Below are 72,089 nucleotides of genomic sequence, written 5' to 3'. Positions count from 1 at the left end.
CCTCCTTCACAATATCCCACAATTTCTGATAGAAAAGCGCAGTCATCCCATCTGGTCCTGGGGCCTTCTCTGGATGCATGGCAAAAAGCGCTAATTTAATCTCCCATTCAGAGACCGGAGCTGTAAGGTCATCATTCATAGCCCCAGTGATCGTCGTTAGAACATGAGCTAATGCCTCCTCAATTTCCTCCGGATCAGATGATTCAAAAATCTGCCTAAAATAGCTAGTAGCAATGGCTACTAGACCCTCATTATCCTCAACAATATTTCCATCCTCATCTACAAGCTGCGTGATCTTATTCCTTGCTCTTCGTTGCTTTGTCAAGCATGAAAGAATTTTGTATTCCTGTCTCCTTCTCTCAGCCAAAACACCCGACTCTTCTGTTTCCAGAACATTTCTTCTGATCTAAGGGCCTCCGAGAGTTCCTTCAGGGCTGCTGCAATCTCACCAGTCGTGGCACTGTCATCGGCATACAAACCTTCCACTTTCTCTTTAAGGTCCTCTACTAGTTTTGCCGAATTGACATTATTTTGCCTCCTCCATTCACTCAAAGCTTTCCTGCAAATTGAAATATGTTCCATGATAGTCGCATTGGGAGGAAGATCAGGAGACTTCCAGCCCTCAAGGATAACTTGCCGCAGCTCTTCATTATCCAGCCATCTCTTATCAAACTTAAACTTCTTGGACCTTCTCGTTGGCTTTGTGAGTATATCTGCAAGAATCGGACGATGGTCCGATCCCCATAACCTCATATACTTAACAGAAGAGTGGGGAAACCTCTCATGCCAGTCCGCATTTCCAACTGCTCTGTCTAAACGACATCGAACTGTTGATCCTCCTGCTCTCTTCCCCACCCAAGAAAGCATGTCCTCTGTGAAAGGAAACTCTAGCATTCCACAATCATTAAGCATCTGCTTAAAAGGAAGGAAGGAACTATCAGCGCGTTGTCTTCCTCCCGTTTTCTCTTCGTGGCATGTTATTTCATTAAAATCACCTATCATGAACCAAGGTCCATTTCTTGTTGTTGAGAAACGCGTAAGACGTTCCCAAACCTGATCTCGTCTTTCTAATACAGGGTCTCCATTAACAAACGTCATATAGACTTTTATTCCATTAATGACTGCCTCAATGTCAATCATACGATTATTAGAAAATAAAACATTAACTTGAAAATCATCCATAAAAAATAAGGCTAAACCACCGCTGAGTCCAAGTGGCTCAACAGTAAACAAATGATCAAATCCTAGGTCAGCCTGAATGTTTTGCAACAGCGGCCTCTTATTCTTCGTCTCAGAAAGAAACACAAGTCCTGGGCGATGCTTCTGACACATCTCCGTTAGGCGTCGAACTGTGAGGTCGTTTCCAATCCCTCGACAGTTCCAACTGAGCGTCCTCATTGATCCAAGTGGGATGGGTTTTTGGATCCCATCGAACCAACACTCTTTGATGAGCCAGGTTTATGTTTCTTCGAACTATGGTGATGACGTCGCGAGCCTCCAGTTCCACTAGGCACCCGAACTGAAAGAGACGAAGATGATCTCTTCTGTGAGATGATCTCTTCTGTGGAGATCCTCGAAGAAGAATCTCAAATTTCTTTGCCTGCCCACCCAAGGAAGCACTGGACCTGTAACCATGTTTGATATGTTTCGACGATCTACCAGTCGGCTTCTGTGAAATCTGCTCAGTACCGTGGTCAGCCCTTTCATGACCACTCTTCTCTTCCATTTCCGCTAACTCCAACCCCATCAAGTCATCATTCTGCATCTCACAATCCATCATCCCACCATCTAGCTGCACCGTTATATCCATGTCATTAAGAGCTTCGATCACCTGCTCATCCTCTGTAGCTGGCTTTGGGTCCTGCTGTGTCAAGGTTTCAAATGCTAAGGACCGAGGAGTCCCTTTAAAACGTTTAGTCACATTCCCATCAGAGCTATCACCCCGGGAGGGAGTAACAATAGCACTAGCTATTCTCTTCGGAACACCCACACTCCTCTGCTCAGCAAGCATAGACGCCTGAGGCTGCAGTGCAGAAGCTTCACGATCCGCCTGCATAGACTTAGCACTTTCCCTCGGAAATGGGGAGGCAACCCTCATCTGATGGCCATACGAACCATCAGGACGGTCCGGTGATTTCCACTCCAAGCGATCACGAACCACAGTCGCCTCACGTACCTCCACCCTATCATGGCGGGTCTGGGGCTGGGGCTTCTTCTCATGCCAGCTTGCTCCATTATACCTATCGTACGACTTTGCCTCCCGTCGCGCACCTCCATATCTTTTCCTCCCGGCTTGCTCCTCCCTCCGGCGAATGATCCTATCGTCATGTCGTTTGTAAGCCTCACGGGGAAGGTCAAGACGATAGTTGCGAGCTCCACTATCAAACCTCACAGCAGCATTATTCAAGTGTGGCGCATTAGTATCCTTCTTACCCAAAGCATGTGAAGACATCGGTAGCCGATTCTCCTGCGTCTGAACCCGCGCAAAGACGCCTTGACGCTGGAGCGAAGGACAATACTCCTTCTCATGAGTAAGCATGCCACAAGTAGAACAATGCTTGAACAACATCTCATACTTAATTTCAATCGTGACCTCATCTCCTTCAGGAGATTCAGCCTTCCTCGCAAACTTGAGTGGTCTTCGGGAGTCAATATCTAAGAGCATCCTTCCTTCGATCAGCTCTATTGTATCTTGATGAACATGGCCCAGACGAGATCCTATTTCTCTCAAGTTGTTCTCAGTCCATAGATGCAAAGGAACACCTATCAGCCGGGTCCAGAATGGGACTATCCAAGGATAATCATCATGTACAATAGGCTCCCATCGAACCAGTACGAACATACAGAAGTTAAAGTGGAAAGGGCCCTGCCGAAGAACAGAGGCCAGCACTTCTTCAGTGGAAAATTTTAGTAGAAACTTTCCATTGCCTAAGTCGTTTGCGGTTATACGTTCCTCCATGCCCCATTGAACTGGCATTTTCTGAAGAAGCTTCTCAACACTTTGTTTCTTGGGATTGAGGATCTTTCCGATCAGAGACAGCTTGAACTCATCAATGTTTTGTGAGGTATCATGATCAGTTAGCTTGATCGGTTCGTCATCATCCTCATAGAGAATTCCCTTGCCTTTGATATCAACCATATGAGTTGATTTGGAACGGTACGAAGATCCCATTCGATAATCCTGGACACCAATACCTCTGCTGCTCTGCGATAGTGGAAGACGTAACAGAGCAAGCGGAGATCGAACCCGTCAAAACGAACCGTAGGTGAACGTGTAGATGAACGTAGAGATGAATAGAGCAGATCGGAGATCGGAGAGGAGATGAACGTGTAAATGAACGTGGAGCGAAAGACGGGAACTATGATCCACACGTCAATGAACGTGGAGATCCAGGCGATAGCCAAGTTTCAAAGGATACCTCAGCCGGAGATCGTTGCGTGGGAGAGACGTCAGGAAGAGATCGTTGCGTGGAGTGACCGCCGTACCACAAGGAGTGTATGGTAGTCTCCCTTGCGACACTGCAGAGCCGCCGGAAAACTGGATCACCGTCGGAGATGAACAAACCTGAGAATCGCCTTCTTCATCCCTCGAGAGCGGCTAGGTTACACTCTGATAAAACTGTAAATTTAAAAGCCATTGGGTGTGCACATTATACCATGTACATAATTTGTTTTTCATGTACACAAATTTTTTATTATCCACATGTACATCAATTAACTTGTAAAATAATACATAGCCACCATATAATATTTTAGATTTATTTGCAAGGATTCAAATGTACGCCTTATAAGTTGGATACATTTGCAAATTGCAGTATTTGCACGGTAGAAACCGTCCTGGTGTACACATATTTTTAAAACGTCACAGTTCGTCATGAGAGGAGCTCAATCAAAGCAGAGGATTGTGGCAAGAGAAGGTTCGGTTGGTGAGAGAAGGTCCTAGTGGTATGATAAGATCGTGTCGACAACCTTAAATTTTTGAGAATAAAGAAGTCTATGGCGGATTGGAGCTTTTCTTAGCCGTGTGTATTACGTTAGAGAGATGTTAAACCTCCGTGGATGACGACGGATTGAGCCATGGATCTATGTCTCTTCAAGCTTGCAACAGTGGATCTTTTTCTCTCCGAGCTTGAAATTTACAAAAGAGATGAGCTTTAAGCTGATGTGGTTTACATATCCATCGTTGTCCTCAAAGTCCTTGTCGTCTACGCCATCGTCGACACCGTCATCGTCTCTGTCACCGTCATCACCTCCGTCCCTGTCGTCGTCACCGTCATCTTCGTTCATTTACCCCTCTGTCGTTCTCTTCTTTGTCTCTGTGTTGGGTCGTTAATGAAATCTGGATCATTGGTATTGACTTTAGATCAATAAATCTAACGGTTAAAATTAGAGGTAGATATGTGTCAAATCATGTTTGATCTAGTTAATAAAATAATTTTTTTTCTTTTCCAAGTTACGTTAAATAGAAACTAATTTAGTTAGAAAGGAAATAATGAAAATGGGCTTAGTTTACATAAAGTGTCATAGGAGTGGAAACTGACCTAGTGTGTAATTAAAAACTAGAAATTGTCTTTGAATGTAATATTTTCTTTATAAACATCAAAACATTTAATTATAAAGAAAACAGAGACAACTCCAATGGCTTTGGATAAGGGTTTCAATAAAAACCATTTTTAAAAAAAAAAAATTGATAAACACCAATTTCATATAGTTAGGAGATAAAATAAGTTAGAAACCTTTTTGTATTCAAGAAAAAGAAGAAAGAAGAAACCTACTTAATATCAGATTAAGTTACTGCTTTGACGATTCTAAAATATGTATATATATGCATTTTGTTTTTGAAATGATTAAAGCTTAGAGAGCTACTGCCTCCCCTAAATCACTACAAAGATATTTTTCTATCCAAGATGATCATGTTTTGAGATGGACTCACATTCTGAGAGAAACTATAAGTGGGGCTTATTGGATTAGGGATTTCATCAAATTTTAGGATTTTGCCAAATCTTATCTTATTGGATTAGGTATTTATAAAAAGTTCTACGAATCCTCCCTTATTGAATGTAGCATTTATAAAAACCCTACCAAATCACCTCTTATTGTAAAATATGGATTTCATCAATGAGATTCATCAGAAATTATTTTAGATTATTGAAAACTATGATTTACTCTTCAAATCCAATAAAAAGAATACCATCTAAAGAGATGGAATTTAAGAAAAAACAATTATTTGATATTTGGGACAAGAGAACGGATCAGAGAGAAGCACTACGGCTCCAACATCATCCGCAAGTCACAGCTCTAGAACCGCTTCCTCTTCTCCATCCCTGGTATCCTCGCTCCCATCTCCGGCGTCACTATCCGCGATCTCGATCGATTCTCCACCAAAATCCCGTCCTCTACGTCAGCTTCCCTCCAGGGTCGACCAAACCTTTTTGGAACGATATTGTATCCGAAGAACAGATACTTGTCTCCGCAATTCTCTAGGTGGCAAAAACGTCTTATGCGATAACTATTTTGATGACATGAAAATCATGGTAGATTGGAACTAAAGAGGAAAACCCTGAAGAAGCCCGTCTTGATTTCCCTGAAGAATTGTCTCAGGCAGAGCAGACTGAGTTTGATTTCCGAGGTGTTGCAGGAGCAGTAGCAACAGCAGCTTCGGTTAAGACGGTTGCGACTCCTGAAACTGGTAGCCAACCAACGGAGACAGAGACAGAGACAGACTCACCTGAAGTTGAAATGGAGGAGCTTTTGTCTGATGATGGAGATTATATGGCTGATAAGATTCAAGTTACACCAGTTCAACTAACTCAGGTTCGACAGTCTCAGAAAATTTCTGGCAAGAAGTTCAAGTTTGCAGAAACTTCTCCAGAAAACTCTTCAGGTCAAAGTGAACTAGTTAAGACAATACATCTGATGAAGAAGATGGAAACCTGTGTTGGAATCTGACTTTCAATAAAAGGTCGTGAGGAACCTCAAGCTGATATTACTATTGCATCAGCAGGCAAGTTGCTTAATGAACTTCCAGCTAAAAAGGAAAAACCAATCATAAAAGACGGTAGCTCGTTACTCTAGCCAATATATTCAAGAAAGCAGAGCAGAAGACAGCTGGTCCTTCAAAGAAGAAATCATCATCGAAGGCCTAAGTTTTGTACTTTCGAGAAGAAATAGAGGTATGTTGTTTCTTGTGCTGTGAGAATGAACAAATCAAAGTATGATTCTTACACTGAAGAATCTGAGTTCAGTAGAGGAAAGTTGATTATATATATGGTTTGGATCTGTCTAACGATGGATTAAGTGGTGTTATCCCATCAGAATTGGAGTACTCTCAAAACTACGAAGCCATGAATCTATCTCACAATTTCTTGTCGAGCTCTATACAGGATATCTTCTCAAATCTGCTGGACATTGAGACCTTGATCTTTCTTATAACATGTTACATAGAAACATACCTCTTCAGCTAACAAACCTTACTTCTCTTGCGGTATTCAAGTCTCATGAACAATATATCATGTATCATTCTCCAAAGAAGACAATTTAGCACCTTCATCGAGAAAATGTGAAGGAGCACATAACAGAGGAGAAATAGAAGAGTTGGACTTTTGTTTGAACTCTGCAACCTATCAAAGAACGTTTTAATTTTTTTTCACCGTATGCGCAATCGTTACAAGACTATATTTCTTTATAATGTATAGTAATATCATTTGATATATATGTTTTAATATAAACCTAACAATCAGATTACGATTTTGTAGTTTACTGATTTAAGTTTTTGTTAAAAGAAATTTAAAAAGATTTTACCATATCCTACCAAATTCTCTTTTTAAATCTCCATCAAAATCTTTGAATTCAACAAACCCTCCATCAAAATCCTTGAATTCAACAAAACCCTCTAAATCTTAAAATTTTGAAAACCTTCTCAAATCCCTAATTCAATAAGCCTCCTTAAAATTCTTTCACAATATAACACCCACAATGAGATAGCTACAGTTACCATTTTATTCGTCAAAAACAAAATATGACACCCGACAAAAAAATAAAAATATCGTACCAAAAGAGAAAATATTTAAATACATCTTACATTTGATAAAAATAATTTGCACACACACATATATATATATATATATTTTCTTCTTTTTTTGCATCCATGAATAATCCAGTTAGGTTTAGTATAAAATGGGATTTTAAGAAATCAGTCCAATATAAATCTATTACCAAATAATGACTTCCAAATCCTTCTATGCATGAATATTTTTTCTAAAGTCTTTGAGTCACTCAGATAGACTTTTGTTTTACACATATTGCACTTCAAAATCTGATCGTACGAATTTGAGATTTTTTTGCAAAAAAAATCAAGAATCAAAAATAAAATAAAAGAGAAAATTTTGTACTTGGAAGAAAAAAGGCAATCTTTTAAAGTCGACACATGCTGAGTCTCCGGTGTCTGTGAATAATACTGAAAGATAATTTAAAAAGCAAAAAAAAAAAAAAGATTTAGTTAAGGTTACAACTTACAACAACTATTGGTTAGATGTTTCTTTGTTAAAAAAAATCCAGATTGACAAGTCATTAGAAGTTAAATTTGAACAAAATTTAAAACAATAACACTACAAGAAAACGTTTCAGTAACAACGAAGATTTACGATGAAAATATTTTCTCGTAAATTTGCAAGGTGTTTACAACGCAATTACGACGAGACCAAAATTCGTCGTAAACTCCATGGAACTTTACGACGCAAGTACGTGAAAAGCGAAAATAGTCGTAAACGTTACATCGACATTACAACGAATCATGTTACCGTTATACTTAGGTGAAAACGTGTATTCAATGTGCTTTAACTTACCTAAATTCGTGGTAAAGTCGTTTTAAATATTATGTTAAAACCATGTAAAATCCATGTAAAACATTCCTTGTAAAATCGTTGTTGTATTTCAACTACCCAACTCGAAAATTTCTCTATATATATGTCATTTCCCACAACTCTCTTCCTCACAACACACAAACGGAAAAAAAAAATCAGCAAAAAAAAATTTTCAAAAAAAAATCTAAGAAAAAAATAGCCGGTGCCGGTAGTATTTACGAGTTACGGAGTTGGATGTATTTGCACAAAGATTCCGACGGAAGGGTGACGAACACATTTCTTAACGGGCTAAAGACATTCATGCACCAGGCGGGCTGTACACCGATCACGCAGGAAAGCGGTACGATGTTATGCCCCTGTCGAAAATGCAAGAATTCAAAATTTGCACGTAGTGAAACTGTATGGAAGCATTTAGTAAACGAAGGATTTACACCACAATACTACATTTGGTATCAACATGGAGAGAGTTATGGGGGAAATGAAGCTAGTAGTAGTAATAATAATTTTGAGGATGCTCATCATAATGAAGAACCGAATCATGTGCATAATGAATATAATTATCATCAAGAGGAGCAGATGGTAGATCATGATAGTGTTCAAGATATGATTAGTGATGCATTTTTATAAACAACTACAACAATAGCTGATGGAACTGGAAATGTAGAAGAACCTAATTTGGATGCAAAAAAGTTTTATGAAATGCTAGATGCTGCAAATCAACCAATCTACACTGGTTGTAGAGAATGTCTCTCTAAATTGTCTCTAGCAGCTAGGATGATGAATATTAAAACGGATCATAATTTACCTGAGAATTGCATGGATGCATGGGCAGAGTTGTTTAAAGAGTATTTGCCAGAAGACAATGTGTCTGCTGAATCTTATTACGAGATTCAGAAATTGGTTTATAGTCTTGGGTTATCTTCGGAGATGATTGATGTTTGCATCGACAACTGCATGATCTACTGGAAGGAAGATGACAAGTTAGAAGAGTGTCGATTCTGCAAAAAACCACGATTCAAACCGCAAGGCCGTGGGAGGAATAGGGTACCGTACCAAAGGATGTGGTACCGTACCAAAGGATGTGGTACCTACCAATTACAGACAGATTGAAAAGATTATATCAATCTGAGAGGACTGCTGCGTCGATGAAGTGGCATGCTGAACATGTCCAGAGAGATAGTGAGGTTGCACATCCATCAGACGCAAGAGTGTGGAAACATTTCAACAAGGTACACGTAGATTTTGCTACAAATATTCGAAATGTCTATCTTGGGTTACACACTGATGGATTTAGTCCATTTGGAATGTCTACTAGACGATTTCTATTTTTGACCATATTAATCCCTGGGCCGAAGCATCCAAAACGGTCTCTTGATGTTTTTCTTCAACCGTTGATAGAAGAGCTAAAGCAATTGTGGTCAGAAGGGGTGAGGACGTACGATTGTTCCTTGAAAAACAATTTTACGATGCGAGCAATTCTGCTGTGGATGATAAGTGATTTCCCTGCTTATGGGATGTTTTCTGGCTGGACAACACATGAAAGATTATCTTGTCCATATTGTCTTGGATCAACGGATGCTTTTCAACTGAAGAATGGTAGGAAGAGTTGTTGGTTTGATTGTCATCGTCGCTTTCTTCCACTTGCTCATCCGTACAAAAGAAATAATACATTGTTTCGGAACAAAAAATTGTCAGAGACAGTCCTCCTCCATATCTCACCGGCCAGCAGATCGAAGCGGACATTGATTATTACGGAGCTCAGGAAACAGTTAAGGTTGGAGGAAATTGGCATGTTCCTGGAAATATGCCTGATGGGTATGGTGTCTCTCACAACTGGCATAAGAAGAGTATATTTTGGGAGCTACCCTATTGGAAGGATCTTCTCTTAAGCCACAATCTGGATGTCATGCATATTGAGAAGAATTTTTTTGAGAACATCATGAATACATTACTTAACGTACCTGGGAAGACAAAAGATAACAAAAAGTCAAGGATTGACTTACCTGATATTTACTCAAGAAGTGAGTTACATATCAAGAGCAATGGAAACGTTCATGTTCCCATCTTCCGGTTGTCATCAGAAGCCAAAACAACCTTGTTTGACTGGGTTGCATCAGAAGTTAAGTTTTCTGATGGTTATGTTTCAAATCTGTCAAGATGTGTTGAACGAGGTCAAAAGTTCTCCGGAATGAAGAGTCATGATTGTCATGTGTTTATGCAACGACTGCTTGCATTTGCTTTTGTCGAGCTCCTTCCAGAAAATGTCCATGAAGCACTTGCAGATAATTATAAATTTATAATATATATACATATGTTATGAAATGTTATTAATTTGATTACTTTTGCAATATACATCCTTCAGAGCATTTTTCAGAGATCTTAGCACACGTACGTTCAAGGAAGAAGTCATCGAACAACTTCATCAGAACATTCTGATCATATTGTGCAACCTGGAGAAGATATTTCCTCCTTCATTTTTTAACGTCATGGAGCATCTAGTTGTCCACCTACCGTATGAATCATTGCTTCGTGGACCTGTTCACAACGGATGGATGTATCCGTATGAGCGACAGATGAAACATTTGAAGGGGAAAGTAAGAAATCTTGCAAAGGTTGAAGGTTCAATAGTTGCGGGGAGTTTGACAGCCGAAACATCTAACTTCACATCATACTACTTTGCTCCAACTGTACGTACGAGAAAAAGAGTTCCTAGAAGATATGATGATGGTGGAGTACCGACATCATATCCAATTGATGGTGTTCCTGGCATTTTCTGCGAAATTGGACGGTTTGGTGGTAAAACGAAAGAAGTATGGTGGTCATGTGAAGAGGATAAACATAGTGCCCACACTTATATTCTGCTCAACTGCGAGGATGCAATGACCCGTTACTTTGAAAGGTAAATATTTTTGTGAATGATAATTATATGAATTGAAGTTAATTATGTATGACTTGATTATTTGTTTAATTTGCAGCATGTTTGTATCTCAAGTTGAAGAAGCAATACCAGGAATATCTGCAATTGATGTGGACACACGTAAAGATAAGTACTTTTTCAAGTGGTTAAAATCACATGTACGTAATATATCTCATACATTGATTAATTAAGTAAGTGTTTTGATACTTCAACATTAATTAAGAAAATCTCCTTTTTGCAGGTTGATTATGACGATCCATATTATCCCGTATGGTTTCACGAATTGGTTCAAGGTCCAGTTGCAAAGGTCACCACATCATCTATGTATTTCACACGAAGATTTACCTTTCACGCATACGAGTATGGGAGACATCGGACAACGAGTAACTACGGAATATGTGTGAAAGGTGAAACAGACTTTTACGAGATATTGCAGGAGATTATTGAAGTGGACTTTCCGGGGTTATTGAAGCTAAAATGCGTCCTCTTCAAATGTGAATGGTTCAATCTTGTTGTGAACTGAGGGATTCGGTATAACAAATTTGGTGCTGTGTATGTCAATTATGGGAGAAGATACAACAAATTTGAGCATTTCATTTTAGCTTCACAAGCCGAGCAAGTTAGCTTCCTTCCTTATCCTCGGCTTCGAACTTCCCAGATAAACTGGGTAGCTGCTATCAAAATTACACCTCGTGGACGCATTGTCGCTGGAGAAGAACCGCCCTTGCAAGAAGAAGACGCTATCACTGAAGTTGAGGTACCAGAACAACCAACTGATGAAATCCTTTTGATCGACCCGCAAAACTTTCAATATGGAGATATTCCCGAAGATGCAACAGATGAAGCACGTGAAGACGAGTTTGAGAGAAGCGACGATGATGATTGTAATGATAGTGATGAGAACGAAAACGATTTAGAGTGATGTAGTATTGATGAGAACGAAAACGATTTAGAGTAATGTAATATATGTAACAAATGTTGTATTTCTCTATTGTAATGTATGTTTAAAGAAATATTGTTTTTTTACCATCTTAATGTATGTGTAACAAAAGTTGTTTTATATAATTTTTCATCTTTAGTTTTTAAAAATTTATATGGAGTTTTAGGGTTTAAGTTGGAGAAAGAGTAAGAAGTAGTAAAGAATAAGATATGATGTTAGATGATATGTGACTTTGGGGTTTAGGGATTTCATTCTCGGTGTTTAGGGTTAAGCGTCGTAAAATCCTTGTAAAATTAACACGGGCTTCGTAATTTCGTCGTAAATGGAAAAAGACGGGCCTGGTAAATTCGTCGTAAATGAAAAAACGCGGGCCTGGTAACTTCGTCGTAAATGGAAAAGCCTGGTAAACCTATTCAACGTAATTTCGTCGTAAACGGAAAAACACGGGTCTGGTAATTTCGTCGTAAATGGAAAAACACAGGCCTGGTAACTTCGTCGTAGATGGAAAAACGCGGGCCTGGTAACGTTTTCGTAATACTACGTCGCGTTTACGACGAATCGTTATCTATATAATGAAACGCCGAGAGCGAGGCTGCGTCGTTCATTCCTCCCAAACTCCTTTGCTCTCCCTCTAAGGTAAACTCTCTTCCCTCTTTTTTTTTTTTAAAGTTAGTTTAGGTGGTTAATTAGTTAGGTAATTAGTTTAGATGATTAATTAGGTAATTAGTTTAGGTGATTAGTTAGGTGATGGAATACTAGTTTAGGTGATTAGTTAGGTAACGGGATAATTTTTTAATTATGTCGTAATTGATTAAATTTATTTTAATTTTTTTTAGATGGCTCCTAGGAGGAAATCAGCAGCACCTACTTATGCCCAGTTGTTTTGCGATGGTTCCGGTACATCTTCTTCCAGTCCATCGTCTTCCGATGCAGTTCCAGACTCTCAGCCTTCTCAGAGAGTTGCTTGGAGTCCTCCTCCTCCACCGCAGATGCCTCCACCTCCTCCTCCAGCGGCTGCACCTCAGCCTGTCCCAGAAGGTGCAGTTCATCCGGATTTGCGTGTGCCTTCACATGCCCCATTCGCGAGATATACGGTGGAGGATTTGCTTGCCCAGCCTGGTCGGGAGGGTTTGGATGTTCTAGACCCCGATAGACCCCGAGGAACTTATTGGTAAGTTATTAATTTTTATTACATTAAACTTTAAATTATTTTTATTTTTTAACGGTTACATTCTTTTTTTTTCAGGTTTGGGGCTAACAACCGTGTTAGCCGGAGCGTTTCGAAGATGATTAAGGGTTATTACGACGGGGCATATCCGAACTGGAGCAAGACACCAAATCACGTTAAGATCACTTGGTTTAAATGTTTTGCGGTAAGATTTTTAAATTTAATTAAATTTTCACTTTTAAATATATATATATATATATATATATATATATATTTTTAAAAAAATATTTATTATTAATTATAATTTCTTTAAAAATTTTGTATTTCAGCAAAAGTGGCATTGGTCTTTGGGAATCACCGAGAGGGTGAAGGCGGAATTCGTTGCAAAGGCAAAGACAGTCTCCGATTGGAAGGACAAGTGGGAGATCTACGGGTATGAGGGAAAGTCCATTGAGCTCACGAAGGATGTGTGGGATGACCCCATCGCCTATTGGGAGCACCTCTCTTCGATCAAAAAGGCCAATTCGTGCTCGGCTTCTCGAAGAACGAAGGATAAAGATGGTCATTTGCTCATGCTTCACAGAACCGGACAAAAACCTCATGCAGGAATCCATCTAGAAGCTGTAAGTTTTGTTTTAAATATTTATTTTGAAATTTTCAATTAATTTAATTTTTAATATTTAATTTAATTTTTTTTTTGTAGTTAGAGAAGACGGGAGTCTTACCATCTCTGTCTGACCTATTCAAGATGACTCACGCCACATCCGACGGAGTTTTTGTGGATCCTGCATCTGAGAAACTCTTCCAAGCAGTGGCTTCTCGATTGAAGAACGGAAGACGCAACTAACCTAGGAGTCTCCCGATGGATTACCCGTCACATTGTCCACCGAAGACGCCGACAGAATATTCGAAGAGGTACAACTTAAAATTTTTGTTTACATTATTTTTAATATTTTAACATAATTAACTATATTAATATAAGTTTTAATTTTATAGGTGGCTCGTAAAAAGAAGGGACGGATAGTCGGTATAGGCTCTGTTAACAAAGTTGCAAGGGCAACTTCGTCATACACTTCGAAACGGGATGAAGAGACTTCTCAGATGAAAGCTCGAATGGATAGCCAGCAGGTTCGTTTAGACTCTCTTGAGGATTTGCTAGATGTGATGGTCGTGGGAAACCCGGTTATGCAGAGAATGTTGAGTGAGAGACGAACCGCTCTTGGGTTGAACATTAAAATTAAGATTAAATAAACAATTTTGTTTACTTTAAATTATATTTAAGAATAAATATAAGATAGATTTTTATCTATTTTTGGATCAAATATATTAAATAAATTTGTATAAAATTAATTAAAATAAAATTTGTATAATTATCAAAAATTATAAAAAGTATTTCTAAATTTTAGATATATAAATGAAGATAAGAATATTACGATTAAAAATTAATGATTTTTTAAAATATGGAAACATTGATCAGCAATAAAATTGTATAATTATAGAAAATATAAATAAATAATATTTCAAAATTTGTAAATTATTAATATATTTCTGTTATTATATTATTTAATATAATATTTGAATAGATTTATTTTAATGATGATGTATAATTTACTACCATATTCTAAATATTTACTAAAGATAAAAATAAACATTAAATGTAATTGTCCATGTCACGTTTTGGCATAAGCTATGTCATAATTTCTATTATGTCATATCACATTTATTTAGTGAAAATGATTGTCCAGAAAATATGTGTCAAAATCACTTTGCAAATAATGTCCAAAAGATATTTTATGTGTTTTTTTTTTCAAATTGATCAATCAAAAATATCTTTAATAAAATCTTAAATTTCAAAATTTCTATCGTATATTTAGTAAATAAATATATTCTCAAATATTATTCTTAAATTTATATTATTAAATAACCAAAATTTTATCAAATAAATTATAATAAAATAGTAATCAATCATCCTATAAATTATAATAAAGTAGTAATATTATATTGTTACAGATACTGTTTAAGTTCTTTTACCATTGGAAATGCTAGACCATTGTAGAAAACGATGAAAGAGACAAAGTACTTGATTATAATGTACATGTTAAATCAGCTATACAAGAAAATATCATATGCTTAAAAAATCATATGCTCAATTATCTGTTTAATTGCTTCTTATGAACAGATAGAGAAAATATCATATGCTTAAATATCTGTTTAAATTGCTGCTGATGTACAGATAGAGAAACAAAATGTATTGTTTACAATAGAACCTAATTGTGGCCTTGTCTTTTTGAATGTTATGTACCGATTTTATACAAAGAAAAATTAATAGAAAAAAAACTTTTTTTCATATATCCTCTATCATCCCGGATTATTTGAATAGTCGACATTTGTTTCTGCTACTGGCTACCTTAAAAGCTGTTGTACTTGCAATGATATTGTATGACACATCATGTGTCCAATTCGTTTGATAATCTCTCGCATAACTGCACCAACCCAAAAGCGATAAGTTGTTTTAGGTCAATATTGGAAAAATATATATACAAAGAGACCAAATAATAGTTACATGAATTTATTAATACCTGATTATATAGACATGAATCGCCATGTGATTTTCTCAGTTCAACCACATTCAGCAAAGGGATTATCTCGAAAACCTCAGCCGTTACTGATAACCCGCCTTGCCCTTTCCGAGTACTCTCTTCTTGGATTGCTTTTAACTGAAGCAACATCACTTCGCAGCTTTAGAAACCATTAAAAGTCTATACATCATCTCAAGTTTTTTTTTTTGGCTAAAATTTGTACATCATCTCAAGTTGCAGTTAAAGAAAAAGCTAGACATTTCAAGTAGTAGATAAGAACAAAAGGAGATGTCACCATTGTGTGCTTCTTTTGTACACAGAAACCCATCTCCATTAGGACTGTTTTGATTTTGTCCAACACATCTACGACTGGCTTATTTGTCGTGAATCTTATCTGCCTCTCTGACACGTTCTGAACCAGTGCATAAAGATATACACGTTTATTGTGAAGCAAAGAATAGTCTTGATACATAGCAAACGAAGAAAAGAAGGTATCGTTACCTCTGTCTCAAACAAACCGGAGAGGTCAAGAAACAATGACATTCCGATCAACTGAAAGGCATTGATGACGGTTGGTGAATCAGAGGTCTTCTCTTCTTCATATACCTTAATCATAATAACCAAAGAGACAAGACTCTGATCAAAGCAATGCACTTGGTATAAGAACCAGGATAAGAGGCAACATAGTCTTACATCTTGGATTGAGATTGCATCGTCTTCATCATGGCAATTGGACGAAGTACTGTAGTCATGCTTGAACCAGTCATTGGCCTTAATACCTGCGATTGTTATCCTCGTCATTGGATTTGGATCAAGCATTCTCTTGATCATGGTTTTAGCACCCGGTGATATCCATCTAGGTATTGGGGGGTCCCCTTTGACTATCTGGAATGGCAGTAGCGCTTTTTGTTATGTTTCTTCAAACATAAACTAAACTATAGAAAGAAAAAAAAACAGTACCTTCCGGCAAATAGCCGCCAGGTTTGTATCATCAAAAGGGAGACATCCCGTAAGAATAGCATACAAGATTACTCCACATGACCATATATCCGATGCAGCACCATCATAGCCCTTGTTGACTAAAACCTCAGGAGCGACATAGTTAGGACTTCCACAGGCTGTATGTAGCAACCCATCTTCCTAGAATGTCAAACCCGAAAAATGTTGGGACATATGTACGTTTTTTGCTGATGTATATATGTTTAGGCTATTTGGAAAATACCCTAAAATGCTGAGGCAGAGCACTAAGGCCAAAATCAGTGATCTTAATGTGACCCTTTGCATCAAGAAGAACATTCTCTAGCTACGTACAGAAAGTGACATTGGCATAAAAAAAAAGTGGGACATATTACAGGAAACGTTTTATGTTCTTGATGGGTCAGGAAAACGTGTACACACAACAGACCTTGAGATCCCTGTGGAAAACGCCTTTGTAATGACAATAGTTGAGTCCATCAATTAACTGCTGAAACATTTTTCTTCCTTCTCTCTCCGAAATCTTTCCTTCGCAGACCTAAGAGAAATCAGAGCATGTCTTTAGAAACCAACTTTTTGGCTAACTAACAAAATTGTCACCGTAGCAATACATGAATCTTACAATTCTGTCAAATAAGTCTCCTCCAGTGACATATTCAAGGACCATGTAAATGTTGGTTTTGCTAGCTAAGACCTGCAAGTCGACAATAAATAATTGGCTTATCAATGATATAAAATAGAGAAGCTTAGGTATTTAAAATAAACTTCGAGACCATAAGTTAGAAAAATATCAGAGAAGCTCCCATCTTCAAGCAAAAACATAGACCAAGTCTTTTTTTTTTTTTTTTGAACACATCATAGACCAAGTCTATTAATTCAACGTTAAGAACCAACTATTTTGGTTGCTTGAAAGAAAATTAATCTTTAACTCATATTTATTTGGTCATCAAAATTAGAAGTCATCAAGATACTAAAAGTACAAAAATGATTTAATTATATGTTAAGCGTGGCCTTTATAACAACATTAATGAAAACATTCAGGAGGGGAAGTAGTAAGTAGGTTCGCCAAACAATATGAATTAATTATTTCATATTTAATATTTAAAAAAAACAAAATATTGTGAGTTTATATCATAATTTTAAAATAACAAAGTAAAAATAAATAAAAAATCTAGTTGCAAAAATGAAAAAAAATTTAAATTATTTTTTAACACCGTCAGCAAAACACTAAACCCTAAACCGTAAACTCTAAACCCTTGGATACATCTTAAACCCTTGGGTGAACCATGAACTCTTGGATAAATTCTAAATCCACAAATCAAAAATACTAAACAATAAATCTTAAAAATCTAAAATCAAAGGGTTTACGGGTTAGGATTAAGGGTTTAGTGTTTTTAAGATTTAGTGTTTATTGCTTTTGATTTAGGGTTTAGGATTTATCCAAAATTTATGGTTTTTCCAAGAGTTTGGGGTTTACCCAAAGATTTAGGGTTTAGGATTTATGGTTTAGTGTTTTGCTTACAGCGTTAAAAATTTTCTTAAAAATTTTCTTCTTTTTGTGACTAGTATTTTTTTTATTTATATTTAAAAAAAAAATCATGATATATATTAAAAATATATTGTTTTCTTTTTTAAAAGATATTAATATGAAATAAATAACTTCTATTTGGTTGGTGAACATAGGGTGAATCTACCAATAACGAAGGGGACTTTTGTTCGCAAGTTCTTGACCACAAAAGATGAGAAGATACTTTTTCAAAAGCAACAAATAAAGTTCAATTGCATCAAAAAAACAAACAAAGTTTAATGTCTTTTTGTCAAAACTCTCTAGTTAATAAGAAATAAAATAATAATGGAGGGCCCGAAAATTTGGTCGGTACACCCCATACATTGTTTTCAAATAATACAGAAAACAATTGATATAAATGTTGGATCGAATTGGGATCAGAAAATTCTCTCGGATAGCCGTTTTTAAATTTTTGGCACAAAAATAACTTTAAAAATAATCAAAATAGTCTTTTTTTATTTTAAAAATTTTAATATTTATTTTTTATTTTTTTTTAAATTTGAAATCCTATCCCAAAACTCAACTCATTAACTCTAAACCCTGAATCTAGATTAGTTAATCATAGGATAAATATATATTTTTACTCTTTAAAAAACTTATTTTGATCATTTTTTCATTAATGACTATTTTTGTGACAAATACTTAAAAAAAATTATCCTAGAAAAAATTTTATTGGAAGATTTCCTTAAACAGTTTCTAAAATTATTTATACCATCAAGCAGATTCAACCACAATAATTCAAGATTTCCATAAAAATCGTGCAACAATTACTTCATGAAGTGTTAGTTATTTTTGTGTCAGTAATGAAATTGTAATACGACATTTGAATGTTGATAAGATTTTTGTCTAAAGTAACTCTGTGTCTAAATAGAATTTATGGATCTCAACTATATATATTAAAAACTACTTCATGTTATCTGGTAATGTTTGGATTTTTTTTTTTGGTTTTTATTGTCTGAATTAAGAATCGTGAACATGATGACATTGTCGATATTAAAAAATGGGACCGACCCCAGAATTGAAATTGTCATCAAATCCATGGCCATTAATGGGGGAAACAATATTTAATTTTTTTAAAATATATAAAAGTTAAGCGTGTCTATTTAACAACGTGAAGAGAAGATTAAGAAATTAGAAAAGAACTAAACTTAAGAAAAAAACAACTAACCAAGATATTTTAGAAAGCAAACAAAATAAAAAGGTTTCAGAGGTTTGTTTAATCCCCGTTAATCATCGTCAAAACATTCTCTAATATTTTGACGAACTTATACCCAGATAATAGAATCATGGTTTCCTTAAGCTGTAATAGAGAATCTTTACGTTATCATCTTTTCCGTGACAAAGAACACAATCACAAGTATCCAAGTTTCTCCAGTAAAATGATTGCAAAGTAGTTAATTACCTCATGTAATCTGACAATGTTGGGATGCTTCAACACTTTGAGTGTGCGGATCTCTCTCTTAATCTATCAAAATTGATTTTTGTAAGCCTTGGAATTCACCTTTCAATAATTCTAAAGAAGAAAAGAAGAGATGGAAAATGGAACAACCTGCAAGGAGACGTTAAGACGAGAGATACGAGACTTGTCGATGATTTTGACGGCGAAAGATTGTCCTGAAACAGTATCTCTGGCGAGTTTGACATTCGCAGAGTTTCCTTCACCAAGCGTCCTCCCAAGCTCGTATTTTCCAACACGCATTTCCTTCGTCACCATCCAAGAATCTAAACCACTCGGTCGCTGTACAATTTCTCTCGATAGATTGAGCAAACGAGGATGAGATTGAGCTATGAATCTGTGGATATGTATGAGACTTTGAGGAGAAGAAATAAAAAAACACACGCCACTTCCTTTTTGCTTCCTCCTTCACCCTTCTTCTATGCAATTCTTCTATTGGATTATGTATTCTCTTTTTCTCTCTTGGTAATCCGTGATTAACTAAAAGGAAACTTCTATAATAATTTCCTTGTAAACAAAATAAATTATTAATGTTGTTGTTTTCTTATTATATGCTGTCTTATCTACTCCACGACCATTCCACTCTGTTCACAAATTCACAATGCAACGTGTAATAATGTTTTATAACAATTTAAAAAAAAAATACATTTATAACAAATTTTTTATAAAAAAAAAAGACAAAAATAGCACTAAATCAAGTTTTTGTTCCCAAACTAGCATTCAAGGTCAAAAGTCACAAAAATAGCACTTAATGTTTTATCAAAAGTCATAAACTTAGGGTTTAGAGTTAAAGGGTGGGGTTTAGGATTTAGGGTTTAGGACTTAGGGTTTAGAGTTTAGGGTTTAGGGTTTAGAGTTTAGGGTTTAGGGTTTATGGTTTAGGGTTTAGGGTTTAGGGTTTAGGGTTTAGAGTTTAGGGTTTAGGGTTTAGGGTTTAGAGCTGAGAAATGAGGTTTTGGGGATAAGATTTCAAATTTTGAAAAATAAAAAAATTAAAATTTTCAAAGGATAAACTTAGAAATGTGCTATTTTGGTCATTTTAGTTTTGAAGTGCTATTTTTGTGATATAAACTTAGAAAGGTGCTATTTTGAAAATTTGCCATTTTTTTTATAAAACATATTTTCTCTATAGGACGATTCAAACACCTCACGGATAAAATCGTATTTATTACCACATCATATGATTGTATGCATCAATGCATGACTATTCGTGTTTTATAATAATAATATATGTTTTTATCTAAATAAGCATATGCTCACGACACCATTATCCCTCGAAAAAAGACACCATAATAGCGGATAAGCTGGCATGTAATGCTCAAAATCTGTTTATGTTGATTCTGTTTTTTACACTAACAAATTTATAATCTGTTTAGGTTACTAGCCTTTTGTTGTAAAAAAATAAGGGGATTTGCCAAATATGACTCAAAACTTGATTTTAAATACAAAACTTTATCTAAACTTGAATCAAATAGAAAACTAACCTAAAAGTCTTGTGAAATTACAGCAAGCTCCTTGTGACCAAACAAAAAAACAGAACTCAATTTTACGAATATAGTTCTGGAAAGTCGTCTGAATCTTATGAGATATTGTAAGTCGTCTAGACGATTTCCAGGGAAGTCTTCTGGTGTAGTTGATCTTAAAAATAATTTATAAAAATTTAAAAAAATATTTTGACAAGTGAAAAATTAAGATCATGTAATTATAAATATTTTCGAGTGATATAAATTAAGATATACTCCCTCTGTTTTTTATTGTAAATAGTTTAAGTAAAATTTGTTTGTTTCAAAATATAAGTAGTTTTAATAATTTTAAGTAACTTTTACTTTTATTGGGTATAATGTTACCAATCAAACAATATATACTTATTTATGATTGGTTTAACTACACCTAATTTATATTTCAAATGCTACTTTTGGAAAAATTAATAACTTTCTTAATATTTGTGCATTCATCTAAAACTACTTACAATAAAAAACAGAGGGAGTAATAAAATTGAATAGTTTTCAACATAGATGAGGGAAAGTAGTTAGTCATGATATTCTTTACCTTAGGGTTTGACAACATATGTTGTTGTATTGTATGTATTTTTAGGGTTAGATTTTTTAAAGCTTAAATGTTTTTTTGAAAAATTAAAATCTTACCTATATGTGTTTATTTCTGTGTATAGTAAACATATTTTAAGTTTAATTTTATTTTATGATGTGTTTAGTTAGTTAATTTAGTTTAGGGTCTAGACGGCTACATGTAAGTCGTCTGGCGATTAGAAGACTTCTATGAAAGTCTTCTAACTCCAGCTAAAAATATTTTAGTTTCCCGCAAAAAATATTGAAGTCTTCTGGGTGACTTACAAGTAAGTCGTCTAGTAATTCTTCTGATCGAAAATATTTAACCTTATTGAAATTTTTGTCTCCATATATAAAGAAAAATTTACACAGTGCCTCTCCTCCTCTCAAGTGGCTGCAACAAAAATGGTATTTTCCTCATTCTAAATCTGTCTCATCTCTCTCTAATCTCTTTGAACTTATAAACATCCAACTTTATATCAATTTATTGTTTTTGTTTCATGTCTTTCTCACTAATTTATCTTGTTTTGCAGGTTTTTCATCACATGGTTCTCATATTCCAATCATTTAAAGGCAGATCTATTAATTTTAGATATGTATTTTTGTGTGTTTTATAAAGGTAGATCTATCTAATCTTCCAGTCATTTTCTCTGTTTGTAAGCCATTTGAACGTTTTTGGATATGCAGGGTTTTCAGATCTGGATTTGGATATGCAGGTTTTTCTGATCTGGAATACTTCTGGGCTAGAATACTTTCAGGCGACTTCTAGGAAGTCTTACAGATGACTTCCAGGAGGTCTTCTGACGGAGTCTTCTCCGATGTCTCCCTTTCATAATAGATCTGAGTGTTTTGGTAAGTTTTTATGTCTGATTTTTCTTCATTTGGTAACCTCTTGTTTCATAAAGTTCATTCTATTTCCCAAATTAAAACTCTCCAAACCCACTATAATCTCTTTGACTTGAAAACACTAAACTTTATATGAATTTTTCATTTTTGTCTCATGTCTTTCTCACTGATCTATCTTTCTGTTGCATGTTTTTAATCTGATGGTTCTCATCTTCCACTTGGATATGTACTTTGTGTGTTCTAGAAAAGTATATCTATCTAATTTTCCATTCATTTTCTCTGTTTTAAAGCCATTTGAACGTTTTTTGATATTATATGCAGGTTATTTCAGATCTGGGTTTGATATACATGTTTTTCAGATCTGGATCAGACTTTGGAAGACCTATGGGAAGTCTTCTCGGAAGTCTTCCAAAATATAATGCGCTAGAAGACTTCCAGAAAGTCTTCCAGATGACTTCAAAGAAGTCGTCCAGACGACTTCCAGGTAGTCTTCTGATGGGGTCTTCTTCCATATCAAGTGGAGTCTAAGCTCACTACAAGAAAACATAAGTTTAACGACGGCGGTTTTCCTCGTGAGTTCATCGTACAAGAGAGTTTACGAGGAATAAGCGAGGAATCACGTTTCGTCGTTATACGTTCGTCGTAACGCATATTTCCTCGCTAATTCGTCGTAAACTAGCGAGGAAAATATTTCGTCGTAAAGAAGAAGAAAACAAATCGTCGTAAAAACCACGTAGATAGTCCACGTAAGAATGTCGCTAGTATTCCTCGTAAATACCACGAAAATGATTCCTCGTAAACGACACATAAATATCGTGAAAGTATTTCCACGTATAATTGACGTAATTACCATGAAAATATTTCCTCGTAATATTCACGTAAATACCTTGAAAGTATTTCCTCGTAAAATACTCGTTTAACTTTTCTTATGATTTCCTCGTAAACTTTCAACATAAATAAGTCGTAGATTAGCTACGAATCTACTTCGTTGTATTATTTTACAAAATTTAAAAATATAATTAAAAAATATTTAATTTATTAATAAAATTAAAATTTAAAAAAAAATACGCAAATATTTTATATATAAATACTCTTATACGGAAATAATATTATTATTGCGAAGGAAATGTTTCATGGTTTGCATACTAATAAGTCCTGTCAAAATAAGTTTATGATAATTAAAACAGATATGAGTAAGGCATATGATCGGATAGAGTGGAATTTTATTGAGGCTCTCATTCACAAAATGGATTTTGATCCTCATTGGATCAAATTAATGCGAAGGTATATATCTTCAGTTCAATATAGAGTACTTCTCAATGGGCAGCCACATGGTCTTATAACCCCTCAGCGGGGATTACGTCAAGGAGATCCATTATCTCCTTACTTATTTATTATGTGTTCTTAGACTTTAATTTCAAATATAAAAAAGGCAGAACGGGTGAAGCAATTAACTGGTATGAAGGTAGCTAGAGCGTGTCCAGCAATTTCTCATCTGCTTTTTGCAGATGATAGTCTGTTCTTTTGTAACTTAATGATATATATTTCGTGCAGTTAGGTATACATTAGTTTAGATTTTCAGGTTATATATACAAAAGATAATTATTCATCATTTTTTATACATAAAAATGGTAGCTGCTATGTAAAGCATTGACCATCATGGCATCATATGGTTAGCCATCCAAACTAAACTAATGTATACCTAACTGCACGAAATATATATTATGCATGGGTATCTCGCAACTTAATGATTTTATGTAATTAACATTACGAGGGTGTATACAACCGAGAGTTTTGAGTGATTTGTATTAAAATAAAAAATTCACTGTTATTCAAACATGAACTTTAAAAACTCATTTAAAATCTATTAAGATATCAAATCGTATCTTGTGATATTGTATATTTTGATATTGTATGTACTACATATTGCCTTAGTTGTAACATTCCTTATATGTTGGGAAGCTAGGTTATAAAACGTGTAATATATAAACATGTCGATTGACCTCAAAGTAAATACAAGAGAAACATTCACCACTGAGAAATTCTTTTGACATTGTATCAGAGCAGTAATATGATTCTTCTAATCAAATTATAAAGTTGTTTTCTCTATCAGTACTGCATGATGGGAAGTAATGACGGCAAGAACGATGATTCTGGTATGAGCTATGCGACTAAGACTCAAATCAGAGGGAAGCAGAGTGTTGAGACCTGAGACCCAGAGACTGACCATATCACCCTACGACTTGTCATCAAGTGACAATCCTGGTTCTTTGATATCCCAACCGCTACTTAACAAGACAAACTACAATGAGTGGTCTGGAAATCTTTGTATGGCACTCAAGGCAAGGAAGAAAGTTGGGTTTGTGGACGGGTCTATTCCAAAGCATGGTGATGACTCTGAAGATGTGGTGGATTGGTAGATAAATAACGCGCTGGTGGTGTTCTGGATCAAACTCACAATCGCAGAGATGGTACATTCGAATCTGTCTCATCTAGAGATTGCGAGCTATTACTGGGAACATAATCTTCATCGAAATTTGGTGAAGAATTGTCAACGAATTCAAAGAATCAAAGTGAAACTGATGACCTGTCGACAACAAGGTTTGTCGATAGAAGAATACTACGAAAAGCTGATGCAGTTGTGGACATCTCTGTCTGAATTTAGGCAATCTAAAACCTGCAACTGTCCAGTTGGGATCAATATAGAGAAAGAACGTGAAGAGGATAGGCTTCATGAGTTCTTGCAATGGCTTGACAAGGCATTGTATGGTTCTGTAAAATCAAGCCTACTTTCTAAAGATCCTTTGCCTACTCTGGATGAAGCTTACATTAATGTGTTGCTTTAGGATGTAGATGTGAAACATACCTCTTGTGTCCGGCACAATAAGAATGACACAATGGCGTACTCGGTCAGAACGTATCAGAATGGAGGGATGACTCGTTCCTTTCCTTGACGAGAAGAACGAGCAAAGATGGTTTGCTCCACTGTGAAAGAAAGGGGCACCTATCTTATGGCTGTTGTCGCACACTCGAGTACCCTGAGTGGTGTGGAGATCGACCAAATGCACGTCAGTCTACTGGTCGTGGACATGGAACTGGATAAACACAGGTTAGGAATGATCCACCAAGAGTGAATGTAGTGCATACCTCTGTTCCAGCAGAAGCAATGCAGTCATCAAACGCGATAACAGCGCAAGATCGCGTGGGCATAACTGGGTTGAGTGACAAGAAGTGGCATACACTGGTGAATATGTTGAATGAGAAGAAACCTCAACATCACTGACTGGTATGTTTTTCTTAAACTCTTGGATAGTTGATGAGACTTTCTTATCATGTGGTTTAAGATAAACCACTGGGATACGTGTTTATATACCAAATTGGCGAGTCTAGTAATGGAATAATCATTTTCTTGTATGTTGATGACATGTTGATCTTTGGCACTAGTCCCAGACAAGTAGAGCTTACAAAATCACTATTGTTATTATGTTTGTACTGAAAAAAATAGGGGAGGTGGATGTGATTCTTGAAATTTGAATTACACATGCAAGAAAAGACTATCTTTGACACAATCTCATTATACTGAGAAAGTTGTTAAGAAGTTCAATTTGGAGATTGTTGTCCAATGAGCACTCCCATGGATACGAATGTGAAGCTTGTGTCTTATACTAGACAACTGATATCACAACTCAAGTACTTAAATGGAACCATAAATTATGGTTTGTCATACGTCAGATTTCCTTCACTGGTACAAGGATAATCAGATGCAAGTTTGGTTACCAACCTAGAAGACCATGTTTTTTTACAAGTGGTTGAGTGTTTTGCTTGGGGAAGTGCCATTTCATGTGTTTTCATGAAGGAGACTTTCATGAAAAAATTAACTATTTAATAAGAATTTGTAGCATTAGCATATGCCGATAAATAGGCATACTGGCTAAGGATTTTATTTTAAGAGATTATGTTGTGGTCAAAATATTAGATCACCAGTTTCCATCTATTTTTATAGTGAAGAAATCTTGGTTAAGGTTTATAAACAAGTGTATAATGGTAAGTCGAAACACATGGGTGTCAAGTATAGGCAATATGTGAGTTGATCACTCATAGAGTAATTACCATAAAGTTTTTTGGTCTGAAAAATATGTAGCATGTCATTTGACGAAATGATTAACTATAGACTTGGTAATTGAGTATGTTAAAGGGATGAGTTTAAAGCCCATTCAAAATCTTTAACTGTGAGATATCCAATCACCCTATAATACAACATTAGAGGCTGAATTTAATGTGGATAACCTATATTTAAAGATTGAAGCACATGTTCATATCATCATATATGGTATGTGCTTGAACCTACAAGAAATAATAGGTTGAGATGTTATTATTAATAGATACTTTGAAAAAATGAATCAGGTGCATGATTGAAAGTAGTGTGCAAATACATGTGTGCATACATTCATGAATGGATAGGGACACATTGCTTATAATAGTGTTAGGTAAACACTTATAGTAGTGTGGAAACACATGTGTGTATTATCTTCATGTGTCCAAGATGGATTGATGGATTCAATCTGTAGGGCATCCTAATTCTCGGGAATTTTGAATGTTTAATACACTACGATGAAAATTCAATTCTTTGAACATTTTCATTTATGTATGAATTTTATATATGTGTTATTATTTAATGAATCTATGTTTACATTTAAACGGGGGTGGATTGTTGGATATTTAGGTGATACCTTGCAACCATTAAAGTGAAGCATTACAATTGTTTTGATAAATAATTTTAACTATTTGTGATGTGTAAGTATTAGAAATGAACCGTTGAAACCTTTGTTGATAAACCATTTCAACCGTTGATGATTAAAACCTTTGGTAATGAACCATTAGGTCTTTTGACTTCCCATTGCAATTGTTGGTTAATAGTTGTAACTCTTTGCTAACCATTGCAAGTGCTAACCATTACAAACCGTAGTACTCTATATAAGATCAAATGATAACTTATACTAATTGAACAAGAGAAAATTAGAGACTAATTGTTAGTTAGAGAAATAGAGAGATTCATTGTTCAAATATCATCAAAAATATTTGAAGAAACATATATAAACATTAAACCTCTATTTTTTATTCTTGTATCTTAGAATAGAACAAGAATGAGACTTTAATTGTTTTATCCTACAAAGATATTTTGTGTAACCTAAGGCTTGGAATATGGTCGAAATATTGTTTGAAGAAAGTAACTTTGTGCACGATTCAATAGTTATCTAACTTTTATAGTTCACACACATCGGGGTTGCTAACCCAATTAACCAAAATGGGGTTCATTCTCAAGCATCAGAAATTCATCAAATGCACCTCACCACAAATCCTTTACCGGTTCCGCACGCTCCATTTGATTTTGTCTTCTTGAAAGTAAAAAACGAGAACCTTAAAGCTTTATCAACGTCTGGCACTTGGGAAGTTATTATCAGTCATCGCCAAATTGTCAAGTAATGGACTTACTCTGTTTGGTTCAAAGGAAGAGTACCCAAACATGCTTTGAGAGTGTGGTTTGTGGGAGACCTATGTGTTAGAGTGCGTACGGAGTATGTATGAGCATAGAGTAAAGAACATATACTATACTCGTACTCCCATACTTTCAAAATTGTTTTGTCTCGGCATTAAGAAACAAACTCTTATAGCCTTAGGAAGTAAACGACTTAGGGAAGACAATGCCTCATCGAAATCGTCCAACGAAAAATGATAATTTAAGACTCGTCTAAACTGTCTAGCAACTCTTAATGCAGTCGTGCATTTGGACAAACCCTATACGAACATCAGACTAATAACAAAACAGTTAACCAAACCTTAAGTCATAAAACTTATTTGACTTGACGAAATAAGTTGTATAACCAAAATAAATAAAAAAATCAAAAATCAATTTAGATATCTCCAAACAAAAAAGTGTCACTCCCAATTTCCGTAGAGCCAAATGATTTACAGGGAAACATCAAAAAGTTTTGCAAAATTATTTCGCAGAAAAACAAGATCAGCAATGTCTGGAACATCGAGCATAAACAAGAGAAAAACCTTCTCCTCAACAGTGGACCAGATATCATCATCAGTTTATGAAGCCATTTTGCTCATCGATCCCACAAACATCACGAGTAACAAAATTTCATTACATATACTAGGAATGTTTCTCGTAAAACCTGCGATAACTTTCATAGAAACTTAATGAGAGAGACAAAAATACTTTTAGGAAAAATCAGAATCAAAAGAAAATTGTTTCTCGTAAAATCTGCGGTTAAAACACAACCTTTATGTATCTCGACAAAGCTTCTCTACACAGTGTTCATAAAGGCCTAACATTCTCAACTCAAACTCTTTGGCCCTTGGACAATTACTCCTTCTGTAAAGCTCAAACCAATTGTGGGTACATCCTTTAGGAAAATTTCAAACTAACATGACTTTAACGCTAACAAAAAAATGGCATGGTCTAACCCACAACATATAGTGCCTCAAACATATGGCTAAACACAGCCCTCAGTCAATCTAAAACACTTCGGCTACAATACATAACCTATATGAAAGGTTTTTTGTAAAACATCTTATGAAACGGTTCTCGTATAACTAATACAAATCGCCTCTCACAAACTAAGAAAATGATCTCTCTTGGATTAGTTACAAGATTTAATTGATATAAATCAAAGGATTTGATTTTCCATTGATTTATAACAAGATAACCAATTACTACTTCGATAGGAGACGCCATAAAAATTTGATCGGAAGGAAGAAAATCGACAGAAAAAGGATACCAACAAAAAAAGAGAAGATAACCCAGAGAATAAGAGAAAACGGAAAAACAAAGAATACAAAGTGACCACACTTTGGAGCCCGCAAACTAAGAAACGAAATGATTATTAACAACAAAGTGATTCGTATTCCAACAAGAATATATCGACCCCCAAACTGAACATCAATCAATTCTTGTAATTAAACCAAAAAATCAAAATCTCAAACTGGGTTTTCAAATTCATAAACAACTGGTCTCAGATAACACCACCCAAATAAAAAAAAATACCCAACATATCCGACAACTTGAGACACACCGGACTCCAGGGGGCTATTTTTGGAGGCGGGTTTCACCTCACTACAAAAGGCCCGACAAAGAGACAATAAAAAATATCATACTTTTAAACGAATTAATCTTTTTCAAAAAAAAAATTGATGAAATGTGAAATGTACTAATCATAGCAGAAAGAATAGGCATTTACAAAAGAATAAATAGCCTAAAGATGAAAATATACAGGGGAAAAGATGATTGGTAAGAAAACATTTTTTGTTACCAATTGTTGGGGAAAAATACTCGGGTATCATTTCCTCCAGCCTCAAAGCAGGACCCAGACCCTCGGGTCCCCGATAAGGGAATGCTCCAGGTCCCCGCTAGAAGGAACCACGAGTTCGGTCCCTTGAACCGAGCTCCCTTCCAATAAATGGAAAACTTCCGATATGGAGAACCTTCCATATTTCTGAATATGGAAAAGTTTAACCTAAGGAAACCGACTCCTAGACGGCTATATAAGGACTACTAAAACCCTAAAGCAAAGGATCGACTCCCCCAAGACTTAGAGACTAGAACTAGACGGCTAGAACTAGGGTTCTTACTGAATACTTTGTAACCTCTCTTGTTCTTGTTTGTCTGATTAATAATACGTCTCTTCAAACCTATCCTCTCTAAATCCTCACGAAATACATATAAACTATCAGCTTATCCATCGTTACATAGTACTCACAAAGAGCCTACACAAAAATCCCCTAAGAGTTTGGCGCTAGAAGGAGGGGAGTAATCTAACTACGTAATGATGGCGATGGATAAACGTAACGAGTTATCCGAAGCCATTCAAAGAGGAATCAAGCCCCAGGGCTTATCCGACAACTTACAAAGTCGAGCAGACGAACTCGTCAAAGCCGAGCCCGTCCCGTCATGCCTACGAGCTAGGACGATCCATGTCATATCTGAAGGACCGGAGGCGTACAACGTGAACCACACCACTATTCAGGAAAACGCCCGCGTTGTATGGGGCAACTCCGAGAGGATCAAATTAGAGTATCCCGAAACCAATGAAATAACTATCATCGACGAAGAACGAGAGGGAGTCTTGGTGCCACACCACGATGCCCTCATCATTTCGTTTACTATAGCAAACTGACTGGTTAAACGAATACCGGTGGATAGCGGCAGCTCCAGTAATATCATCTTCCAGACCGCATACCAAGGTCTGGGGCTGGAGGAGAAAGCCCCAATACGAAAAGCAATCTCCCTTGTCAGATTCAGCAGGGAGGTCAAGGAAACGACAGGGGAGGTTGTCCTCCCTGTCCATGCTGAAGAGGTCAGCCTATCTACTAGGCTCCTGGTAGTCAGCTGTCACTCCCCCTACAACGTGATCTTGGGCCGAGCGTGGATTCCTGGAATGGGGGCAGTTCCCTCGACTCTCCATCAGACGATAAAATTTCCAACTCCTTGGGGTGTTAGGGGGATTCGAGGAGATCAGGAGACTACCCACCGCTGCTACCAAGTCGCTCTGAAGAAACAAATCGAGGCCGCACCGCCCCCGCAAATCAAGTCCCAAGTTCCGCACACAGAGGAACCAGAAGTCAAGGATATGGATGACGTGCCACTAGTCGAAGGCATTTCAACTCGTAACCTCAAGATCGGCTCCAAGCTCCCCGAGGGATTAAGAAGAAGGCTAGTAGATTTTCTCAGGTCCAATTCCGATTGCTTCGCGTGGTCCCATTCGGACATGCCCGGGATCGACCCCGAGATCATTATGCATCAGCTACAGGTGGATCCCTCTCACCAGCCTACAAGACAGAAGCGAAGAAAGTTCGCTCCAGAAAGAGACATTATAATCAACGAAGAGGTAAGGAACCTATTAGAAGCAAAGTTCATCCGAGAGGTGCAGTACCCAGAGTGGCTAGCCAACGTGGTTGTGGTCAAGAAGAAGAACGGAAAATGGCGGGTCTGCATCGATTTGACAGACCTCAACAAGTCCTGCCGAAAGGACCCTTTCCCTCTGCCGCACATCGATAAGCTTGTCGATGCTATGGCTGGACACCAGCTAATGAGCTTCATGGATGCTTTCTCCGGCTACAACCAAATACTCATGAAGCCTGAAGATCAAGAGAAAACCTCCTTCATGACGTCTCAGGGGATCTACTGCTACAAGGTCATGCCCTTTGGCCTGAAGAACGCAGGATCGACATATCAGAGGTTGGTAAACATGATGTTCACGGATCAAATAGGAGAAACTATGGAGGTCTACATTGACGACATGCTGGTGAAATCCCTAGAGGCGGAGAACCATATCTCGCACCTGCAACAGGCCTTTTCTACCCTCCGTAAATACAATATGAAGCTCAACCCAGCTAAATGCTCCTTCGGCGACAGCTCTGGAAAATTCTTAGGGTACATTGTGACCCACCGGGGCATCGAAGCTAATCCAGACCAGATCAGAGCTATCCATTCAATTCCTTCCCCGAGGAGCGTAAAAGAAGTCCAGAAGCTAACTGGCAGAATGGCGGCTTTAAGCAGATTCATCTCTAGGCTCTCTGATAAGTCCCACACCTTCTTCGAAACCCTCAAGAGGCCAAAGGATTTTGAATGGACCGAGAAGTGCGAATCGGCTCTACAAGAGTTCAAGGATTATCTTACTACTCCCCTTCTCTTATCAAAACCCTTGCTTGGCGAAGTCTTACTACTATACCTCACTGTCTCAGAGCATGCAGTTAGTGCCGTCTTGGTTCGAGAAGAGGAAACCAAGTAACTGCCAATCTACTACGTGAGCAAAGCCCTCTTAGACGCAGAAACCCACTACACTCACCTGGAGAAGTTGGCCCTGGCCCTAATGGTCGCTGCTCGCAAATTACGACCTTACTTTCAAGCTCATCCGGTGGTGGTGGTCACTTTCTTCCCTATAAAGCTGGTCCTACATAAGCATGAGGTCTTCAGACGATTGGCAAAGTGGGCAGTAGAGCTGGGAGAATACGACATAATCTTCCGACCCACTAGGGCAATTAAGTCCCAGACCTTAGCAGACTTCGTGGCCAAATTCTCTCCATCTTTACTCCCGGCTCTCGAGCATGAGGTACGCCTTCAGAGTGGGACAAAGGAAGAAGGGGAATGGGTCCTACACGTGGACGGCTCCAGTAACGTTCGAGGAGCAGGAGTAGGAATTGTACTCGCGTCCCCAACAGGGAACACAGCCTCGAGGGCCGTAAGATGCAACTTCAAAGCAATGAACAACGAAAGCGAGTACAAGGCCTTGATCGCTGGGTTATCGCTCGCTCACCAGCTGGGCACAGAGAACATCCAAGTCTATAGCGACTCCCAACTGATTATCAACCAGGCACAGGGAGAGTATTAGGCTAAAGACGACAGTATGATCCGATATCTGGTAGTCGCTCAACGACTCATCAAGAAGCTCAAAAGCTGTAAGCTCACTCAGATCCCCAAGGAGCAGAACTCACAAGCTGATGCTCTGGCTAACTTACGATCCGCCCTCAAGACACAGACCCAGATAAGCATCCCCCTGTTGGTTCTCCAATGGCCAGCCACCCTAGTAGAGCCACAAAACGAAGAGATTTCCTCCATCGAAGAAGAAGAAACCTGGATGACTCCCTTGGTCTGATATCTAGAAGACGACATACTTCCAGAAGACCACAACGAGAGCAGGAAAATCAAGAAGAAGGCCACTAGGTATTGCCTCTCTCAGGGGAAGCTATACCACAGGTCATTCTCTGGCCCATATCTGAGATGCGTTACACCCCTTGAAGCGACCAAGATCCTAGTGGAATTACACGAGGGAGATTGCGGGCTCATTCCAGCGGCAAGAGCCTAGTGTTGAGAGCCAAAAGAGCAGGTTATTACTGGCCCACGATGGCCGACGACGCCAACCAAAAAGATAAACATTGTGACAGATGCCAAAGGCACGCACCTGTCTCCAGACTACCTCCAGAGAACCTCAAATCCATAAGCTCGCCCTGGCCATTCAGGAAATGGGGCATGGATATAGTAGGGAAGTTCCCATGCCGCCGGAGCAAAAGGTCTTCCTCCTGATAGTGACAGACTACTTTTCGAAATGGATTGAGGCAGAAGCACTCATGAGAATAACCGATCTCTAGATCAGAAAGTTCATATGGACAAACATAATCACACGGTTCGGCGTTCCAGAAGAAATCATCACTGACAACGGCCCCAGTTTACGAGCCACAATTTCAAGGAGTTCTGCAAAAACTAGGGCATCAGACTCTCCTTCGCTATGCCACGACACCCCCTGTCTAACAGGCAAGCAGAGTCCATAAATAAAACTGTGGTAAACATGCTGAAGAAGTGCTTGGAGGGTTCCAAGGGAAACTGAGCAGAAGAGCTGCATGGAGTCCTCTGGGCCTATCGGACCACCCCAAAGACAGCAACCCAGGAAACCCCCTACGTGCTGGTATACGGAGCAGAGGCTATAATCCCCACCGAAATGCACGTAAAGACCACAGTCTCGGGGACTACCTCTCAGGAAGAAAACCACGAGCTAATGTTGCTAAGTCTCGATATACTCGAAGAAAAGAGAGAAACTGCCCGACTGAGAAATTGGTCCTACCAGCCAGAAGTAGCCAAGACCTACAACAAGAAGGTCAGAACCAGAACCTTCCAGCAAGGCGACTGGGTCCTGCGACGAACAGCGAAAACAACTGGGAAACTCACCCCTGGATGGGAAGGACCCTACAAGATAATAGAGGTACGGGTAGCAGGGGCATACAGGCTTCAAGATGCCAAAGGTAAAATACAACCCAATTGCTGGAATGCCCTACACCTTAAAGCTTATCATTTCTAACTAAGATCACTAGATCATATTCTCTATATCCATTTTTTAAGCATTATGTTTTCCTACTCCTATGTATGCTGAAACGTCCCCGGACTAAAAGCTTATATAATAGTTCCGACTATAAAAGAGTAGAAGGAATGCCATAATACTTAAAGGGGCAAACGAGCTGGATCAGGTCCAAGAGACCTTCGATCCTGGCCAACCCTTAATAACAAGTGGTACGACCACGAAAAACAAAAAGGGTATGAGACATAAGGTAGGAATGGGTCTGCACAAACCTGAGTATGCCGTCAATACTACCTAAAACTCCGGTATAGCCTCAGGCATATCGGGGTCCCAAACAAAAATACCAAAAATGTGAAAGTACCTGTATTAAAACGCTACGTGCTAGAATAATATAGGGAACACGAGGTATAATTGCCATTGAGCAAGTGCAAAAGTCCGGGAGCACCACATAATACTCTACTTCTCCAGACGTGGAAAGTAGCAAAGTCTGGCACTTGGGTTTTCACCCACACCAGCACCCTCTAAGTCTGATAGTGGCTTTCTGCAGAAAGCAGCATGCAGCACGGGAGCTCGATAGTGACCAGCTTCCGAGCGGTGAATGCGAAATCCCAACATGTACCGGTAGTGGCATCACCTAGGATGGCAGAATACAGTCCCTTAAAATTAAAACTGAGTACCCCCGGGTTATTAAGAACTTTCGGGTCCCCATGCAGTCTCCGGGTCCTGAACAAATTTCTTCAGGGCCTGGAAAAGGTAAACCTCCAGGTTCTTATTAACCCCTGGGCCCGACTACGATCTCAGGATCCAAAGATAAAACCTCTGGGTCCTCAAGAGACCTTCAGGCTAAGTTCTTAATTCTGAACTTACGGGAAAAAAGGAGATAGGGTTTGCAGGAAAATAAATTCATTACCAAAGAACATCGTTCCAAAGAAAAATCAAGAAAGGTAACAAGAAACCATTATTAAAAAAACAGACTTGACAAAAGGCAACAAACATCTAGAAAGGTGGACTGGCTGAGACTCGAGACTCTGCAGCAGACCTCGAATCTACTTGAGGGCACCCTCTAAAGTGATGATCCAATCCTTCAGAACCAAGCAGATGTCGACGATGTTCTTCTTCAGGATCCCAGCATTTTGTCCTACCTTCCAGCTATTCCTTCATAAGCTCCCATCTAGCCGAAGCTCTCACCTGCCAAATCAATAAGTCGCGCTGAGCTGCCATGTCTCGCACCCGGTTACGAAGAAGAAACAACTCAGTAAGAAGCCTCTGTCGAACGTCCATCAACGATGAATCTCCAATCACGGTCCTGGAGGGGAGTGGCCTAGTCCTAGCAGCTGGCGGTGTTACCTAGTCAAACGAGGTGTGGGAGCATAGAAAGGGCGTCTTCTTCGCGCTCCAGCCTGCTGATATTCGTCATAGAGGACAAAAACAGAAAGTCTCGCAATATTCCCTCGGGGGTAAAAAATGAAAAAATTAGACCCTACCAAGACGGGATTCTACTAAAGAAAGGACCAAGACACAGAGATTTACCCCAAAGACGACTGTGACGCAGGACCGCCTTGCTCATCAGGAAGTGCACTCCACGAAAACATTGAGGAATCGCCAACATCTTTTTCGCCACGGCTTCCCCAAGAAAGGATACCGGACGAGACACATCTGAAAGCAAAATCATTTATCAGCAGACCAGCAACTAACGAAGGAAAAGGCGCCCGAAGCAAGGCTTGCCAACGGTACGCCAGAACGTAGGGTAATGGAAGGGTTCCTGGATCTTCATAAACACGTACCGACTGGTCCAGTTGTCCCCAAAGGGGTAACTACCCCAGGTACCTCTCGAAGGTTCTTCAACCAAGGGAGCGCCGTCGCGAGGCTGGAGGTGGTAGAACCCATGCATGATCGTCAGAGGGGCAAAATAGTAGGAGTATAGAAATTCGTGTACCCCGGTATCAAGGCCATAAAGCTCCCCAAGTACTTGGATCGACATTAAAGTCTTCCAGGATGAAGGAGTAAGTTGAGAAGGACAGAAACCCAAAAACGACGATACTTCAGCCACAAGCGAAGGGACGATTCCCCGAAAACCTGCTACCAAATACGCCTCAAAAATGGCTATCTCGCCTGGCCCCCCATCATGAGCGCGCTCAAAATCCAAAGAACTCCTCATCTGCACCGAAGAATGGATCCCGTACTTCCTCCGTATCACCTTCACACCTCCCTCCTGAATTTCAGAACGCGGGCCATCGTCGAGAACGAGGGAACCACGTTGCTTCAAATGCGCCCTTGGAATCACCTCGCTATCAGTTTCAGAAACTTCTCCGAAAGAAGCAACAGGGGAGGAGAAAGGATCAGTAAATAGGCAGCAAGGTCTCACGCGACCACCCACGAGCGAAAGAGGAAGATCAGAGTTCATCTTCTGAAATAAGGGATGAATGAAACTCTACGCATCAGACACCCTAAATATATGCCTGATTCTTTCCTTTTTGGAGCCAGGAAAAAGGAAATCAGATATTTCCAAATCCCTAGGAGAGTCCTTTACGAAAGAAACGACCGGCCTGGAAAAAGGAAAGGCGCTAAGGGAAGCAATGTTTCTACCTTTTTTCCTCAAAACAAAGGGTCATAGCCTCGAAGATCCCTAGATTCTCCCAGCAAGAATTATCTCCAGCCCCGCTCATGGTTAAGACTTCAGAGTTCCAGCCTCATCGTCTCCAGAAGATAAGAGAAACTACTACTAGACTCCGGTCAAATACGAAGGAACCAATTCTCATCTGGGTTCAGAATGAGTTTCGGCTTGAGTGGAACCCAAGCCAACAAGACCAGCGGAACGGGGTCCTGCCTAAGGGGAGCCTGCTGAGAATGAGCAACTCCGGTTGACTTGAGTGCACAGGTTATTCCCCGACTTCGATGACGAAATCAAGAAATAAGGGGCAAACTGTTGGAGAAAAATAATCCGGTATCATTTCCTGCAGCCTCCAGGCAGGACCCAGACTCTCGGGTCCCCGATAAGGGAACGCTTCAGGTCCACGCTAGAAGGAACCCCGAGTTCGATCCCTGGAACCGAGCTCCCTTCCAAGAAATGAAAAACTTCTGATAAGGAGAACTTTCCATATTTCCGAATATGTAAGAGTTTAACCTAAGGAAACCGACTCCTAGACGACTTTATAAGGACTACTAAAACCCTAAAACAAATGATCGACTCTCCCAAGGCTTAGAAACTAGAACTACACGGCTAGAACTAGGGTTCTTACTGAATACTTTGTAACCTCTCTTGTTCTTGTTTTTCTGATTAATAATACGTCTCTATAAGCCTATCCTCTCTAAATCCTCACGAAATACATATAAACTATCAGATTATCCATTGTTCCGTAGTACTCACAAAGAACCTACACAAAAATCCCCTAACATCAATCATCAATAAAAATTGTAATATTTTGTCTGTAATCATTGTTTATTGTTTCAATGTTAAAGCGTCACAAAAGAAAATATATCAGAACAAATTAGCATCAGTTTTGTTTTATTTTATTTTACTGATACATTATGTAGAGAAATATTTTAGTATACAAATAAATAAATATTAATACTTAAAACTTAAATTTGTTTCCTCATGCAGTTACTGTCAGTAAATGAGGCAAACAATATGTTTATATGTATTTCATTGACTCCCCCAAGACTTAGAGACTAGAACTAGACGGCTAGAACTAGGGTTCTTACTGAATACTTTGTAACCTCTCTTGTTCTTATTTGTCTGATTAATAATACTTCTCTTCAAGCCTATTTTCTCTAAATCCTCACGAAATATATATAAACTATCAGCTTATCCATCGTTCTGTAGTATTCACAGAGAGCCTACACAAAAACATATTGTTTGCCTCATTTTACCCAAAAAAAAAATATTGTTTGCCTCATTTACTGACAGTAACCAGAGAATTTGTAACCCAGCCAATGAAAAAAAAAAAAATCTAAATCTACACATTTGTTGCTCACCATGAAATTTGTGAATTTCAGTTACTTGCCAGACCAAAAAAAAAAGAAAGTTAAACCGTAATGGAAACAAAACCAGTTTATCGTTAGAATTTTATTAAAATTGGGTCGCATATGCCCATATCTCGGCCCATTATTTACTCTTTTAGGGTTTCTTTACTCTTTTAGGGTTTCTTTCCTTCAACGCTTGTCCGCCGCCTGCTTCTCTGCTCTCATTTCTTATATCTCTCATTTCTTATCTTCTTTCGTTCTCTATATATCAACATTTATCTTTCTTTTTTCCCTCTCTTAATATGATTCGCCTCTTACATTCTTATGGAGAAAAAATTTGTACCGAAGCTATCATCAACCCTCTCTTGCTCCCCCTTATATTGGCAAGATCACAAAACTCGGGTTTTGACCTGTTTATTGCTTCGATCAATGCACTGAAAGTGACTACACCAGGATTTGTTTTTAAGTTTTTGCTCTCATCTATATGATAAAGATGAAAATTAGCCTCTGATGTAGTCACTTTCAATGCGTTGATCATAGCATGTAAAAGAGGTGATACTTTTGTAAGGACGTTGTGTTAATGTTATTTTCTTATCTTTATTGTTTGTCATTAAAAAAGCTTGTTTTACTTAGCTTTAAAACAAGCTTTTTTAAGTGTTAAAAAAAAACGTATTGGTACTTGTAAACGTAAAAGAAAATTAGTCCAAACATAATACGGCCATTTTTTTGTTTTTCCATGTAACACAATGTTGAAAAGTTATTGAACATTGCTGGTTGAGTGAGACCATCATAAATTGCTTGGTAGCCGTCTATATAACAGCTCCGGCAAGAATCTAACTTTCCAAGGGTTTCAGTTTAGGTCAATCTGCCTTCATAGATTATAGTAGTTATACATAACAAACAAAAGAGAATGTTTCATGGATAGCTTGCTGTTTAAGCCATATGCAATTGAGTTGAACAAGCGAATTAGGATGAGCAAAGAAGATGTGTGCAGAACTTTTACCATTGGTGTTTATTGCATGGTCTTGCTACCATTAAGTGCCAGCTGTTCCCACGTCAAGAGCTGAGAGCCAGAAGATCTTACGGCCTGGCACGACAAAATCATGAATACGGTTGCCAAATGCCATGATCCTATTAGAATCAGGAGATATCCCCTTTGATTCAACACCTATGGTTTCAGGAAACAAGACTATGAAACAAAGTACATATGTGGTATTAGCTAAGGCTCTTAAAGGTTAAAGCTCTCTTTCTAAAAACTTGAAAATGTTATCAAGCATAGGGCTTGGTCTTGATCCTGTTTGCTTTCCAGTTTCAATCAGCTTGATACTGTTTTGTTGGATTCAAGAAAGAAAATTAGAAATGGAATGATCTTGTTTTTGTTTGCGCAGGAAGCAACAGAGATCTTGGTTAAGCAACTGGAGCAGTCAACTGGAGCAGTTGTACACAGAGGACAAGCTATTGAGGGAGTTTCTCCCCGATACGGACCTGGGTTTGAATCCCGCTTGCCATTGGGGGGCAAAATTTAACATCCGGGCTCTCCCAGCGTCCGGTGACCGAAGCATACTCCAACCGATAATGTAGACTGCTACGGACACTTGTCTAGTCTGGATCTACCTCGGTGGAGGCTAGGATAACACCGGGTTATTCAAAAAAAAAAACAAAGGAGAAGCTATTGAAGAAACAGAGGAAAGAAGAGAAGGCACAAACGCATTGCCACATAAAACTGAAAATGATGACTGAATTGAACTCGAAATCATCATCTTCTTCTGAATCGAGTGGCAGTGACTGTGGCAAAGGAAAAGTAGTTGACATGAGTTCTTTTGGAAACAAGGCTAAACCGATTCTTGAGCAGGAACCCTTCCTAATAAGCTCGAAGAAGATGCACATTATTGCAAGAACGCGATGAAGCGTTGAAGCTTCCTCTGCTGCATCCACATCCTTTCGCTCAATTGTTAATCCTGGACAAACAATGAAGACTTAGAAGCAGTTCCAATTGTATCGGAAGAAAATGCAAGAAGTCAGGAGGGGCTTTGTTGTTGGATGAGTTTCAAAAGGCAATGGCGGGCATGGAAGGATCCGCTGTGGCTTGCAACTGCATAGGGAAGTGTTGAGATGGTTCAAACGTTAGATATGTGAAGGAGACTAATGCTTAGATGACTGATGTGGAAACTATTGTCACAAAATTCTTTGGTCAAGAATGTCTTGATTATGTCTCATTCAAATAAAATCTGTTGTGATAAAGACCTGTAGAGATCAACTTTGACAAAAAGTTATTTTGCAAGGTCATGAACTCTGAGGATCCAAATTGTATGGAAGCCTAAAAGTACTAACGGCTATTTGGTTGCCCAAAAATATTACAAAATGGTCATTTTACCCACACAATCATGCGTTTCTGCAAGCAACAAAAAATGCTGATGGGATCTTGAAAATTTTTTACTTTCAGTTTCTGGGAACTTTAGGCGTCGGACGTTCTTCAGTGTCATCATATAATGATCTCTTGCAGCGCTTCAAGAACGGGTCTAGAGTTTGCTGCTTCGAGGGGCTGTTTCTCGGTTTTAGTGGACTGTTCATCACATGACTAGATGAAACCTCCAGAGCATTCTCTTGTCCATCAAGCATCTGTGTTGCAAATCGTTCACAAAGTAATAATAGTCAACGGCATGCTGCAGATAATCATAATTATATCACACCAAGAGATTTTCTCTCCTGGTGAGTTGACATAGAGAACGAGAATACCTGTCCCAGATTCTCCAGCTTGCTCTGAACGACATCCCTGTACAAAAGAGTGAGCAAGTTCAGCGTAATGCACAAAGAACAAACAAACAAAAAATAAAATAAATCATTGAACTATCAACTGTAAATGTTAATGAGAAAGAACCAGATGATGTCGTCAACAGTGTCATTTGCTAGAAGGTAGTGTATGTTAACTGAGGAGACCTGTAGAAATGAAGCAAAAGCCATAGGAAGGGTTTAAAAATGACGCTGCAAACGATCAGTTAGATATATGGGCGTGACTGTGACTCCATTAAACTATTGTTTCATGACTCACTTGACCAATCCTATGTGCACGATCTTCTGCCTGTATCAGGTCACCTGGAGTCCATGCCAACTCCGCAAAGATAACAGTGCTTGCTGCTGTCAAAGTTATCCCAACACCAGCAGCTCGTATTGACAGCTGCAACAAACAAACAATAAATTAAAGGACTAGTAATCTTTACTACAGATTTAAAGGAGTAAGACTTATACATAAAATATAAATTTTGCACCAAAACCAAAAAAAAGCAAGAAGATTCAATTCTTTACTTGTATTACTTCTCTGTGCTTTTAAAGTATCGTTTTGCAATTAAATTGTTAAAAACCTTCAAATGAATAAAATAACAAATTATATGGTTTCAGGAGAATCAACCAAGGATGCATCTCAGGAAAGTCAGCTCTATCCACAAAAGGACAAATTATAATTCCTACTACAGTGGCATGGTGAGAGATGGGTAGGAAACTCATGTTTAACAAATGATGAAAATACTTACCACTGCTGCTTTTATCTCATCGTTCCCCTGAAAGTCTGAAACCAATACTTGTCTAGAGGAGGCAGGGGTACTTCCATCAATCCGGATGCAGCCCACTTTCTTTTTCTGCATTTTTTTGTAACTCGTTTGAGGAACAGTGGTGGGGGGGGGGGGGGGGGGGGGGGTTGGTGGTTTGGGAAAGCTTTGATGAGAATTCAATGCCTTACTTTTAGAAACTGGTGTAATGCTTCAAGCATGGACTGATGATGAGCAAATACTAGAAATTTGCAACCAGCCTGTATCATAGTGCTCAAAGAGAAAGGATAGAACAGATGTCAGACATGTATGAGAAAATTTTCGAAACAGCTTATTGCAAAAAGGCGCCATTACCTCAAGTACAGTTCCTAGATAATCAGTCACTGCTGGGATTTTGGCTTCAGCGGAATCAGTGTAGATCTAAAATATAAAATGAGATGTTAAAGAAACTAGGAAATAACAAGAAGATCCAACGAAACAAAAGAAGAACATATCTTATCAGCTAAAAGTACACCCAGCTGAATCAAGAAGTAGGCCCATTGTTATATAGAAGATGTGAAGAAACAATCTAGAAAAAGCAAATCAATACCTTATTGATAAGTTGCTTCTCTGTAAATTTAAGTGATTTGATGTCATCTTCCGACATGCAATCCTTAATTTTTGCCTTTACAACCTTTAGCTGTAAAAGAGAAAGAAAGGCCATTCTTTTTCTCAAAATCAGTTCCTTCAAGGAGTGTAAAATGCATCGATAGTGAAAACTACACCAATGTTACCTCACGAAACAAAGCATTGATTTGCTTCATGTCTTTCTCGGCTAAATCTAAGAAGACCTATTTACACAAAGATATAAATAAGAACGTGAGAATAAATCAATAGCAAGCAGTAAAAGATCACATCAGATTAGATGCATGGGGACATGAGAGAAAGAGCTACTACTAATAACCTGCTGTCTTCGTTTTGACGGAAGTTCAGACAAGACATCCTTTTTAAGTCTTCGAATCATTACTGTTGCCTTCATCAAATTGTGCAACTCTTCATGATTGCTTGCGCCTTGATATATTCCAAAAACCCCCTGAAATTAAATTGAAACAATATAAAATTTATGATGCACAGTAACTACCCCCTACATGAAACCCTTAGGCAGTTTCTCAATGAGCAGTAACTTACGCCTTTGCAGTATCTGCTACCGTATTCATGAACATTTCTATATACATCTGGGTATAGAGCTTCCAGCTGACAAGAGATAAAGAATGAAGGGTTTTGTTAGTTGATTCAAATTACATCAAAAATTCAAAGCCTAATAAATGAGAAGGAATGCGACACTAGTAAAACTGGATAGATAACCTGTTTGAATAGCTCTATTGGTCTAGATAAAGCAGGAGTTCCACTCAGCAGGATTGCATATTGAGCTTTCTGAAATTATAGAGAATAAAAAATACCGAGAATATTAACAATGAAGCAAAAGTTTTACAATAGCACCAAAAAGAAACTGATTTTCCATCAGTTAGCAGAACCTAAAACGATGAGTGGATGATATATCAATATTACCTTTATGACTGGAAGGGTAGCAGTTGTCCTCTTTGCTTGAGCGTTTTTAAGAAAATGTGATTCATCTGCTATGACAACCTGAAAAGAAGGATAATTTCATAGTGAAACCCCAAATATATGAGACTAAAACCAAAAAAAAAAAGCTTTATTTGCAAGATACGGCACGCAGAATCCATAAATGCTTTCTTCCCCTCCACTCAAAAACAAAAAACTCACTCCCACGTGCTTGATTAGTAAAACTATAAATCAAGATGTCAGGAAGACGGGAACAATCAACCAAAAGTTGCTAATACTATGAAGCAATGTCTAGTTAATTACCTTAAAGTCCAACGCCATCAGGAGTTTGTCCAGTTTGGTGACCACATCGTAAGAGATAATGTTGAAGACACCATCAAGATGGATTGTGCCCTTTGTATTCGAGGAAACTATAGTAAATCCGCACTTGTTTGATCCACCTGGTTGCGGTAAAACTACCTACTAAAAAGGATGACTTAGATGAAAGAGAGAGAGAGAGAGCAACATACAAAGAATAGCTATATCCTAGCTACTCAACGTTATACAAACACCAAACCACATACAACTATGTCTGACGGAGGTACATGCAGCCATTGGTGAATCATCTGCAAGAAAGCAACATAGTGAACTTTTAAGTGACATACAGAACGTCAAATAAAATTCAAACAAAGATCTTGAGCTTACCGTTGCCCAATGTAAACGTAAGGAAGATGGTGCAATAATCAGAACTGGCCAAGATTCTTGAACGCATGTAGTCACAGCAATTGCCTGCACAGACAATAGGCAACAAAATTGATTTAAAGAATTTACAAGCAGAGTGAATGACAAAAAGATTCTCCAGAATTAGTGTCTTGTTGATTTTTCAAGGAGACATACTTGTGAGGAGGAATATTATGATAAATGTGTTCTAATGTCAAGGATATCTACTAAGCAATTGACAATAGAAATCTTCTCCTATGAATGAGAATAAGACTCTTGTAAAGAAATTAAAGGATATATTGAATAATATGAGAAAGAAAACCACTTGCCTGCAGAGTCTTTCCCAGACCCATTTCATCCGCTAGGAGCACACGCCCTCCGTGCTGCAATATAAACCTTACCAGAAAGGAAGAAACAGAGCATGAGGCAAAGGAAACAGTTATCAGGCAGCAAAACGGCCAGTAAGTTACTAATGAGTTGATATTAGTGAAGAATCACAGCTAATAAAGAAGACTAAACATAGCTGACATACTCTATGCCATCTCGCTGAAACGGAAGAAGCTTTGGCTCAATGTGGCTTGGTATCTTGTCATACAGATCTAGGGAATCAGAAAAGAGAAAAAGAGTCCAAAACATAAACATATTCTTCAGTAATAAAACACAAAACGCAAAATGCCAGGCTATGGGATGGTTGACTTACGCCGTAGATCTGGAACTCTTGAGGCAGAAGCTATTGCACGTTGCACAAGAGGATCTAAGTTCTCTACCTGACATTTCAGAAGAAAAACATAAAGCAATGTACCTAAGAGACGCTAGTTGAAGCTGAACTTTCAGGCTGACCTCAACTTTAACGCTGGAAACTTGTCGTAGAATAATTTCTGCTGATGACAATGAAGATTGAGGAAAGATCCATAACCTGGAAGAGAATAAACAAGGCATTACATGCCAAGGACCATTGAAACAAAATGAAGCATGGATAAGAATCCTACCTTTCTTTAGCATTCCAAAGAGCCATAGGGATTTTACGCACAGCATCCACCACCGCCTGGATGATAAGAAACATAAAGTAAGTGTCTCAGGATCAAAACACCTCCACATGAAGACTTGTTCTAACAAAAATTACCTGGTTATAGGGGAACTTTGCAGCAAGATCTCCACTATGATGCAGCAAAATCTTCAGAGGGACCTTAACGCCCTCACCTTTTGGCGCAGAGAGAGAGAGATAAGGCACAAATGAGTAAGAATAAGAAACAACAGACCATTGCTACTGGAGAATCACTCAACTGACCAGTGTTTGGTTTAGGGGCGAGAGATGAAGGTAAGATTCTGGACCCTTGAGACAAATTAGGAACCTGAGCAAAAGAAAAACACACATTAGGGCTGAACACGAGATTAATCCCCAACGTAAGGACAAGGAAAATTGAGAAAGCGAGAACCTTGTTCTGGTTGATTCTCTCAAGAGCTTCTTTTTCTAGGGCATCCATCTCTTCCATGGTCAAATCAAAGTCATCATCATCCATTTTCGATCCCACCTCCACACTTCTTCGTCTTTCTTCGGCTTTTAATGGCGGATTCACTTCTCGAATATCTTCTTTCCCTCCTCCCTCTCCGTTAAAACGTTTCTAGAAAAGCAAAAAAAAAGAAAGAAGACATGTTTGTATCTGAAACGCTACCGTTTCGTGGCTTTAGATGGTGAGAAGGGCAACTGATCAGGCAGAGCAATTACGCCACATCCAGGTCTCACTAAGGTTCGATTCCAGTTATTCGGTTTAAAACAAAAACAAAACACTAACCGAGTGAAAACTAAATACGGTTTAATTCGGTTCGATGAAAAATACTGGAAAATGAAAACACCAAGTATTTTCAATTTTTCATGCAAAACAAAAGTCAAGGAAAAGCTTCAGTAGAATTCTGCGTATCCACACAAAGCTGGAACCACAACAAGATTGAATACATTCAAACTCAAATTATGAGTTATTTTAAGAGACAATTGGCTAGATATACCCAAATGTGACCGATATTAAAAAAGTATACATGATTAGACATTAAGGTAAATTACTGTAGTCTTATGGTCTTCTCTTTCCCAAATTGCCCCTACTGCTCTCTCTGATCTACTTTTTTTATTTCACCTTCATCTGATTCTTTTCTTAGTTCCAGTAAATATTTTATACAATTCTCTTCATGAATTAAATCAAATTGATACGGATCTTCGCAACATCTCCCCAGTGGCCATCGATTTAACTCATTTCCACACTAATCCTTAATCAATTTTTTTTTCAACTCGTTTCCGCCACCATCGTAACAACTCCGTTAATGTTGAATTTGCCATGTAAAGCTGTAAAATCATGGTCCACAATAAAGCCATATCTTCTGAAATGGTTTCCAATTTCTATACGTTGGATCTTCCTCCCAGTCTATGTTTTTACCATTTTATAACACAAGACACTGACTTATTAATATACTAGGAAGATAACTAAAGTGTTATCGGTTAATAATCATGTTTAAGTGGATTTAAAATCAACCAATTTTCTAAGAAATATGATAACTCAACAAGTGTTATCGGTTAATAAGCATTTTATACTAAGAAGATAAGTCAAGTGTTGCATTAAGAAACCATGCATCGACTAACAAATAATGTATCAAGCAATAAATCATGTAACAGCTAGTTGCAAATATTTTGTAACAACAATAGAACAATTTATCAATTTACCACAAATGTTTGTAACAGGTTATAATTATAAATAGAGTGTTGATAAAATTAGTATTATACACAACTATAAATACTCATATTTTTGTATCAAATTATTATAAGCTAACAAATCACGTATCATGTAACATATAACATATCAGCTAACGAAACAATGTAACAAAAAATAACTCGGTTAATAAACCATGTATCAACTAACCCATAATGTATCAGTTATCGGTAATTATTTACGGTGTGCCTCACACCTTCATCCTATGTTTTTGTCATATTGAGGATAAATGGTGAATCCTAAACGACCATTATTATCTAACCGAGTTTTTAATAGTTAACAAACCATGTATCAGCTAACGACAAGTATTTGTCATATATTTTATAGCAGTTAAACAAACTTGTATCGGCAAACGACAATTATAATGTCACATCTTACCAACTATCATTTGTGGCAATCTATTTTTAACAGCTAACCAAACATGTATCACAAGCGGCAATTCTCAACCATAAACACCAAAATGAAAAATCTGAAATTTCTTAGTCATGATTTACGAACTCGTCTGAGCAGATGATTCACGAATTCTTCTACGCAGGTGATTCACTCTAACATTTCAGATTAAGACCTCACTGAATTTCTAGGAACATGGTAAGATGAGTGATTAGATCTGGAATTGTAGCCTCTCCAACTGATATCATCGCCTTTAATGGGATTGTATCTACACACCACATAATGGGGAGATCATTATTGCGGTGATGTCGAATTTGTAGAATCTATGCAACGATTTCTAAAAATTAATGGAAGAGATGATAAAAACTCATTGTGATTGGGAAATATTAACAAAACTTAATAATGATTTTGTGGTATTCTAAAATGAAGAAGAAAAAATCACATCAGAATTAGGTGGTGAATAAAGTTTTGAACAAAACAACATAATTTGGATGAAGAACAAAAGAAAAAAAATATAAATGTATAAGAGATGAAGAACGAAGGAGCTGAGAAGAGAGATAGAGGATGGCTAGGAGATGAGTGGTTACAGGGGTAAAATAGGAATGAAAAGTCTAGGTTTAGTGGAAGGGGTAGATTGTTAGTTATGGTAGCGCGTGAGTGTATACACGCTAATTTCTCTTATTTTAATCAACTTTCGATGATATTTTAATCAAGTGTTATTGGGTAAACAAGTTTGGAGAATACTCTAAAACCAAACATGTTAGGATTTTGAAGACAAGATACTTTTCAGATGGATGTATTTTAAATGTAACTTTGAAGAAAAAATCATTGTATGCCTGGAAATCAATCTTCTATGAGATACATTATTGGAGATGAGTCCTTCATTAACACGTGGTCAGATCCATGGATTCCAGAACATCTTCCTCGTTCTCCAATACCAAGAGATGGAATATTAACTGATGTGAAAGTCAATCAGTTTATTACTACAAATGGTACTGGCTAGGATATTCAAAAGTTAAGAGAGGCGGTGCATGAGGATGACATTGACTGGATTATGAAAATTAAAATTAGTAGAACGGCTCAACAGGATCTTGTGCGATGGCACTACAACGATGACGGTCTCTATACAGTCAAGTCTGGTTATTGGCTGGGATCTCATTTACCAACACCTCATCCTATTCAGCCAACTTTTGGGAATGTTATTGTCAAACAAAAGATATGGAAGACGAAGTCACCTCCGAAAATACAACATTTCATGTGTAAGCTTCTTTCCCGGTGTTTGGCACTAGGAAATCATTTACGACGCAGACATATCACGAGGGATGATCAGTACCAAAGGTGTGGTCAACATGCTGAAACAGAGAAGCATATATTCTTTGATTGTCAGTATACTCAATGTGTTTGGAGAGCTTCGGGTATCTCTAATAATGTTATAAATAGTCCAACGGCGATCTTTGAAGAAAAGATTAAAGCATGTCTTTCAATATGTTATGCACCTAGATTTGGACACTTTCAAGATTTACCCCTATGGATTCTGTGGAGACTATGGAAAGCTCACAATAATTTGATTTTCCAGCGCAAACAAATTGAGTGGAAAACAACTCTTCAATATGCTCAGCCAGATGCTCAAGAATGGAAATGAAGAACAACTCAAATTGAGATGGCTTCGTTACAATCAGCACAAAGATGTGATAGACAAAGAAGGAAAAATAGGTGGCAAAGACCATTGAATGGGTGGATTATGTGTAATAGTGATGGATCTTTTGTAAGTGATATAATATGGCTAGTGCAGTTGGTAGGGTCTTGCGAGATGAAAAAGGTTGTTATCGAGGTTCAGTTCAAGCAGTTGGTCGTTAGGTTATGAATGCATATGAGAGTGAAATTCAGGCCATTTTAATGGATATTCATCACTGCGGGTTTCACTGGTATCACAAGCTACATATGGAAGGAGATAATCAGAAGGTTACTGATGTTCTTAACAACAAGAAGTTGCAATTTAGTGCTTACAATTGGATACGAGAGATTCATTAGTGGGCCCAAAAGTTTACTGAGATCAAATTTACGTGGACAGGAAGAGAAACTAATAAGGTGGCTGATTGTTTGGCTAAGCTACGATTGCCAGATAATTGTAATTTTCAATTCAACTATTATGTTCCACGTGTATAACTCATCTTCTCCATGAAGATTATGTAACTTCTTTCTAAGTCAATAAAATTGATGTTATAAGAAAAAACATGAACTACTTTCATGCAAAACCAAAATAAAGGAAAAGCTTCAACAAAATTCTGCATATTCAAGACAATGCTGGAACCATTTACAACAATATTGAGGAGAATCCAATGGCAAATTGTGAGTTATTTTAATCGAATTGTGAGTTATTTTAATTGGCCACAATTAATACAAAGATTAACTGTTTAAACTAATCTTACTATAGAAAATAAAGTCAAATCAACACTTTTCTCCATCAGTCTAGCCAAATCATCAAAAGCCCAAACATGAATGAATGCAGGATTGTATAGACATCACTCAGACAGAATAAAAAAAGGTGTGATCTCTTTCGTTTTAATTTTTATTTTTTTTTGAAAATGGGTATTTAGATCAGTCTATTAACCATACACATATTTGTCTAATCCCTAAGATAGAAACCCCAATAACCATTAAGGAATACATACATACCAATTAGTCTTAGCTTACAAAATCATTTGAAAGATCTTAATTAGCATAAAAATTAAAACCTTTGTTGAATGTCATTATATCAGAAATCAGTCTACTTTTACTCTTGAAAGACTGATTAATGATAGTTTCTTAATAGCGCATGAACTTATGCATTCATCACATACCGGAGAAAATAAGAACAACTTCATTGCTATTAAACTAGACATTGTGAAGGCTTTTGACAAAGTAGAATGGTAATTTATTGATATAGTCATGCAGAAAATAGGTTTCTTTGAAAAATGGTGAGGATGGATTCAGAAATGCATAACATCGGTCACATTTTTGTTTTACTAAGAGTATCTCCAAAAGAAACTTCATTTTTAAGTTGGTAAAACTTCAAATTCGAAGTTTGAGGGTGCTCTCTAAAAGAGCAACTTCGAACTTAGATTTAAATTTTTTACAGTTTAGACTATAATCCTTCTCATTTATAAAAGTTACCAAAAATCATAGCAATAAAATATATACTTAAAAATTATACACATTATTAATTAGTAATAATACATTTTACTATTGTATTACATGCATTTCAAAATAATAACTGAGTTTTTCATTTTTATTTGTAGATTACAAAGTTAAAAGTTGTTAAAATCTTGTACTTTCATTAGTTGATGTAATAATTTTATTTTCATATAATTTTATCTTTATGCATGTTCACTTTATAATTTGTATTAAATGTGTTTTGTTTTGTATTTTTCATAAGATGAAAAATTATAAGGACTAAAATGATTATTATAAAAGTTAGTAAGATAATTTGAAAATCAGATAATTGTATAAAGACTTAAAAGTAAAGAACTTCAGACATGAATTTTTGTACGGTAGAAATCCAAGTATGAAGTTTTACTGTACAAATTTGAAATTGCTTTTGGAGCATTAAAAACTTCATTTTTAAAGTTTTGAAGTTGATTTTAGAGATATACTAAATGGGAAACCAGCGGAAATCATCTATCCTCAAAGAGGTTTAAGACAATGTGACCCTATTTCTCTATATCTTTCTCATTTTCACTGAAGAACTCTCGCGTTTAAAAAGTAAGCATTCAGATGAACAATCTTCATGGCTTTAAAGCTTCCAGAAGAGGACCTCCAATATATTATCTATTTTTTTTTTGCAAATGATTTCTTGGTATTTTGCAAAGAAAAGGAAAGTGAGTGTCAAACTATGTTTTCTCTCCTAAATATTTACCATCAAGCCTCATGACACCTAGTAAACTATACAGAGTTAATATTACATTCGCTATAGGTACTCCATCCATTCTCCAGTCCATGATAATGAACATGATAGGAAACATTTTGAATGGCCTGAAAAACAGGACATAAGCGGAAAGATGCATTTGAATACTTTAATGAGAGAGTGTTGCAGGCTGGGAAGCTGGGTCGATGAGATGGATAGGTGATGAGTCGATCTTATTGGTAAGGATGAAGACCGGATGGAAAGATGGTGAAGATGGCTGACTTGCTGTTCCTTTTAATTTTAATCCAATCTAACATGGAAACAATGAAGAAAAATGAGCTTATGAATAATTAAAATAAGAACAGAAACTAAAAAGATAAAAGGATGGAATGATTGATGAATAGTTGTTTGATGAAGGAAGATGGAGAAAAGATGTTGGATAGATGATGATTGACTCTCTCAATCCGTGGGTGCTGATTGACTCTCTCAATCTGTGTCTCAAGGCTTCTGAATCACACAGAGAATCTATGAACCACGAGCTCAGTAGACTTCTAATGCTTCTCACAACTTAAAATCTAAAGAACACTCTTTGAATTAAAAGAAAATGCTTTGCATACTATTTTATTGATTGAATTTACAAATGAGATCCTAAGAGAGCTTATATAATTCTCAGACAACTAAAGCCAACGTTCATAATGTAAAAAGAAAGAAAACAAATCAAACGAGAAACAAAATCGGAAAGTAGCCGTTGGAGCCTTTTATGGGATTTTGGCTCCAAGTGAGAAACTTGATTCTTCTTGAACCTGGACGGTTTTAGGGGATAAGAGAGCTTCATGGGAAGTGGGAACCTTCTTTATTGTCTGGAATGTGCTGAGTTCATGCTTCAATTGATAGGAAAAGAGTTGTTGGAGCTTTATTGCAAGAGGCTCCAAATAAGGTAAGTGTGGCCATAAATAGATCCTCCTGATCATGTGGGCTTTGGTGCATGGTAAGAACTCTTCAACTCCTACTGAATCACTGGATATACTTCTCAGATGCTAACAAACCTCTCCTGGTCGCCATTGTTTAGTTTGACTAAGATTGAACCGGTGAGACTCCAAATTAGGCAATTGCAGAACTAGTTTGACCGGTTTAGGGAATTGGGCCATAACTCCATATTCCCGTGGAAGTTTCTCCTCATTATTGGCTTTTTGGAAATATAAGAGATCCATATTGAATTCCATGAGTTTTTTTTGGGTCAGAACGCTTCTTCATTGGCCTTGAAACAACTTCTAAACTCGGATACTCACAGATGGACGGGCTAGAGAATCTCCGATTTTTAAAATTTGTATCTTCCTGGTCCGAGTAGCTTTGGAGATTATTCCAATTGGGGTTGACTCCTAGTTGAGTTTAGAATGCATGAAAATTGGTTTCATTGCAAAATTTCTCTTGGTTGCGGAGATACGCCGTTTTGACTGAACACATATCCTGGTTGGTTCTTCGGTTGGCTGAATGGTACATCCGGTTGGCTCCTGGTTCAGGTGTGGTTTCTGTGCCTACATCATCCCCTCTCTCTGAAAAGGTTTTGACCTCAAAACTGGATAACCTGCACCAAGATAGAGAAAGTCAGGTTTCATCCTCTTTTGAGATTCTAGGGCCTTACCTTAGTATTTTGTTGGTTTGATCTTTGTTGGCAAATCTGGTGGCTCTCCTTTGAGTAGGAACGACCGAACTACTCCTCTATATTGATATAGACTCCTGGATGTTGTTTTATGGTATGATGGGGCGTCTGGAATCAAGAAGTTGTTGATGGTAACTTCTTGCTTTCCTTTGGCATCTAGACACCTTGTGATCTCTTTGTGTGGATCGCCTATGGGATCCTTGGCCTCTGTTCCTGAAATATGCTCAAAACATTTGGCAGAAAACAAGTGAATTATATCGGTGTTTGAAAATTTATAATTTGGAAAGTAAAATTTAGACTTACCCAAAAGGTTTCAGCTCGTTGAAGAATGATTTGCTCTTTGGTAGCTTGTGTGCTTTTATTGTTTCTTGCATCTTCTTCAACGTTTTGTGGACAAGTCAGGTGCTGTCCCTGGCTTTCTTTCAACCTCTCAAACTTTTTTGGTCGCCCATCTCCTTGCCATATATCTGGATCAAAACTTTTTGTGCATAAATCCATAATTTGAAAGCTCTAAAGGAACAAGACTATCACTTGCTTTACTTGGCTCTGGTTTCAACTCAAGTGATATGCTTCCTAATAACTTTCTAGATGGACAATTTACAGAAAAGTGTCCCCTCTTATGATATCTATAACATATTTGAACTTTAATATTTTTAGAATTAGAGGACTTACTTTGATTTGATGATGCTGGTGGCTTTTGCAAACCTTGTTGCATAGCTTCATCTTCAGGCTGTGGACCTCCTTTGATATGGACTACTGTGGCCTTGCTCTCTGTATTTTCTGAAGTTCCTTTTGACCTTGGATGGATTTCTGGCTCTTTTGGAAGTTGTAGTGAACTCGGCTGTGAACTCTTTGATTGCTTGATAGTGGGTTTTTCTATGGTCAGTTCCACCTCTTGTGGGCTGTGAGGGTGATCAGCCTTCTTACTCCTAGTCCTAAAGCGTGGAGTTTAAGTGTGGACTGCGTGTGTATCATTCTTTTGGGGCTGGTGGTATTGGGCTGCAGTTTCCTTCTCAGCCTCTTCAACTAATCTCCTCATTAATTTCTAATCTGAAATCTTACCAAGTATCAATAGATTCGTCATCAGCCTCCTCCTCTGATAGTTGGTAACTGTGGTACCAGGTTTTCAAGTTGTTCTCCTATTGTTGATAAGCAGAAGATTCTTTGTTATAACCAGAAAGGTTGATGGAGGACGCTTCAAGCTAAGTAACATTTCTTCCGGCCTCACTTTCAAGTTCTTCCTCTTCAGCCAAGGCAAATTGAGATTCTTTAACATTTCTTTCGGCCTCACTTATGGCTTCCTCCTTTTCAGGCACGCCTAGATCATATCCATGGATCTCATCCGTATGGCTGGGCTGCCTTGCTTCATCTTCACTGATTTGAGAATAAGTTTCCTCATACCATGACCCAAAATCTCGGTAAGGCTTCATAGACAATGCTTGTCTCTCCTCCGGACCAGAGAATGGTACTCCAGCCAAGAACTCCCTTCTATTTCTTGATCAGAATCAGGATGGGTTTGAGCCTCCCATGATTCCTCTTTGACGTCCAGTTGGAGCTGAGTTTCTTCATCAGATTCATGCTCCCACTCTTCTTTGTTTTCTAGACAGTTTTCAACTCCAGCCTCTTCCTGCCATGAACCACTTTCATAGCCTTCTTCTAGGCCAGCTTCTCTTCTAGAACAATCACTGGAGTGGTTATCAACATGGTAAGGGTCTGGTGGTACTGGCTCAAGATCTCCTTCACAAGGATCCTCTTCAAAATCAGTGTTGGAGCCATTGTCGGACCATTGATCATCTCCATAACTGCTTTCTTCATCAAGCATGGATTGCTCTTCTTCCCAAGAGTTATCTTCCTCATCCATGGTACCTGAGATGAAAAACACACAATGTAGTTAAGTGCTTTTAAAGGCAGTGGTCGAATCCTTATGCAAACAAATAATAAAAATGCTTTGGACCAACTTTTCTAGAAAAATGATGCAAAAATATTTTTGTTTTGTTTTTTGAATGCAACAATGACATGCAAGAACTAAGTCATACTTAGGGCTGGGCAAAAAAACCGAATCTGAAGAACCGAACCAAACCCGATCCGAAAAAGTAGTACCGAACCTGAACCGGAATTGATTAAATATCCGAACGGGTTCAAAATTTTGGTATGTAAAGAACCGAATCCGGACCCGACCCGAACCGAAGTATTTTGGATACCCGAATGTATCCGAAATATATTTATATACATATATATATATATTAATTATTTTTAGACTTAATGTATACTAAAACATCCAAAATATATAAAATACTTTTAAGTTGTTTAAGATATTTGAAAATATATATAAATAGTCAAAAATAAATGTCAAAATAGCTAAAAAATACTCAAAACACCAAAAATACTTGAAATATCTATTGATTCTCTATCAAAATATTGAAACCAAACTAATTTATTTGTTAAGTTTAGGTATTTTAACATATGTTATTCAAATTTATATGTGATATTTTATTTTAGTAATAGATTTTGAAAAATTTAAAGTATATAATGAATTTTTGAATTTTAAAAATCATTTAAATGGGTTATCCGAACCCGAACCGAATCCGCAAAGATCCGAACCGAACCCGGACCGAAATTTAGAAATACTCGAATGGGACTAAAATCTTTGACCCTGAAAACCCGAAACCCGAATAAACCCAAACCGAACCTGAATGGGTATCCGAACGCCCACCCCTAGTCATACTAATATGAAATATGCAAACAAAAATAATGGCAAGTAACAAATGCAAAATTTTTTTTCTTGGTTTGGAATGCAAAACCGAAAAATAAAATGGAAACAATTCTATAAATCTAATGCAAATAAGACTAAATGATTTTTTTTCTTTTTGATATTTAAATGCACAATATCTAATAAAGAGGAGTACAAAATAAAAATACCCCTTAATTTTCAAAGTTATTTACAATTTTATGCCACTGATAGATTTAATAAACCTATTTTAAAGTTTCCTTTGTCTTTTACAGATTTATGAATGTATTTCCTAATTTTACTTTTAGCAGAAAAAGAAATGTTATTTGCTTAAAAGTTGACTTCTCTGATATCTATACTTTCTCTTTTATAAGTCTCTCCATTGCTTTATCTCTCACTTCGTACTAATGGAACCTGCATACATCACAATTTCAGCTTTTACTTAGTTATTTTTGTATAGAAATATATTTGTATGTCATTTACAAAGCAAACAAATGTCTGTGTACATCAAATGTACAAAGGTTATATCATTATGTTTGAACCCCTTTTCTACTAAATTCATATAAACCATACAAATCAATGTATAATAAAAAATTTTATATCAACAATTATAATATTCAAATTATTATCAGTATACACAACATTTTTCAGAATATTCCATAGTCAACGGTACGTAATTTCAACCTATTTTATATTCGATAAAAAATTTAAATTTATAAATTTTTACATTTATTTGTTTCTTCTATTAATAGATCAATAACATAGATAAAAGATCGATTGTAGTTGACTCTTATTTCGATAATGGTATATGAATTTAATATTATTTTATGTTCAATAGAATTTAGAAATTTAGAAATCTATCGAATTATTTTATAACGTATAATTGCTAACATAATTTAATATTTTTTTGCAGGTTTCTATTGGATTTTTTAAATCAAGAATTGTAATTTTAATTTATATTACTTATGAATTATATTATAACTTTTTATCATATTTTAGTTGACTGGTGCAAACTTCCTCAGTGTTTATGGTTCAAACTTCCTCAGTGTTTATGGTTCTTTCCGTTTTCTCAATCTGAAGTTACTAATTAAGGACCAATCAGTTGCTCTTGGTCCCTGTAGCCCCCAACAGTGATCGTCTTTTTGTAATATTATAGCGACAAGTAACGGGTTAAAAAAGGAGAATCTTGAAAATTGAACAATAATCCAAAGCAATTTTAACTTCAAAAACACTGCAATTACTAATATTCTTGCACCTTGTCCCAGAAATAGAGTTATAATCACCAGCTCTAAAAACAAAAAAAGGTAGGTTTTTATTATGCCGCAACAAGATCTGGTGTCTCAGCTTCAACAGATAGCAAAGTGGTGTGAACTTTGTCGACCCAACTGTCCAATTGATTAAAAAAAAGATGTGTGGAATCCCCAACACTTTCGGTTGCGCCCATGAGATATAAACTGTTCCACTCGCTTGATCTATAATCCCCTCAATTAGATGCACCTGCATCATTCATTCTCACTTTTTTAGATTCCACGGACTTCTAAGCATACACAAAACACCATCCTTCTATTTCGATACGTCAGGAATGTTCCCAGCCCTTTGTTAAACAATGGAAAGACTATATAGTGATGTTTCCTATGTTGTTCCTAAACTAGGGAAGATTACTATGTTAGTCATTAGACATAACTCTCCTCCTTCCCCATAGCAAAATGCAAATGGTAACTGCACGAAATGAGGGAGCAATGGACAAGAAGAAACTACTTACAGAAAGACTCTTCATGAGAACATGCTCAACATCTTCAATGGAAAGTTTAGTACGCTCTGCAATGACAGTCAAAGGAATGGTCCTATATCTTCTGCAGGTCGGCTGCAGTAAATTTAAGAGTAACTATCTTATAGCACAAGATTTTCTAGACACCTCTATTAACAGATCAATAACAGAGATAAAAGATCGGTTGTAGTTGACCACAGAGCAACTTTCCGACTATTTCGATAATGGTATATGAATTTAATATTATTTTATGTTCAATAGAATTTAGAAATTTAGAAATCTATCGAATTATTTTATAACGTATAATTGCTAATATAATTTAATAAATTTTTCCAGGTTTCTATTGGATTTTTTTAATCAAGAATTGTACTTTTAATTTATATTACTTATGGATTATATTATAACTTTTTAGCATAATTTTTTAATATGTCACTGTTTTAACAAAAATATAAAAAAAACATAAATATAATATTTAGACCTAAAATATACAATAACAACATATATACAACAAAAATTTCACTTTTGGACGATATAAAATTTGTAACTTCTAAAACTATACATTATTATTGTATATATATATTTTGAATCTTTTTATGTCCGCACGCTGTGCGGGCCAGTCACCTAGTCTAATCTATTAAAAGATGAGTACAAAATAAAAATATCCTTTAATTTTTAAAGTTATTTAAAATTTCATGCCACTGACAAATTTAATAAACCTATTTTCAAGTTTCCTTTGTCTTTTACAGATTTATGAATGTATTTCCTAATTTTACCTTTAGCAGAAAAATAAATGTTATTTGCTTAAAAGTCAACTTTTATATTATTGTTATTATATATGTTGTTATTGTATATTTTTTATATTCGTTGATCCGTAAGAAACAATCAAAACACAATTCCTTTTATATTATTGTCTTTATTGTGCTAACATCAATAATCAATAATATTTCCTACCCAAATTATGTGGTCGTGTATTTATCTCCCTTATTTATCAAACTAATTTTACACAAACATTTATTTTACAGCTTAAAAGAAACCACAACAACCCAAACAATCAAAACACCAAAAACTAGAATTCCAAAAAAAACGAATCATTAATGATCACCTCTTTTTTTTTCAAATCTTACAAATAAACTTCAAAATAAATATAACAAACCAATCATCTCAGCTAAAATTCAACGACAAATACATCAAGTCAGCTAAACAAATACAAACAACAAGATCAGCTATTTAATAATTTACAAACTTACTTTCGCAAATCCTTACCAAAAACACTACAAGAAAACTGTTAATTTGGGACTACCATTTGTGACCATTTTTTTAATCACAAATATTTGTGACTAACATATAACTATAATGTGACTCTTTAATTACTACACTGATATCAAAGGCAAATTAGTCACAAATTTACCACCATAATATATAGTTATCAAATAGTGGCAAATAAGCGACATAATTAAGACGTATAAACTACTTTACATAATCAGTGACCAAATAGTATTAAATTGAAACAAAATTAAGACTTTATTTTCAGTGGAAAATATAGTAGCAAAGTTCGTCCCATTTGAAACTAATTTGCTACCTTTTACCGACTTATCAAGTTTTTCCCAAAAACTCAACAAAATATATATAATAGTACGTTCAGTTATGATGTTTTATATATATATATATGTGAACTAAGGCTCCGAATGGTAACTGCGGTTTAAATGGTGCGGGACAAGCGGTTTAACTACGGTGCAGTTTTAACAGTTATAAAAATGTATAGATATATGGTATATGTAGAGATTTTTGTTACTGTTAACTGTGGTGCGGGGCGGGGCGGGGCGGTTCAGAACATTCGAAGCCTAAATATAAACAAATAATCATTATAAATTGCAACAAGTCTGTTGAAGATAATGATTATCCAAAAGAATACACGTATGAAGATAGTTGTTCTTCATGGATTGACTATTTGCATCATCATCAGACAGATGTCTAATTTATAGCTTATGCTTTTGTTTCCAAGTCGGTGAAAAACTCAGTATAAATAAAGATGTTCATTCGTTTATAAAAGACAAGAAAATAATAAAAAGTAAGACACAACTCTACTTTCTCTCTTTCTCGTACAAAACATCATCACCCACCAAAACAAGTGGTCCCCCATTTCATATATATTTCTTGTCTCCATCGATATATATATAATAATATATAAAATAAAAGTACTCTCTCTCTCTCTTTATATTACTCAACACGTTATCAGTACGAAATTCTGACCAACTGAGATTTATCAATCCGAAAGTTCTTAAACCAACCGAGGTAATTTTTAAATTTATGTATTTTAATATACTTAATTTATTTAAATTTTATTATTGTTTCAGGCTGAGAGGCATCTTTGTCTATTTTTTGGGATGATAGGCGCTGCTTTCCCCGACTGATCGTTATGGTAGGCTATGCCTTCACGATCAGAGAAACATGTGGTAGGCTTTGCCTCCGTAAATAAAAGAAAAGGTCAAAAATGGTAGACTAAGTCTCCTCGGACCTTGAAATAAATAAAAGTCAAAATGGTAGATCATGTCTCCTCGGACTTTGGATAATGATCAATATGGTAGTCCATGACTCCTCGGATCATGTGGTAGGCTGAGCCTCCCGATTTTATTTATGCTATTTAAATTCTTGCAATTTAAATTTCTGCAATTTAATTTTTGCTTTTATTTTAAGCCTTTAATTGCTGCATTTAAATTATGCATTTAAATTCTCGTATTTACTATATTTATATTATTATTCTATGAATACAATTATCATGTCGAATTTGACAAAGCTCAAAATTAATGTCTCGGATATTACGGGAAATAATTATATGACCTGGGCAGTAGGTGCAAAGATGCACCTGAGAGGAAACATACTTTTGGAAACCATCGATAGCTCGAAAACGGTGTCGGATGAGAAAAAGGCAAAAGTCATGATATTTTTACGACACCACATCCATGATCATTTAAAGCATGAATATATTACGAAGAGGATCCTTGTGACCTCTGGAAATCTTTAAAAGAGAAGTTCGATCACCAGAAATATGTGATCTTACCGAAAGCTAAACACAAGTGGATCCATCTCGGTTCCACGATTACAAAATTATTAGTGAGTTTAATTCCGCGATGTTCGGAATTACTTCGAGGATGATGTTATGTGGAGAGAAAATAAGTGATTATGATATGATCGAGAAAACTCTCTCCACGTTCCATCCTGAAAATGTAATCATGCAGCAACAATACCGAGTGAATGGATATACCCGTTATTCGGAGTTGATGCAAGTCCTCCTTGTAGCGGAGCAGAATAATCAACTCGTGACTTTAACCCATCAAGCTCGTCCCACTGGATCTGCTCCATTTCCAGAAGCGAATGTTGCATCATCCAGTTATGATAATAGGAGAGGACGAGGTCGTGGACGTGGTGGAAACCGTTATTATGGTCGTGGAAGAGGACAAGGAAGAAGATTTTGTTCCTATGATGAAAGAGATAACAAGAACTTCCTAGAAAATGAAAGGAATGAAAAAGACTGGGATGATAAAAGGCAAACGGGAAAGGTTTGCTACAGATGCGGCATGAAAGGTCATTGGGTACGTAGTTGTCGTACACCAAAACATTTAGCAGATCTGTATAGAGAATCCCAAAAGGGAAAAGAGAAAGGAAGAGGTGAAACAAACTTCACCTCTGATGAACCCGAGCCATCCTTTCATGGTTTAAACGATGATACTCATCTCGACGTATCAGACTTTCTGGTTGAGCCAGAGAGTATCGATGAGTGATGTAGATCGATATGATATAAGTAGACAGTATTATAGTATCTATATCTTTTGTTGTAAGATATATGTTATGTTTGATTTTTAATAATATATGTTTTATATTCAGAAAATGCCAAAATTTGAGACTATGGATGGAGATTTGTGTTTGGCAGATAGTGTGTCAACGCACACGATAATTAAAGATAAGAAATATTTCTCCAGTCTCAAAATAAAAAATTACGCTAGAAGCGTAAGTACAATATCTGGTAATACAAAGATTATTATGGGCTCTAGAAGAGCGAAATTTTCAATACTAGGGGGAACGATATTTGAAATAAGTGATGCATTGTATTCCCCCAAGTCTCATAGAAACTTGTTAAGTTGTAAGGATATCCGAAGAAAAGGATATCATATTGAAACTATGAGTAAAGATGGCATTGAATTTCTTTGCATTAAGTCCGAGAGGAAACATATATTGGAAGAGTTAAGAATGTTATCCTCTGGACTATATTGTAGAAAAATAATCATGACTGAGTCTTATGCCGTGGTAAACATGAAGTTTACTGATACTTTTAAAATCTAGCATGAGAGGCTAGGACATTCTGGTTCAGTCATGATGAGAAAGATAGTGCAAAATTCGAGTGGCCATCCATTGAAAAACGGAATTTTTTTGCAAACGGGCGATTTTACATGTGATGCATGTTCTCAAGGAAAGCTTATAACTCGGCCATCACCAAAAAAAGTAGGCAATGAATCATCAATGTTTTTAAAAAGAATACATGGTGATATATGTGGGCCGATCCACCCACTGTGCGGGCCGTTTAAGTGTTTCATAATATTGATTGACGCATCTAGTAGATGGTCAAGTGTGTCTCTTTTGACGACAGGAAATACGCCTTTCGCAAAGTTCATTTCCCATATAATAAAGCTGAGAACGCAGTTCTTAGAGTATGCCATTAAAAAGTAAGGCTTGATAATGTTGGTGAGTTTACATCGCAAGCCTTTGATGATTATTGTATGTCAATGGGGATTGATGTGGAACATCCAGTTCCCCATGTGCATACACGAAATGGCATGGTCGAGTCATTGATAAAACGGTTGCAGTTGATTGCAAGACTGTTAGTCTTGAGAACGAAGCTCCCAATTTCTGTATGGGGTCATGCTATATTGCATGCAGCTGCACTGGTTCGGTTAAGACCGAGTGCATATCATATGTACTCTCCGTTACAATTGGCATATGGGCAAGAGCCAGATGTATCCCATCTCCGTGTTTTTGGGTGTGCGGTATATGTTCCGATAGCTCCGTCACAAAGAACAAAAATGGACCCACAAAGGAGATTGGAAATATATGTGGGTTATTCGTCACCAAGTATAATAAGATATCTGGAACCAGTAACCGGTGATATGTTTACGGCAAGATTTGCCGATTGCCATTTTAATGAAGATGAATTTCCAGCGTTATGGGGAGGAATTAATAGAATTCCTAAAGAGATTACATGGTGTACACCGTCGTTGTTACACCTTGATCCCCCTACAAATCAAAAGAGCTGGAATTTAGAAAATTGTGCATTTGCATAATTTGGCAAACCAGTTACCAGATGCATTCACAGATACGAGAAGGGTGACGAAATCATGTATACCCGCTGAAAATGTTCCTTCAAGAGTTGATGTTCCTAAAGAACAAACTGATGGAAACAAAATGAATGAACCTAAGATTCATTTAAAGAGGGGGAGGCCACTGTATTCTAAAGATAAAAATCCCCGGAAAAAAAAGAAATTGGATGAGCAAAATAGTAAAGTTCTAGAAGAACATGATATTGAAATATGTCTGAAAGAAGAAATAAATGGAAAGGTTCCAAAAGAACCTGTTACTGAAAAATGTCTGAAAGAAGGCATAGATAAAGATGATCCAGATGACGAGAAGGGAACATAAAAGTATGAGATTTCCATCAACTACGCCAGTGATGAAAAGTTATGGATCAGAAATATTATAAAAGATGTTGATGGAATGTTCTCCTTTTCTGTGTCCAAAGAGATCGGTCATGAAAATGATGATCCCGATCCAAGGTCCATTTTGGAATGTCAGAAAAGACATGATTGGGAGGAGTGGAAGAAGGCCATTCAAATTGAATTACTCTTCCTGAATAAAAGAAATGTCTTTGGACCTATAGTCATAACGCCTGAGAATATAAATCATGTTGGGTATAAGTGGATATTCGTAAGAAAAGTAAATGAGAAAAATGAAGTAACACGATATAAAGATTATTTGCCCAAGGATTTTCTCAGAGACCGAAAATTGATTTTAAGGAAACGTATTCCACGGTAATGGATGCAATTGCATTTAGATTTTTAATGAGCCTAACAGCGTCTAAAAATCTTGAAATGCATCTCATGGACGATGTGACTGCATATTTGTATGGATCGTTGGATAATGATATATACATGAAACTCCCTGAGGGATTGAAAATGCCAGGAGCATTGAAAGAAAAATCCAGGGAGATTTGTTCGGTCAAGTTATATCGATCACTTTACGGATTAAAGCAGCCCGGACGCATGTGGTACAATCGATTAAGTGATATTTTTTGAGTAAAGGATATGTGAATAATACGATATGTCCATGCATTTTTATAAAAAAAATCGTCATCTGGCTTTGTGGTCATTGATGTATATGTAGATGACCTAAACATAAATGGAACTCAAAAGGAGGTTGATGATGCTCGAACTCATATGAAAGAGGAGTTTGAAATGAAAGATCTCGGCAACACAAAGTTTTGTCTTGGGCACCAGATTGAGCATCTCCGAGAAGGAATATTTGTGCATCAATCAAATTATACGAAGAGGTTATTGAAACGCTTTTATATGGATAAAACGACTCCTTTGAGTACTCCAATAGTTGGTAGAACTCTAGATGTTGAGAGATCCTTTTAGGCCTTGCGAAGATAGCGAGAAGATATTAGGTCCTGAAGTACCTTATATGAGTGCTATCGGTGGGCTGTTATACCTTGCAAACTGTACCATGCCTGATATTGCCTTTGCTACTAACCTCCTAGCAAGATATAGTTCTGCTCCTACTCGCAGACACTGGGACGGAATAAACCATGTATTCGGTTACCTCCAAGGTACAGTTGATTTAGGGTTAATGTATTTTAGAAAACCCGAGTTTGGTATGGTTGGTTTTGCATATGCAGGATACTTATCAGATCCTCATAAGGCTTGATCGCAAACTGGCCATGTTTTACATTTGGTGGAACCGCAATCTCTTGGCGGTTCCAGAAACAAACTTTGGTTGCGACATCTTCAAATCATGCTGAAACTATTGCGCTTCACGAAGCATGTCGAGAATGTGTGTGGCTTCGGTCAATGAGTCACCACATACAAGAATCAAGCGGAATAGCCAACGAGAAAGAGCCGACTAAAATATTTGAAGACAACTCGGCTTGTGTCGCTAAACTCAAAGAAGGCTACATCAAAAGCGATAGAACAAAGAACATCACTCCAAGATTTTTCTCGTACATAAGGGAGCTCGAGAAAAATAAAGAAGTGGACATTGAGTATGTGTGGTCATGCGACAATGCAGCTGACTTGTTCACAAAAGCTCTTCGGACTACAACATTTTGAAAACACGTCTATGGTATCCGAATGCGGCATTTGCGTGACATATGATGAGAAAGCTACATCTACTATTCTCAAGGGGAGATTACGGCAGTGTACTCTTTTTTCCTTGTCATGGTTTTTGTCCCAATGAATTTTCCATGAATAGGTTTTTAACGAGGCACTACATAATACAAATTGGATAATCAAGGGAGAGTGTTGAAGATAACGAGTATCCAAAAGAATATACGTATGAAGACAGTTGTCCTTTCATAGACTGACTATTTGCATCATCATCAGACAAATGTATAATTTATAGCTTATGCTTTTGTTTCCAAGTCCGTGAAAAACTCAGTATAAATAGAGATGTTCATTCATTTGTAAAAGACAAAAAAATAATAGAAAGTAAGACACAACTCTACTTTCTCTCTCTCCTGTACAAAACACCATCACCCACCAAAACAAGTGATCCCCCATTTCATATATCTCTCTTGTCTTCATCGATATATATATAATAATATATAAAATTATTATTAAAATAAAAGTACTCCTCTCCTTATATTACTCAACAAAGTCAAAAATTTCAAATAATTGACTTTTGTTGGCATAACACCTACAATGTGTTGTGTTTTTTTTTTCATGTAATGATATAGAATGATTTGTAAATTCTTAAATTGTGTTGTTTTTTTTTTATTATTTAAAATGAAGAATTTGATTAATAACTAGAAGATGAGTGGTTGTTAATTCATATTTTTAACTGAATAACATTATAAGGTTTAAGAATATGGGTTTAGTTATAACTCTTAAAATAGAATCTCAAATTAGTTACATTTTGTGACTATTTTGTAACTGTTTTTTTATATATATATATATTTTTTTTTTATTTTAGACTATTTTGCGACTACAACAAAATATAAGAGCATGTTTAATGGGGGTTCTTAGGGTGTGGTTCTTAACGGAATATAAGAACCCGTGTCTTAACTTTCAACAACCTTAATATAATTTATGTACTCTCAACAGTACAAAAAAACAAATTAAAAAGACAAACAAACAATAAGTCTGAGTGACACATCAAGAAACACCACAAACTATACTAATCACATAACTAACATAGTTTAGTCTGAGTGACACATCAAGAAACACCACAAACTATACTAATCACATAACTAACATAGTTTAGTCTTTCGTAGTGGAGAACAATGCATACACAGTTCATCATCACAACTCTAACCTTATAACAATAAAAAAAACTTGAAAAACAATGATCAACCCAAAATACAAAATTCGCAACTACAATAATCGTAGCAAATATTGAGATGAAATAATAACTCTGTCCACAACACCTCGTTTGCGCGGGGCATGCCCCTAGTGTTATTCAATATGAACAAATTTTAACTAAAAAGTGACAGTAACCTATTCTCAAATCTTCTTTAAAAATTGTTCTTTCTAAATATTGTTTACCTTTGAATAACAGAGAATTTGATATAACTTTTATAAATTGTCAATTGAATAACAGAGAATTTCAAGTGATGTTTAATATTTTTTTCCAAATTCTATATTGAATGACACAAGATTTGAAAAAGAAATATCTAAATCACTATTTGAATAACAGGGGATTTTTATCAAAATCCAAAATCTTCTAAAACTCCTTTTCCAATACACACCCCCTTAATTTTGAATATTTATTACTGGTTTTGTAAGAATGAAAAGATAAGCTATCGCTCTATCGACCGTATGTTAGTACGGGTCGAGATATGACGCTTTGGAGTAAGTCTTGGGTTCCAGATGGAGTGACCCAACCACTTAGACCTGCTGACCACATTGTATACAGACTATCCCAGCTTCTTGTTTAGTCCTTTATTAGGAATGATACCAAGGAGTGGGATACACAACTTTTACGGGATCTCTTTCACCCAGATGATATCCCATTGATACTTGGACTGAAACCCTCTCGCTCTCGTGCTCCGGATGGATATATTTGGAACCACACAAAACCAGGAGTTTATTCTGTTAAAACCGGCTGTGACCTACTTTGATCGGCCAAGTTGAGTCTTTCACAAGAAGGGGCTATAGAACCAAGTATCACAGGCCTACAGAGCCATGTGTGGAAGATAAAGGCCCCGAGCAAGATGAATCATTTTTTGTGGCAGGCTATCTCGGGCTGTGTGGCGACGGTAGAGAGGCTCATGTATAGTGATACCACTCATATTACCCTAAGGAGTGATTTATACTCTCTCAAATAAGAGGTCGAATTGTAGTATTTAGGGATCGAATTCACAGGGAGCTAGGGAACCTAAGAAATCTAATATGATTTGCTAAGCTAGATGGTTTCAGAGATTTTAAATGTAAATTGTAGTTTTATATTGAATAAGTATTTGTTCAATAGGTTGATTGAGGTTTTGGTGCTTAAAAAGGAAATAGTTAGACTGAGAGTTTTTATTCAGGAAACTTGGGATTATAATCCTATAGATGCCTAATGAGTTGCATGCACACTACAAGAAAATAGCGGTATTCTGACGGACATTCCGACGGAAAATGAAATCCTCGGAATTTCCCGAGAAACCCAAAATTTGGGTTTCCTCGGAATTTCCTCGGAATATACCGACGGAATTCCGAGGAAATATCAATCCGTCGGAATATTCCGAGGAAATTCCGACGAACTAGTGATCGATCGATGCGTTTTTGGACATATACCCATCGATGGATCACATTGTTACGCTTTGGTCCATCTTAGTGATCGATCGATGCGTTTTTGGACATAAATCCATCGATCGATCCGTTTATAAAAAAACATTCGAGATTTTGAAACCCCAAACACTAGTTCCTCGGAATTTCCTCGGAATATTCCGAGGAAATTCCGAGGAACACTTGATATCCTCGATCGATGGGATAATCTCATCGATCGATCACATTGTTACGCTTTGGTCCATCTTAGTGATCGATCGATGCGTTTTTGGACATATATCCATCGATCGATCCGTTTATAAAAAAAAATTCGAGATTTTGAAACCCCAAACACTAGTTCCTCGGAATTTCCTCGGAATATTCCGAGGAAATTCCGAGGAACACTTGATATCCTCGATCAATCGATGGGATAATCTCATCGATCGATCACATTGTTACGCTTTGGTCCATCTTAGTGATCGATCGATGCGTTTTTGGACATATATCCATCGATCGATCCGTTTAAAAAAAAATTGACGTTTTGAAACCCCAAACACTAGTTCCTCGGAATTTCCTCGGAATATTCCGAGGAAATTCCGAGGAAGAAAAGGGTTTCCTCGGAATTCCCTCGGAATATTCCGAGGAAATTCCGAGGAAATAGGGTTTTTAAACCGAAAACAACGTTTTTGCGGTTTGAATAACACCTATATAACCCTTATTAAGTGTCTTACGTTCATTATGAAGTCAAAAATTTGTTCCTTACCCTATAATAAACACTTTTTCGATTGTATGAACGAAATCCCCACAACATAAGAGAAACACTTATACACTTTAATGAACGGTAAAGGGAATACTTACAATTCGTTTTGAAATTTGTTATTTCATGGTTTATGGTCATCTATACAAAGAATCCTCAATGGTATGCATTACAATTGTAAAAGAAATGAAATACGGCAAAAAAAATTGATGTTTTGAAACCCCAAACACTAGTTCCTCGGTATTTCCTCGGAATATTCCGAGGAAATTCCGAGGAACAATATAAATTAATAGAAATACATGCACAGGATATTCTTTTTCCTCGAATTAATGAAAATATTCCGAGGAAATACCGACGGATATTTAAGTGGTCGTCGAAATTTCCTCGGAATATTTTCATTTAATCGGGCAAACTAGCCGCCAAATATTTCGGGAAAATTGAAATTGAAAATACTGAGGAAATTCCGACGGAAAATATCCGTCGGACCCAAGGTTTTATAAACTTCAAACGCATCTTCTTCCCCATTTCTCTCTTCTTGCTCTCCGGCGATCTCTCTCTCCTTCCGGCGTTCTCCACCTTCTCTCGCAACGATCTCTCCGGCGAATCCTTTCCATTCCCTTACAAATCATGTAAGGACCCTATCCCACTCTCTTAGGTCCTATTTGTTAGGTTTTTAAGTAGATTTGATGATTTTAGAAGGTTTTTGATAGATTTTTGTTAGGGTGACTGGGTAGGATTGTGATTTGTTGTGTAATAGGTTTAGAATTGTGATTTGGTTGTGTTGAATTGATTTAGAACTTTTTTTATAAATTGTTCATTATTTTTGTATTTACAAAACATTTTTTCTATATAAATTCGATTTTACAAAACGTTTTTTGTATATAAATTCAATTTTTGGATTTATAAAAGATGATTTCATATTTATAAAAATATTTATATTTATTAAAACTAATTTTGTATTTATAAAATATTTTTTAATTTATAAACACTATTTTTTTTTATTTTTGTATTTATAAAAACTATTTTTAAATATACAAACTGTTCTTTGTATATAAATTCGATTTTTGGATTTATAAAAGATGATTTCATATTTTAAAATTAATTTTGTATTTATAAAATATTTTTTTTTATTTATAAACACTATTTTATTATTTTTTGTATTTATAAAAACTATTTTGTATTTATAAAAAGATGATTTCATATCTATAAAAATATTTATATTTATAAAACTAATTTTGTATTTATAAAACATTTTTTGATTTATAAACACTATTTTATTATTTTTTGTATTTATAAAAACTATTTTGTATTTATAAAAAGATGATTTCATATTTATTAAAACTAATTTTGTATTTATAAAACATTTTTTTTATTTATAAAAAGTATTTTATTATTTTTTGTATTTTAAATATGTTTTCTATTTCAATTTTAATTTTATATTTTTGAATTTCAATTTAAAAAAATAAATTTATAATTTTTTTTTTTAATTTTGGAAATATTCCGAGGAAGTTTATCCCTCGGAATATTCCGACGACTTCTTCCTCGGAATATTCCGAGGAATTTCCGACGAACTTGTGGTCCTCGGAAATTCCGAGGAAATAGGGTTTCCTCGGAATTCCGTCGGAAATTTCCGAGGGATTTCCGAGGAAAGATGAATTTCCGAGGAGTTATTTCCGAGGACTTTTTTCGTCGGTATGTCGTCGGAATAGCGTTATTCCGACGACATACCGACGATTTTTTCCCTCAGTATGCCGCTGTTTTCTTGTAGTGGCATGATAATGTAAAGCTCAACTACTTAGTCAACAAGTCCATCAGCGTTCGCAATGTTTGGACTTGTCTATTAACTAGATCTAATGATCTCAACTATCGTATGTCGACCAATAGAAAGAGTCGATCGATGATCCTATAGGGATATCGATCGATACACCTTTCGCTCTGTCGATCGATTATTCAATAATGATATCGATCGACGCGCTTCTAGTTAAGCTTTATGTGCGGGTTGAATGAATGCTTACTACGCTCAATAGATCAGCTCTCGCCTTACTCTTAGCAAGAAACTTAGCTGAGTTAGAATGTTTTCAAGATGAGAATGAAGCTCTCGCTTTTATCTATCAATTCTAGGGCAGGTTCTAGGTAGCTAATCTAGAGACATTTATTAATGAACAATCCTAATAACAATTACCATAACTCAGCAATCTATAGTTGGGGCTAATCCCTCCTAACCTATTTAAACCCTAAAATCTAACAATGGAACTACTTAGACATGGCTAAGCAATTCATAACAGCAATTGGGTAAGAAAACTTCATTAGAATAGTAAATAGATATCAATGGAGTTCCAATCACAAATTATAACTTTGGATCTTCTCTCCAATCTATCAAAATCCTAGAAAACCTTTATGTGAAAATAATAAAACTAGAAAAGCACACTTTGCCTCTAACATGGTGGCAAAGCTTATAATTAGGTTAACACTCGTCAGGGCAATCTTGTAAATTGGTGAAGACTTGGGCTTCAAGTCGGCTGTGACCAAACGAGCTTTCTGCGCGCTTTGCTGTCGATCAATGATATGAACATCGATCGATTATTCCTCTCCAATATCAACCGATGATCGAGCTCGATGGTCATCTCGGGTGCTTGCTCCAAATATCTCCAAAATGTTCCAAAATCATCACTTATCTCCAAATCACTCCTGATCTTATAAATATAGTAAATAACTCTATAATATAATAATTATTAGTAAAAACACATATAAACCATGGATGAAAATGGGTCAAACCATGGTCTATCATATAGACACCTGGGCACCGATAGGAGTTGTCCTAGATGTGCTGGCCCAGTGGAGTCTTTATCAGACTATTCGTCCCTTCCGGTTACTTCCCAAGTACATCCATTTATCAAAACATGAACTTTCTGTTTTGGAAGAGAAAAGATGTGGCTCCTTTGAGACCACAATTCGATACATTCCTATGGATCTGTTGGTATATTTGGAAGGCCAGGAACGACAAACTCTTTAATGGGAAAGACGTATCTCCAATCGACACTCTTCAACACGCCTCTCTTGAGGCAGAATGTTGGAGAAAAGCTAACGAGAATGAGGAAGCAAATGAGGATCAGGACGATCCCTCCACTACATAGATTGAGACAGCGGCCCCTTGGATGCTCCGAATCCCAACCTGTCAAATTAATGCATCATGGATCAATAATGGCAGTGTCAGTGGCTTAGGGTGGAGTCTTAAGGATCAAATGGGCTCAAAATACTTCGGATTAAGGGCGTGTCACATGAGCCTTTCAGCTTTGCATGCTGAGATGGAAGGTTTATTTTGGGCAGCCTCTTGTATGAGAGACAGAAAGATAACTTCGGTACGGTTTGAGACGGATTGCTCGGACTTAATGGAAATGACTATAAACCCAATGGATTGGCCAGCGTTCGTGACAAAGATCGAGGATTTCTAGAGGCTACAAGAGGACTTCGAGAATGTGAGGATATCTCATATTCCTCGGAGCCGAAACGACCAGGCAGACGTTGTTAGCAAAGGATGCAAGGATCAAAGGCTATTTTTTTCCATATAGATCAGACTCAGACAGATGGAAATGTTCATAGGAGAATCGGCTCGTCTGTTCTCCACTTGATCTAGTTTAGATGGGTAGACGACAAAAAAAACAAAAAAAAAAGAATGAAAAGATAAGCCATCGCTCTATCGACCGTATGTTAGTCTCCGTGTAATCAACTTTTTGTTTCCTTTGATATCAGGGGTGAAGCCACATGGTAGGGAAGGGATGCACATGCACCCATAATTTTTTTTTAAAAATAGTGTAAATGCTAAGTAATTTTATATGTGCACCCATTAGAATTTATAATTGTGCACCCAGTAGAATTTAGATTAAGGGCAAATGAAAAACAAAACAAACTAAATTCCAAAAAAAAAATAGCTTAGCCCACAAAAAATAAAAGAAACTTTTAAAGCCTAATTATAGTTTTCAATTTCTTTTGCTAAAATCTCTAACTAGTACTAACTAGTAACTATTAACGTGACATGCAAAAAACTTTAAAAATATATTTTTATTTCCAAAATTTATTTTAAAAAATATTTTGATTTGTTTCCACTAGGATGTGTAATTATTCGAATAGTATTTGAATTT

General features: G+C 36.6%; 5 protein-coding genes and 2 pseudogenes across 8 annotated transcripts; 4 read left to right on the top strand and 3 right to left on the bottom strand.

The window, feature by feature from the left end:
* The first annotated feature begins 3,334 nt into the window (after positions 1-3,334).
* LOC106373940 lies at positions 3,335-6,810 on the top strand (annotated as a pseudogene).
* Positions 6,811-15,067: 8,257 nt separating this feature from the next.
* Positions 15,068-20,011, bottom strand: LOC106451804 (CBL-interacting serine/threonine-protein kinase 17). Of its 2 annotated transcripts, XM_013893783.3 has the most exons (11): positions 19,558-20,011; positions 19,411-19,473; positions 17,064-17,135; positions 16,872-16,979; positions 16,689-16,769; positions 16,427-16,606; positions 16,160-16,351; positions 15,968-16,072; positions 15,762-15,878; positions 15,467-15,604; positions 15,068-15,370 (listed from the first exon to the last, which is right to left on the bottom strand). In XM_013893783.3, the coding sequence occupies exons 1-11, from the start codon at positions 19,720-19,722 to the stop codon at positions 15,335-15,337; spliced, it is 1,257 nt and encodes a 418-aa protein (XP_013749237.2). In that variant the 5' UTR covers positions 19,723-20,011; the 3' UTR covers positions 15,068-15,334. The 2 variants fall into 2 exon arrangements, with proteins under 2 accessions (XP_013749237.2, XP_013749238.2); XM_013893784.3 differs by lacking the exon at positions 16,689-16,769 and having other exon boundaries at positions 19,558-20,010.
* A 10,200-nt stretch (positions 20,012-30,211) lies between these two features.
* On the top strand, positions 30,212-32,173 carry LOC111206141. Its single transcript, XM_022702513.1, has 2 exons — positions 30,212-30,540; positions 30,586-32,173. The coding sequence occupies exons 1-2, from the start codon at positions 30,212-30,214 to the stop codon at positions 32,171-32,173; spliced, it is 1,917 nt and encodes a 638-aa protein (XP_022558234.1).
* Positions 32,174-39,457: 7,284 nt separating this feature from the next.
* Positions 39,458-40,419, top strand: LOC125587200 (annotated as a pseudogene).
* Positions 40,420-40,452: 33 nt separating this feature from the next.
* On the bottom strand, positions 40,453-45,696 carry LOC111206490 (SWI/SNF-related matrix-associated actin-dependent regulator of chromatin subfamily A-like protein 1). Of its 3 annotated transcripts, none has more exons than XM_048756953.1 (24): positions 45,287-45,696; positions 45,122-45,198; positions 44,988-45,043; positions 44,839-44,914; positions 44,699-44,765; positions 44,531-44,597; positions 44,328-44,394; positions 43,984-44,067; positions 43,863-43,904; positions 43,603-43,758; positions 43,285-43,362; positions 43,081-43,149; positions 42,904-42,969; positions 42,680-42,808; positions 42,510-42,566; positions 42,326-42,415; positions 42,091-42,156; positions 41,928-41,996; positions 41,722-41,826; positions 41,244-41,369; positions 41,073-41,131; positions 40,931-40,967; positions 40,612-40,813; positions 40,453-40,581 (listed from the first exon to the last, which is right to left on the bottom strand). In XM_048756953.1, exons 1-23 carry the CDS (start codon positions 45,516-45,518, stop codon positions 40,634-40,636), a joined length of 2,055 nt encoding a protein of 684 aa, XP_048612910.1. In that variant the 5' UTR covers positions 45,519-45,696; the 3' UTR covers positions 40,453-40,581; positions 40,612-40,633. The 3 variants fall into 3 exon arrangements, with proteins under 3 accessions (XP_048612910.1, XP_022559212.1, XP_022559211.1); XM_022703491.2 differs by having other exon boundaries at positions 40,453-40,813; positions 45,287-45,350; positions 45,435-45,692; XM_022703490.2 differs by having other exon boundaries at positions 40,453-40,813; positions 45,287-45,695.
* A 7,180-nt stretch (positions 45,697-52,876) lies between these two features.
* On the bottom strand, positions 52,877-54,548 carry LOC111206142. The gene is made up of 6 exons (XM_022702514.1): positions 54,157-54,548; positions 53,899-54,061; positions 53,750-53,826; positions 53,360-53,622; positions 52,991-53,154; positions 52,877-52,900 (listed from the first exon to the last, which is right to left on the bottom strand). Exons 1-6 carry the CDS (start codon positions 54,546-54,548, stop codon positions 52,877-52,879), a joined length of 1,083 nt encoding a protein of 360 aa, XP_022558235.1.
* A 5,763-nt stretch (positions 54,549-60,311) lies between these two features.
* Positions 60,312-60,962, top strand: LOC111206143. Its single transcript, XM_022702515.1, has one exon. It carries the CDS (start codon positions 60,312-60,314, stop codon positions 60,960-60,962), a length of 651 nt encoding a protein of 216 aa, XP_022558236.1.
* The last annotated feature ends 11,127 nt before the right edge of the window (positions 60,963-72,089 follow it).

Source organism: Brassica napus, chromosome C5, assembly GCF_020379485.1.
Source record: "Brassica napus cultivar Da-Ae chromosome C5, Da-Ae, whole genome shotgun sequence".
In the NCBI taxonomy this organism is placed as follows: domain Eukaryota; kingdom Viridiplantae; phylum Streptophyta; class Magnoliopsida; order Brassicales; family Brassicaceae; genus Brassica; species Brassica napus.
This window is presented reverse-complemented; position numbering and strand designations above follow the sequence as displayed.

Bases quoted from the DNA above. Each gene is read 5' to 3' on its own strand.
- LOC111206143 (XM_022702515.1), top strand. From the start codon at position 60,312: ATGTTCGGAATTACTTCGAGGATGATGTTATGTGGAGAGAAAATAAGT.
- LOC106451804 (XM_013893783.3), bottom strand. From the start codon at position 19,722: ATGGTGACGAAGGAAATGCGTGTTGGAAAATACGAGCTTGGGAGGACG. The intron at 16,770-16,871 runs GTCTGTTGTGTG...TTCTGTACGTAG, and splicing joins TTTTCCACAGGGATCTCAAG to CTAGAGAATGTTCTTCTTGA. The intron at 15,879-15,967 runs GTAACGATACCT...GCACTGGTTCAG, and splicing joins CCGGTTTGTTTGAGACAGAG to AACGTGTCAGAGAGGCAGAT.
- LOC111206142 (XM_022702514.1), bottom strand. From the start codon at position 54,548: ATGGATGAGGAAGATAACTCTTGGGAAGAAGAGCAATCCATGCTTGAT. The intron at 54,062-54,156 runs GTACCATTCTCT...TTCTCAAATCAG, and splicing joins GAAGGGAGTTCTTGGCTGGA to TGAAGATGAAGCAAGGCAGC. The intron at 53,623-53,749 runs GTAAGATTTCAG...TCCACGCTTTAG, and splicing joins GACGAATCTATTGATACTTG to GACTAGGAGTAAGAAGGCTG.
- LOC111206490 (XM_048756953.1), bottom strand. From the start codon at position 45,518: ATGGATGATGATGACTTTGATTTGACCATGGAAGAGATGGATGCCCTA. The intron at 43,759-43,862 runs GTATGTGGTTTG...CCTTTTTAGTAG, and splicing joins TACCTCCGTCAGACATAGTT to GTAGTTTTACCGCAACCAGG. The intron at 41,827-41,927 runs GTAAGGCATTGA...AAAAAAATGCAG, and splicing joins CATTACACCAGTTTCTAAAA to AAAAAGAAAGTGGGCTGCAT.
- LOC111206141 (XM_022702513.1), top strand. From the start codon at position 30,212: ATGGCGATGGATAAACGTAACGAGTTATCCGAAGCCATTCAAAGAGGA. The intron at 30,541-30,585 runs GTTTACTATAGC...ACCGGTGGATAG, and splicing joins CACGATGCCCTCATCATTTC to CGGCAGCTCCAGTAATATCA.